Raw genomic sequence first — 70,635 nt, 5'->3', positions numbered from 1 at the left:
GGTAGGGAAAACTGGGTGGCTCAGTTGGTTAAGCATCTGCCTTTGGCTCAGGTCATGATCTCAGGGTCCTGGAGTCAAGTACCGCATGGGGCTCCCTGCTCAGCAGGGGGACTGCTTCTCCTCCTGCCCCTCACCCTGTTCGTGCTCACTCGCTCTCTCACTCTCTCTCTCTGGCAAATAAATTTTTTAAAAATTTTTAAACATAAAATAAAATAAAGTGAGGTGGTAAATTATTAACTCTAAATAGACTGTAAAAGTTAATTATTGTTATGGGTTGAACAGTGTCTTCCCTCAAATTCATACATTGAAGACCTCAGAATGTGACCTTTTTCAGAGAGAAGGTATTTACAGAAATAATCACGTTAAAATGAGGTCATTAGGATGGGCCCTAATCCAATATGACTGTCCTTATAAAAAGGGGAAATTTGGACACAAAGACACAGACACAGGGAGAACACCAATTAAAGATTGGAGTTATGGGGCGCCTGGGTGGCTCAGTGGGTTAAGCCGCTGCCTTCGGCTCAGGTCATGATCTCAGGGTCCTGGGATCGAGTCCCGCATCAGGCTCTCTGCTCAGCGGGGAGCCTGCTTCCTCCTCTCTCTCTGCCTGCTTCTCTGCCTACTTGTGATCTCTCTCTGTCAAATAAATAAATAAAATCTTAAAAAAAAAAAAAAAAGAGATTGGAGTTATGCAGCCACAAGCCAAGGAACTACCAGAAGCTTGGAAAGAGGTCTGAAATAGATCCTTCCTTACCCTTTTCAGAGAGAGCATGGCCCTGCCAACACCTTGGTCTTAGGAGTTCAGGCCTCCAGAATAAATCTTTGTTAAATCCACCCAGTTTATGATACCTTGTTATAGCCACCCGAGGAAATAATACAGTTATATATATTAGATTCTGTAGCACAACCATTAAAAAATATAAATAGATGTAGGTGAAAAGCCAATAAACTAAAATAAAATAATAAAAAGATTTAAATAATCAAAAGAAGGCAAAAATCCAGAAAGCAGGGGGAAAAAACAGAGGAATAAATAGAAAACAAATCATAAAATGGCTGAAATGGGGCACTTGGGTGTCTCAGTCAGTTAGTATCAGCCTCTTGATTTTGCTCAAGTCATGATCTCAGGGTTGTGAGATTGAGGCCCATGTCAGGCTTTGTGCTGGGTGTGGCACCTGCTTTAGATTCTCTCTCCCTCTGCCCTTCTCTCCACTTATACACATGCATGCATTCTCTCTCTCTCTCTTAAAAAAATGGTTGAATTAAATGCAAATATATACATCATCTGATACATATGTGTGTGTACATGTATATAAACATTATATATGTTTATATACATATATAAACATGTTTATATATGTATATAAACATTAAATGTAAGTAACCTAAATACCAATCAAATGGCAGAGATTTCAGATTGGATTTTTTTTAAAGACCCTGCCATATACTGTCTTCAATAAAGAAAATTTAGATATAAAGTTATAAATAAATTAAAAGCAGAAAGGTGGAAAAAGATATGCCATGCAAATATTAATCAGAAGAAACTAAATTGACTGCTCTCATATCAAAGTAGTCTTCAGAACAAGGAATATTATCATGTACAAAGCATGACATTATATAGTGATAAAAGATTCAATTCAATCTTGAATATGTATGCACATAACAACAAAGTTTTAAGACACATGCAAGGGAAACTGATTGGAGTAAACACAGAAATACATAAATACACAATTATATTAGGATACTTGATAGTAATTAAGAAAAAAATAGACAGACAATTAGTAAGGATATAGAAGGAATGAACAGCATCATTGGCAGGCCTGACCTAATTGACCCAACAATAGCAGAATACATTCTTCACATGGGCACTCATGTGAACACTCATCACAATAAAACATATTCTGGCCCATTTGGGAGGAAAAAAACTTAAACAATTGAAAGGAATGGAAAACATACAAAGTATCTTCTCTGACCTAACAAAATTAAATTAGAAATCAATAACAAAAATTACCTGGGAAACCCCCAAATACATGAAAATTAAGCAACAAACTTGTAATGTTTTTCATAGATGATTACACTAGGGAAATTTGAAAATATTTTGAATTGAATGAAAACAATACATCAAAACTTATGAGATGCAGCCAAAGTAACACTTCTAGGGAAGTTCAGAGCATTCAGTAGTTATATTAGGGGAAAAAAAGATCTCAAATCAATAATATTAGCTTCCAACTTAAGCTAGAAAAATTAGAACAAATTAAACCGAAAGCAAGCAGAAGGAAAGAAATAATAAAGATAAGATCAGAAAACAAATTCTTTCACTGAAACGATATGTTAAAAACAATAGAGTCAATGAAACCAAAAACTGTTTTATTGAGAAAATTAATAAAATAGATAGATCTATAGCCAAGCTGACCAAGAAAAAAAAAAGAGAAAACAAATTTTGAATATCAAGAATGAAAAAATGAACATGGATGGAAAAATCTATGAAATGTTAGCAAACTAAATCCAACCCAATATAAGAAGGATAATACATCATGACCATTTATGATGACCATGGGCATTTATCACAGGAATGCAAGGGTTTTTCGACATTTCAAATCAATCAAAGCAATTTACTCAGTGGGTTAAGCCTCTGCCTTCGGCTTAGGTCATGATCTCAGGGTTCTGGGATCGAGCCCCACATCGGGCTCTCTGCTTGGAGGGGAGCCTGCTTCCCCTTCTCTCTCTGCCTACCTCTCTGCCTACTTGTGATCCTTCTGTCAAATAAATAAATAAAATCTTTTTTAAAAAAATCAAAGTAATTTACCAAATAAAAGACCAAAGAAGAAAACATGTATATCAATCAAAAGAGATTCAAAACAAGCATGTAACAAATTTCAATACCCATTCACAATGAAAAGAAAACTCTCAGCCAACTAGGAACAGAAAGGCACCTCCTTAACACAATGAAAGGCATCTACAAAAAGCACACAACTAACATTATGCCGAACAGTAAAAGACTGAAAGCTTTCCCCTGAGTTCAAGAGCAAGGAAAGGATGTCCACTCATCGCTTGACTTAACATTGTTTTGGCGGGCCTAGCCAGTGCAATGCCCATGTGCACAGACCTACTAATGCAAATGTGTGTGTATATGTACATACATACTCACATATGCTGCTTGTATATACATGTGGATACATACAGAGGCGGGCCACCTGGGTGACTCAGTTGTTAAGTGTCTGCCTTCTGCTCAGGTCATGGTCCTGGAGTCCCACATTGGGCTCCCTGCTCAGGGGAGGTGCGGGGGGGGGGGGGGGTTCTGCTTCTCCTTCTGCTTCTCCTTCTGACCCTCCCCCATCACATGCTCTCTCTCTCAAATAAATGAATAAAATCTTTAAAAAATAAATAAATCAATAAATACAAACGTGTGTGTATATATATGCATACATAGTCTCACACATTGTATGTTCGTGCATACAAATACAAATAAATACTTGTGTCTATGTGTACACACATACATACTCTCCCCCATTGTTTGTGGGTACACACATACAAAACGGTTCTGCCACTTTGGAAAAGAGCTTGGCGGTTTCTTACAGTGTTAAGCATAACTTATCACATGGCCCAGTAATCCCACTCCTTGGTACGAATCCAAGAGAAATAAAGCATATGTTCACACAAAAACCTATATACATTTATAGTGGCTGTGTTCCTAATCACCCAAAACTGGAAACAACCCACCGTGTCCTTCAGGTGGTGGACGGATAAGTAAATTATAATACATGTGGACAAGGAATCCCTGCTCAGTAAGATAAAGAAATGAACTACTGGGGCACCTGGGTGGCTCAGTCAGTTAAGAGTCTGCCTTCCCCTGGGGTCACGATCTCAGGGTCTTGGGATCGAGTCCCACATGGGACTCTTCACTCAGCGGGGCCTCTGCTTCCCCCTCTGCCTTTGCCCCTCCCCCTCTCCCTGCTCCTTGTTTCTCATCACTCTCTCTAAAAATAAATAAATAAAATCCTCACTTAAATAAAAGAAAAAGAAATGAACTACTGATATACAGACAACATGATGGTGCTCGCTTCGGCAGCACATATACAGACAACATGATGAATCTCAAACACATTCCATTGAGTGAAAGACATCAGACTCAGAGGGTTGCATACTGTATGATTCCATGACATTCTAGTATGATTCTATGACATTCTGGAAAAGGCAAAATTATAGGAACAAATCAGTAGCTGTCAGGGGCTAGAGGTTAGGGGAGAAAATGCCACAGAAGAGACATCAAGAGGTCATAGCGGGCACTGGGGCTGTTCCGTAAATTGATTATGGGAGTGATTACATGACTACATGGGTTTGTCAAATGAAAAGTGTGGATTTTCCTGTATGGAGTTAAATGTTTAAAAGTGAATAAAAGGAACATGGAATCTGGGAGCAAAAGGGCAGGAGCTAGATCAGGGCTGTAGCTGGACTTAGGAGGGTTAGGGTGATGGTTCAAGCCAACGATATGAGGCAGCCATAGCAGGAGGGCTCAGGGTGGGCAAGGACTGGGCGGAAGGACCCACCAGGACTCCACCGGAAAGACAACAGTGACATGAAAGCCTGAGACCGGTCTCAGACATCACGTCCCCTGCTTCCCCAACTCAGTGTGAACCATTGTGTGAACCATCAGAACCATTTGGAGAACACAGTAGAAAGACAGAAGCAAGCCATGTCGTATAGGTGCTCCTCTGGTGCAGAGTGAGTCCCTCTTCTGTGGACAACTGAGGGGGTTCCAGCACGGGCCATGGCCCCTGAGAACAGGGAGAGGGGCAGACCTGAGAACAACTCTCATATCTGTGTGAAAGGAATAGGGTCAGAGGTTCGACAATGAGGTATTCAGAGAAGAGGCCTGAGCTACTCTCTTTAGTGAGCCCAGATTCAGGCTGGGACAAAGGCGGTAGAAGAGGCATAGCTCACAGAGCAGCCCAGGGAGGGTGTGAACAGAACTGCTGCATCCACGGATGCCTAGGTAGCTCAGTCAGTTAAGCATCTGCTTTCAGCTCTGGTCATCATCCCTGGGATCGAGTCTCACATCGGACTCCCTGCTTGGCAGGGAGTCTGATTCTCCCTCTTCCTCCGTTCATTCTCTCTTTCTCTCACAAAAATAAACAAAACCTTAAAAAAAAAATTGCTACATCCCAGCAGCAAGCGAGAGGGGTCCACCATACCCTGAGGACCTTACCCTATTTTCTCCATCCTTCTACGTCCTTTATGGTATGGAAAGCCAGCCAGGCATGTGCGCAAGTGTACCGCACTTTTCTCTGTCTGCTACATGACCAGTGATCTCTTTGGATGGATATCGAAAGGACATGCGGGTGGCAGGAAGAAAACCTGATTTTGTAAAATCTCCTCCTTTCTCTGTTACTGGCTGGCGCATCCCACTTTTATCTTTATCTTTCAGTAAACCGTTTTTGCTCTTTCTGCTGACCAAGACAGATCCTTGCACATCTTATTTGGAGAATTTCAATGCTTTTCAACTTCTTCACAGAGATAGGGATGACTTTGCCACTTTTGGGGGCAGCTGTTTCTTGTAGGACGATCTGTCTTTAGGAGGGGACACAGCACTCTAAGTGGAGACTTTTCCCTGAAGTCAGGTATGCTGTTATTTAACTATTGTTCTGGTTCTGGGGCTCTGGGGGGCCTAGGAATCTGCATTATGAATAAGAGCACAAAGAGAGCCTGAGGCTACAGGCTCAGGCTACAAGTCCCGCGGGACATGCTGGTCTAATCTAGAGATGGAAAAACCGAGGTACTGTGCTGTGTGTTTGACTCAAGTCGGAAGGCTCTGTTGGAGGCGGCCCCTGACTTTAACTAAAGGGAGGAAGAGAAACATTTCAAACGCCAGCAAGTGCCTAATTCGGTGCTTGCTGACATGAAGGCACAGTGGACCTCTGACAATCGACGGTGGGATGGGGTATGAAATGGGGTCTAAGCCCCCGTGTGAGGCCTGCAGCTGCAGTCTCGAGTGGCTCTGGGGCAGCAGACAGGCACACCACATTCTGGTACAACGGTATGGATTCCTCATATAGGATCTGGGGTTCTGGAAAGGGAAAGGGTCCCATCAACCTCTCCAGCACCTCCTCCACAAGGAAACTGGTTTCTCCTCCCAGAGCTGTGGCGTGGATAAACTTACCCCAGCTTTCTGTCCACCGTGCCAAGGAGCAGCTCTGAATTGGGGCGTGTGCTGAGGGCCCAGTGTGGGGGGATGTAAATTGCAAGGGCCAAGAGATGGCTAAATTGCCTTGGGGGCAAAAGCCGGTGCCACCTCCTCCAGCCGCACCCCTGCCGCAGGGCCTGAGTGCCCCGCCCAATCCTAGACCCCTGGCCTCTCCCCAGGTGGGGCGGTGGGCATTGCCTGGCCCCCACAGGGAGAAGCAGGGGGGGTTCGGTTTCACAGTCAAGAACTCCTCGTCACTGCCCTCCCTTCCTTCCCTTTCTTCCCACTCCAGGAAAAACATTCAGGGTTTTTTTTTCCCCTCTTCATTCTGTGCAGGAGACAAAGGCTCTTCCACTGTCATGGGTAATTTCAGGCTCTTTGCAAGGCGGAGTTTCTCATCACACCTAAACCTGACGTCCTTACTTGCCTGGCTTTGCAGATTACTCAGAGGGCATAGACAACAATAGCACAGGGAACAACTCCACTCCTTCCGGGCAGGGATCCATTTTCCAATTATTTCTTTATCCCATTTACTTAATGACCAAATCCAGTGTCATCCCATATTTTATGGCTATGTGCAGACCCATGATGAGGGGAAATGGCTTCATGCCACTGCCAACAAGGGGCCCAGCTTCCTCCCAGCCTGGAGGGACACAGAGACACTTCCAGGCTCTCCCTTCTGTGGACCTGTGACTCTGCCATGCCCCCAGGATCAGCTACCCCTTCTCACCTGTGAATCTCCCGCTCTGCCCATGCCCGGGCCCCTCGCCTCGGCAGTAACCCCCTGGGCTTCAGCCCCACAAAGCCCTTCTCACCCTGGTCTCCTTTAAAGTATCCTCACCTCCCCACCCCACTCTCCATAGGAGCTGCTGTACCTGGCAATAATGCCAACTGCTGGTGACTTCCACTCCCCACAGCAAGGCTCTTTGCCAAGTGCTCCCCCAACTATGTGTCCTTTATCTCAGCGATGACCGCATTTTATATAGGTAGAGAGATGGAGAGCAGAGAGGTTGAGTGATTTGCTCAAGGTCACACAGGCAGCAAATAAAAGCTGAACCCAGCTCTGACTCTGAAACCTGTGCTCTCAATCATTGCCCTAGCCAGCCTTCTGAAAGCCCCTGGCTCCCCTTGGCTTTAGCCCCTTGGCACCCAAGCAATGTTTGACCCTTCTGACTTTGGAAACCCCCTTGGTTCTTCTCTGCCTCTCTTCCCTTCCACCCTCCCCTCTTGGCCAACATTGCCCTCCTCCCCCGTCTCCCGATGCTGGGTTGGATCTTCAGCCTTCTTCTCTCACTCAACTTTATCCAGTTGGCTTCCCGAGTTTCAGCTCTCATCTCTACACCCATGTGTGTCCAGTCGGGTGTCCCGCTCTCCCCAAACTTCTCCTCAGCTCCAGAGGTGCGTTTGCAAAGCTTTCACCCACCCTCCCCCACACCCTCTACCAGAAGCAGCATAGGAGGTAACCAGGAGCTGATCTTCCTGCTTTTCCGGTGGGACACCCCAGGGTCAGCTTGGCCTCCTTCTGCATGGCCGAACTTTTCGCTGTGGAATTGACCATCCATGCTTCTCAGCCTGGGAATTCTCACCCACGGTTCGGAATTGCCACCCTCTTCGGGGACCTGCAGTCCCTGATGGGTAACATTCCTGGAGCCCCTCACCCAAGCTGAGTCCTCTGTACTTAGCTGGTACACACGAGGCTAGGGCTAGCCTCAGCTCAGAAGCCATCACCCCTGGAAGCCAATCCCCACTGGGTTCTGCCAACACCTGGACAAACCTTAATGCACTGTATTGTTCTGGGCTACATGCCGTGGACAGCAGTGAGGAGAACATAGAGTTAATTCCTATCCTCATGAAGTTCCCAGAGTTACCAGAGGAAACTAATAGCCATGGAGAAAATGCATGAGGTGTGTCTTCTGTTGGGTCTTCATGCCAGAAGTCGATGCCGGCAAGGGAATGGCAGCAACAAAACTGGGTAGAGGGTGGAGTTAAGCTGAGAGGTGGCCACGACAGAGTCCTCAGCCAGCCCACTGATGAGCTCGATGGCCCTTCAGAGTTTTTTCAAATTGAGGCAAGAGGACTGGCCTTTCCCCCACTCCCATCCCATAGAATGAGGGCTGCTCCCAGCAGGAGTGTGGGCTTGGCCAAGGCGACTGCCTCCCACTGACGGCAATTGCCAGAGAGAGCTGCTTCCTTGTACCATTGAGCCCATACTCAGGGGGGCTGGGGGAGCAAGTACCTCCATCCAGAAGGTGCAGCCCACCACAGCATCCACTCCAGGGCACGGGATGCCTCCAGAGGGGCTGGCCAATTCTAAGCTGAAGGGAAAAGAATAATGGATCAATAGGAGATCTTCCCATTTGGTCTGGATCTTGAAATACACATTAGGTCTCCGTGGAGTAGACAATTCAAATATCTTCAGTTCCTTCCGCCCCTCTTCATATAAATATAACAACTATGGCTAGTGTTTCCTCTGTGTGTTTCATGGGTCAGCTCCTATGCTACGCTCTTTGCTTGCATAACTTACCTAATCTTTACAGTACCGAGGAAATGAAGTATGGTTATTGCCTTCATCTTATGGACCCAATATATATATTGCCCTCATTGTATATATAAAAAGGAAGGCTTAGAGGGCTCAAATGACCAAGGTCACACGGCAAGTAAGACTGGCAAGCCTCACATGGAGGCTGACCTTAAATCCTGAGGGTCCTGATCTTGATAAAGACCTCCAGCTTCAGCCTGCTGGAAGCAGAGGGACCACGCCTGCTGGAATGAGACTTAGTCAGAGTTATCAATGAGAGCAGAAGACCAGGGGACTTTTCTCCTGAATCTCCACGACCCACCCCAAACACAACATAGGATTTCTCATCTATCTTAACAAATAGGGGCTTGCAGCCAGTTTAATTTGACTTAAAGCAGTAAAGAAATAATGTGACATCCTTTCACCCCCAGCAAGAACGAATCCCTTTCTTCAGTGTTCCTGCAGCATGGAGTACATTTCCCTGATAATCGTTCTTAATGTGACTGTCCTTCCTCCCCAGGAGCCCCTGATCGCTCCTTAGGGGAGAGATGGCAAATTTTTCACCATTTCTGCATCCTGTGGACCTAGCAAGGGCCCAATACACTGGGCTCTTCAATAAGTGGGATCTATTGTAACCAACCTTCCCCTGTGTCAGCACAGAAGACATCGCAGTGTTCCTGCTCATTTGCATTTCTATATCCCTCCTCTTCTCTCACCTCCCCGTTCTCCAAGCACAGAGAACAGTGCGGAACACAGGGCTGGTGTTTCATGGATGCACGTGTGGGTGCAGACATGCATGGCTGGATGCACGTGTGGATGCAGGCATACATACTTGAATTTGCATATGCAAATATGTGGAATGACAGATGGAGCTCCTGAGCAAGGGAGAGAGTGCTTGCTCTGGTGTCCCCTGCCTATTTGGGCCACTGCTACTTCTTGTTGGCTGAGCAGTGAGCTTGCCACAGGGCTGATTAACTTTAAATGCAAGAAAGAGTATGGCCAAAGGAAAGTTCTGCTGTTTCTCCTTCACCCTGACAGCCGTCACCTTGAGGGCTAACACAGGCCCTCCAGACCAATTCTGCCATCAGGAAGGAAAAGCCCTGAGAAAACACTTTGCATTCAGAAAATTAACATTTATAACACAGCCAGAGTACTAGGAAATATTTGCCCAGCCAAGCATGGGACAATGCCATTTTGGTGGGGTCTGAAGGGAACTGGCAAGCTTACTCCACCTTCCCTATCTCCCCCACATTCCAGATTCCTCCTGGTGTGGGATGAGAGCCCTCACTCCTGTATGTTGCTCTTGGGAGGGCACACTGATACACCCTCTGGTCAAGGGCAATCTGGCCATATCTGGCAACACTTTAAATGTGCATACCACTTGATCTATGCATTCTATTCCTAGGAATTCATCCTGCAAATACAGTTACATATATGTACAAAAAAAATCCACAAAAACCTATAAACATTGTTTGTAAAAGCAAAGCATGGTAACCACTGGACTTTCCATCAAAAAGGAGATAAATAAACCAGGCACATTTTGCAGCCATCACAAGGAGTGAGAATCCTAATACCCTGATAGGAGCAATTTCCAGGACTCAATGCTGAGTGGGGAAAAGCAAGGTGTAGACCTGTGCATGTCATTTGCCCCCGTTTGTGATGTGCACAGAGGGAAGAGAAGAGCCGGTACTATTTTTTAGGCCCTCCAGTGATCTAGGGTTCTGGGCTCATTGCAAAGTTTGTGGGTGGAGTGACCATCCCCCTACTTTGCAGCAGGTCCTTCTTTCCTAATGAAGTTCTTTGTGGTCCTGGCTTCTTTGGGATGCCGCCGAGCACCAAGGTCAGAATAGCCACCAGGATGTTCTCTGGAGATGCTCTGTGACACTGAGCCAGCCTCCCTTCTCCAGTATTTACAGAATGAATGAGGCCAGCCCTATGACTAGGCTGCTATCTCCTAGGGATTTAGTCTCAGCTGCCTTGTCACACCTTGGCTATGAGCTCTCTAAGACCTGGACCATGTCCTACACTGGTGGGCACAGGGAGACCACACAGTAGGATGGACCTAGTTTCTGGACCACCTCCGCGTGTTTCAGGAATGGGCCATGAGGTGAGTCTTGGGGAGGCATAGCCCTGACCTCCTCCAGAAGAGCGTCAAAGGCCTTAATTTGCTCTCATTAGCCTAACCAGCTGGATGGCAGCAGGTGCCCCAAGTTCAGATGAGGAATGCTCCCACCAGCAATTTAGGCCTAGAATGAATGACAGCTCAAAGCAGGGCATAGCAGAAGTCCTGCTGTCTGAGGTGACATTGTTGTCCCTGGCAGCAGAAGGGGGAGGGTGGTGGCATCTGGTGTCCACGCTGATCACATGACCTGTCACATGACCTCAGCCCTCTTTCTGGCAGCCTGCACTTCCTGCCTTGTTCTTCATCCTCCCTAGATCCTATGAGGGCCCATATTCTGTTCCAAACAGTCAGTGCTCCAGTCCGGGGAACCCTGACTGGGGAAGGGTGAGGGAGGGAAGAAGGAAATACAGTGAGGTAGATCCCTCTGTGGCACCGAGGGGGATTCAAGGCTGTTTTCCACCCAGTTCCCACCGTCCAACCAGGCTGGACAGACTGCATTACGCCTGTCTCATTATGCATAGGTTCCTGGCACATGCCTCTGCCCTAACATTCGTCACCTCATATTGCTTAAATGCCAACCTCCTTCATTTGCTTGTGGGTGTTTGGAGAGCATTTCATTTTTCCTCTCTTTGGGCCTTAGTTTTCCCATCTTTAAACAGGATCAGGTAGCATTGCCTCCAAGGCTGCTTCCACTGATCATTTTATGGATTGGTTCATGCATTCAACCAATCAGACCAATCAGCCCTCCTGGAAGACTCTGGCTGCATTAAAAACTTGGGGAAACTCAAGGCTCTGAGAGAGGAAAGATGAATCATCCAAGGTTAAACAGAACCAGAAGTGCAGACTGGAGGAGTATTCATATTACTTTAGGACGCTGGATTCTATAAAAATTGATGCCCATTCTGTAAACAGAGCCCTCCTCTCTTGCACTTAAGCATTTTTTTGCAGATCAATACCCATTAACAACTGGGGGAGATGGGCAAAGGCTCTAGCAAGGGCCCCAGGTCTCTTTGGGTATGTCCAAAATAGCAGGGAATCAGTGCCCGGAGGTTTGGTAAGTCAGCAGAGGGCCGTCACTCCCCATGCGGTTCTCTTGGACCCCTCGCCGTAACCCTCCAGGACCTCATGGTAAATCACTCAACGCAGAGGCCACCTGCAGAGTTCCCTTAATTTCTCTCTAACAAAGCAGGCACAGTAGTTGACCGAATAAGTAAGCGAGCCTCAATCGTTTCATCTCTAAGGGAGAAGGTTAGACTAGATTAAGACTCTTTGAAACTCCAGCTCTGACATCATCACCCTTGCTGTGAAACTGGATTATCAGGGTCTTCCAGTCTTATCAACCATTTGGAACAATCCTATCTTTTCCCCAGCTAGAGAATGATGCACCAGCAGTCAGGGGGTCTGTGTGGGTCTGCTTCCATGTCTGTGATGGGGGTCTCAGCGCTGGCCCATGGGGTCTGCCCCTTGCTGTTACCTTTAGTGTCCATCTCACACCCGCTCTGACTGCAGGGCCGGTCCACCCCCTGCAGGCTTTCACCCCCTCTCCTGTCCCGTGGCTTCTCTGACACCATGACATGAGTCACACAGGCAGCCTGCCCCACAAGCGGGCGTGCATGGTCCAGGGGTGCAGGGTGGTTAGGAACCCTCAGAGCAGCCTGGGGCCATGGCACAGGGGTGGCAGAGCACAAGCAGACACACTTTCCAAAAGCTTCCAGCAGACGGGAAACCAAGTCAACAATGTGTTCTTGATTTGGCTTTTGCTCCTCCCCCTCACTCAGCTCCCCGAGCTCCCCTCCCAAATAAATACATGTAGACACAGCCCGCCTGTGGTCTGCCCTCAGTGGGACTCCAGGCTGAGGCACAGGTCCCAGGGATCTGAGCCAGAGCCAAGAGAAGGCAGGAGGGCTTCTGGGGTGCTGAGTAGAATCCCAGGCAGGAGAGAGGGAACTGGATGTGGAGTGAGAAAGAGAAACACAAAAGCAGAACAATGGTAGGAGGACTTCTCTCAGAAAGCCCTAGAGGGGGGTGCCTGGGTGGCTCAGTGGGTTGAGCCTCTGCCTTCGGCTGGGGTCAGGATCCCAGGGTCCTGGGATCAAGCCCCACATCAGGCTCTCTGCTCAGCAGGAAGCCTGCTTCTTCCCTCTCTCTCTGCCTGCTTCTCTGCCTACTTGTGGTCTGTCTGTCAAAAAGAATAAATAAATAAAACCTTTAAAAAAAAAAAAGAAGAAGAAGAAGAAAGCCCTAGAGGGGCTTTGGTTGATCCAAGGTTTCTCAGCCCATGGGTGTCTGTAACTGGATGATTCTTTGTTGAGGAGGGGCTGTTCTGTACACTGTGGCATCTCCGGCCTCTACCTGCTAGATGCTAGCTTCACCCTCCCTGTTATGACAACCAACATGTCTCCAGACATTGCCAAATATTCCCTGGTCCCGGGAGGGGAGCGGGGAGCAGCAATATTGACCCAAATGAGAAGCACTGGGTTAATCAGAGATGATTCAAGAAACACACCAGCTTGAGGGCTATTTACTAGGGAGAGTGGGTAAGCCTATGGACTCTGGAGTGCCTCGGTTTCTTCAACGGTAAAATGAGGGTGTTGGTAATGGACCTAGCTCATGGGTTGGGCAGAAGGCCCTGATGAGATCATTAATGGATGTCAGTGCAAGTGATAGAGCCTGGTGCACGTCAGGGCCATGGAAGTGTGACCTCTCGTTATCTGTCTGTCAAGGAGAAAGAACCCTAAGGCAAAACAGGAGTAGAAGCTTCCTTTAAGGGGATCTTGGTTTCTCCTTACTGATTGCTCTGCCTAAAGAAAATATGTAGGAAAGAGCACCTGGGTGTCTCAGTCCGTTAGGCATCCAACTCTTGTTTTCAGCTCAGGTTGTGATCAGGATGTTTGGGTTGGCCCCACATTGGACTCCACCCTCAGCGGGAAGTCTGCTTAGGATTCTCTCTCCTTTTCCCTCTTCCCCTCATGCTGTGTATGCACTCACTCCCTCTCTCTCTCTCTCTCTCTCTCCCAAATAAATAAATGAATCTTCTTAAAAAAGAAAATATGTAGGCAGAGTTAGCAAACCCGCAGCAAAGAACAATAGCAGGCTAGTCTGAGGGAGGCAGCAAGAGGCACATGGCCACTTCTGAAAGTCTGACTGGAGAGACGGCCACAAAGCCAGAGGGTAGGCCGCCTGAATGTTCTAGAACCAGATCTTCTTGGATGTTCAGGGGCTCATGTTTTCCTGGACAGTCCATACAGCAGACTGCCCCCAGCTATCACTGGGGCTTATTCAGCTCAGTCTGTGTGTCCGTAGGCCCCTGGAATCAACACAGCTTTCTCTCTTTTCTGAGCCTCCAAAAAACATGCCCCTCAAAAGTAGTTACAAAGCAGGTGTCCCAGACAAGTATACTCACTGAGGTCTGGGAACACGGTGCATAACTGACATGTGGGCTGGAACAACTTCTAGCAGGATGTCCCACAGTGCAGTTTCTAGACAGATGCTCCTAGATTCCAAGCCGCCCTCCCCCCACCCCCCCACCGCCAGTTTCAGGGACCCTTTTCTTTCCAGGTCTTCCTCCTAGCCTGCTTAGAGGTCTGACTTCTCTCCCTTCCCTTCCAGGGTGCCTGAAATTCAAAATCCTTGGTATTTAAATGCAGGACAATTTATCTCCCATGAGTCTGGTCCCTCTGCCCCTGGGGGTGAGATGAGCAATTAGGAGTTTGTCTTTTGTGGCCAGCTGGGTCCTTAAAGGTAGCATCCCAAAGGAGCAGATCTCCCTCTCCCTCTCTCTCTCTGTCTCTCAGAGAAGTTTTGCCTTCCTCCTAGTCTAGGTGGCTCAAATTATAGCCTGCTTTCAAAAATACTGTATTTCTTATCCTCATTAAAAAAAAAAAAAAATCCTCATGTTCCAGCAGGAAAGAGATGGAACTTCTAAGTGAAGAGCTTTCAGAAGAGCAGGGCGAGCTGATCAGAGGCTCACGGCTTACGGGTGTTTAACTGTGGTTTCGGCATTGCTGCATCCTGAAGGCCTGCATGCTGTGTGTGCATGGCAAAAGAGGTTAGAGAAGGCCTGGCAAAAAGAAGGTGTCATGGACACCCAAAAAAGCACGTATCATGGAGACCTATCCTCTAAAGGAGCAGGTTTTATACCTGCAAAGCCTCCCAGAGTGCTCAGAGCAACAAGAGGAAGCCTCCAGCCCTCTCCTCTCCCACCACCCTCCTTCTCTGTCCTCCTCCTCCGCCCAGCTCCCGCGGCACTGCTGTGCCCCCCACTCGACCTCCAGTGCCTCAGCCTTCCATGGCTCTGCCTCGAAGAAGCAGGGTTTTATAGACCAGGAAGCCAAGTTTAAGTTGTGGCCATCCCAGAATGCCCAAGCTGCAAAGGCCCGTGAACGTTTCCAGCTCTAGCCTCAGTGCTTGGAGCAGGAAATGGGAGCAGGGAGATGGGGATGAAGAAGTCAAAGGCACAGAGCCTGTTAGTGAAGCCGGGGTCCCTGCTTCCCTGGCAGAGTATCTCTCTGACCCCAGCCATGCCCTTGAGTACCTGCTTGAGAAGATGTGTGGCTGGGCCTGTCCTCCATCTGTTTCTCACTTACAGGGGCTCCAGTTTGTGGATCCTGAGAAGCCACAAGCCACCAACATAGCTGCCACCCTGCTCTGGTGACCTCACGTCCTGACCCCACACCTGTGGCCGCCAGCCAGCATTAGCAAATTTCAGTGTATGGTGTTATTAGAGCAGTGGGTCAACGAGCTTTTTCTTTAATGCAGTGGAATAGAATTAAATTTAAAATATCAGATATTATCCCATGTTGTAAAGGTAAGTCCTGTCTCTGAACACTTTCATTTCAATGATGGATCTATAATCTATACTTAAGTGGGTCTGTACTGGGTCAGGTTGTACAACCCTGTGAAAAAGCCGGGAAGCCATTGCCTTATACCCATGTGACAAATCAGCCACCCAATAAAAGCTTTCAAAAATGAATATTTGCCCACCGAAATAGACACCTTGAGCCAGGAAGAACTCCACGCAAGTGACCTCCCCATAGCGAGAACGGGTAGAGGCCAGATTCCCACTCATGCTGCATAGAGCTTTGCCTGCCCTAGAGCACCATCCACCCCATGACTGGGTTCGATTCCCACCACTAGAGGATCAGTGATCTCGGCGGAGAAATGGGCAGATGGAGGACCTTCCCAGAAGACTGTCGATGATGAGGTCAGAGGCAATGAAAGTGGGAGAGCCCCATGCCAGTGAGTGAGGGTTCAAGGACAGCAGGATGGCCCCTGGGCCGGAAGGAGTGGCCACCAGTGGTGGGCAGAAGGAACTTCAGGGTCTTCTGGGCCCTTCCCCAAGCATGCTCTCCTGCCCAGGCTCAAGTAGGAGCTCTGTGCAGGAGCGTTTAAGACCAGGCTTCTGCCTCAAGAAAACGCCTCTGAGGGCTGACCGGGAAATGTGGTCCTGCCTTCGGAGCATGTTCCATGGTGGGATGCCCTCAAGGAGAGAGGGCAGAGCTTTGGAGCTTGGTCAAAGGTGGGACATTCAAAACGCCCTTCAGGGTCACAGCCTCAAACACACTCAAGAAGGGAGGTGTGGGGCAAACTCCTTCGCCTTTTTCTTCTCTTCTTTTCCAAAAGGCCTTGCCCGCCTCCAGCCTACCCCTCAGGTCAACAGCTTGCACTTGAGCACCTGAGGAGATATTCTCTCCAAAGTACATTACCGAGGCCTATGGTTAATTTTTCAGGAGCTGCCTGCCTTGCTAATGGGTTGGGAAGCCAGCTGGGCCTCCACCTCTGCCTAAGTGCCTAGGCCTCCTCCACCCCCTGCCCTGCTTGGGCAGAAAGCCCGGTGCTGCCCTGCTGCCAGGCCCTCCACACCGCCACCGGCTCCTGTGTGTGCTTTGCCAAGGACTCAGGCCTCTGCCGTGGGCCTGGCATTGTATCTTACCCATAATTGTACCTGGTCCTTGCGTGACAAGCCCGGCGAAGCAAAAGTTGTGTCTTACTTCACCCGGAGAACCAGTCACATTCTGAAGTAAGTGCTGCTTGGAAAGACCTCCCAGGGCGCCAAGGCTGATGGGAAAAGGAAACTGGCCTTCTGGGCCTGGAGACTCTGCACCATCACCACAGCCATCAGGAGGCCGGACCCTGGCCAGCTCTGGCTCTTCCTTCTGTCACCACCACCAGTGGCCTCAATGGGTCTTCACCACACTGTGCCTCGCCAGGCCCCAGGCCAGAGAGCAGGCTGGAGTGTGTGAGTCTCCAAGCCCATTGGCCTGTGACACACACCCCACCCCAACCACCACCACCCCCCTTGCCAAAAAAAAGAAAGCACCCTGGGTTTTTAGGCTGAAATCATTCTAGTCTAAGCTCCTACCACCATCTACCCAAAGTAGACCTGCCCAACCAGCACCATTGTTTTTTTGTTGTTGTTGTTGTTGTTGTCATTTAGTGTTTCCCAGAAGACCTCCTGCAAGGGCTCCGGCGTCAGGCCCTTTCCCCAGCGTCTGGTCTTGCCTCCACATGGCCCATGACCACATGAGGTGGCCATGCTCCCACCTGTGTAGGCATGGCTCTTGCCCCAGAAACCACTGCTGCCTCCGCTTGACAGGGGACAGAATCCCCAGTGGCCCGCAGTGCAATCAGGGCCAGTGTATCCAGGCAAAATGTCCCACAAAGTTTGGCGGTCCCCCAAGTCCAGAGCTCCGGGCTCGCTCACACAACTGGCGGGCTGACCTTGTCACTCCAATCGCCCTGCCTATACCAGTGTGACTCCCTGGAATGGAAGGGCAGGCCAGGGGGCAGGGGGAAGAGGTGCATCTCAATCAGCAGGAACTCTGAGCTTTCAGGCCTAGAGGGGACCTCCTTGCCCAATGCTGAGGCCCTCTCATTTTCCACCCTGGGGGAATGACTAGCTAATGGAATGGCCATTCTCTGCAGCCAAAAAGCCACCCAGGGTGCAGTCTGGCCTGGACCCTGGCTGACTCAAGAAAAGAGCAACAAGTACCCACCTTAAAGGCAGGCTTTCAGCCCTTCGTGAGAACCATTGCAGAAAACCTGCCAAACACCAGGCGCTGGGTCCGCCCTTGGAGGAGTGGCCTGGGGCTTACACATTAAGCAGGTCTAGGCCCCATTACTACAGAGGTCTGGAGGCTCCATGCAGCCCCATGCCCACACAAACACACACACCCAGGGGGGCACAGCACTGGAGCTGGCAGCTGTGGGGAAAGGGCGTGGAGTCAGCCTCGGGCAGCCTTGGGCCAAATTCTGTTTCTCCTACCACCAGCTGTGCATTCTCCAAACCTCCCTGTCCTTTCCTAAGGAATGAGGATATGACCCAAACCAGACCATCCGGGCCTGGAATCTTCCTCTCCCGTGTCCCCTCAGTACCCCCAGCGTCTTCTTGCACGGTGGGGCATAGACATGGGGGCAGGTGCCACCGATTCACAGTCTCCAGTCTCCTGTCTAAGCCCTCTGAGAAGGGACTGTGTGGAGCAGAGGGAAAGTGGTGGGCCTCTCCCTGTGACATCCTCAGAGGCCTTAGGCAAAGTCAGAAATGACAGGGGCACCCCATCCCCCACCAGCTGCCATCCCAGGGCACCCAGCCTAAGGCCAGCTGCATTTGCATGTTGTTTGCATAAATTTGCATAAGCACTGTATACGTGTATCTTGTAGCCAATTAATTCATTCAGGCATTACTGCATTCCAGGAAAGGGCACCAGGAGAGACTCAGCCCTGTGGGCTTCAGTGTCAAAAGGGCACCCACAGCCCCTGCCCCATCCCACCCCCTTCCCAGCACAGAAAACATCTACCCTAGGCCTGCACCTCCCCTCTCCCAGCACCTGCTGACCCTGAACCCTGACTGCCTTGGCAGCGACCATCAGAAATTAGTTTCCTGGGGAGACCAGATTCTTGACACTCCCGATCCTCTCCTACTCTTCAGAGGCCCTAATTTAACCAAAGGAGAATCCTAGCTGTGGAGGGGACTTTTGGGATTTCTACCCCATGGATGGTCAACCTGATCCCACCTATAAATAGATAAGAGGGCCCCTGCTCTAGATAAGGAAGGGGTGGGACACACACGCAGCCTTGACCTATGTGACCCCACAAAGGCATCTGCCGAGAACTCAGGCTCCTCTGGGCATTTGCAACCCACTGCACTTTACGTATCCCCACTGGGGGAATGGAGGTCTGAGGAGGAGGAGGATCTTGGCTAAGGTCATGGTGGCTGGAGCAAAACTGGAACCAGAATCCAGGGGAGCTGACATCCTCATACACCCAGCAAAAGTGGAGAGTATGCCCGGGAGGCTGTAGGCGTTACAGAACAGTTTCCAGAATCAGAGCAACCAGATGGGCCTGGAGCAGAAGTGGGGAGACAGGGGTCCCTCCCATCCTTCCTTCCACCCTGGAGGAATGAAGGTATCTGGAACTTCAGGAAAGACTGTGTCCCTGAATGTGAGAGTGGAGGGAAGACTGGGCCTTGCTGCCACCAAATCAGGCCCTCCACCCTCAGGCCAGCTGAAGGGACAGAGTGCACCCAGGGTCCTGGGACTCTCTTTCCACCCTATCTTCCACCCTGCTTTTAGATCAGGGCCAAGGTAGGACCTGCAGTCTGCAGTCCCACCCTTGGCCTAGGCCTAGGGGATTGACTGTGGCAGAGGACAAGGAGCCAAGGGAATCTAGGTGAGGGGAGATAGGGACTTAACATGAGTACCCTCTGTACTTAGCTTACTGCTCCCGCTTCATCATCCCCACTTCACAGATACGTTGAGCTGGCAGCAGTGGGAGGCTCAGCAAGGGGAGATTTGATGGTGAGCTCCATGGCAGAGCATGGCCAAGTCTCCTGATTCCCAGACTAGGGTGTCACGGCACCCGCCGACCTCTGGGGCAAGGGACGAAGGAGGGGTAGGCATTCATCATCTACTGGTTCCCTGCCATGAGGTCAGAGGAGACAGGGTTCCCTGAGTACTTCTCACAGGAGGAGAGGATCTAGATCAGAACGCAGGACAAGGAAGAAGACTTTTCCAAAAGGGAAGATGGGGCCTGCCAAGAAGTGTATTTCTTATGGAACTGGGCTTTTCAGTGGCCTGTCTTCCTTTCCCTGAACACACTTTTTTTTCCTCTCAGATTGGCTGGCAGCGTTTTAATGGACACCCACTAAGGGCCAGGCACTCATCTGGAAATTTCTCACTTCATTCTCACATCACCTGAGGTAGCATATTCTCTTGGATTACTGCTGAGGAGATCAAGGTTCTGTGGGGAGACCCCATCTGAACCCAGGTCAGTGTGTTTCTTTATCCTCCAGATGCCTCCAGAGACCAAGCCCGGCCCTCTCCTCAGCCCAGGAGACCCCGTGGCCGGCTGACTGTGGCTCCTGGCCTTTGGCATAGAACTGCGATCCCAGCAAACATTTGAAGGTGGCTCTGAGGATGATGACACACTTGTGTGCGTGTCAGTGAAACCGGCACTAGGCCAGAGAGAAGTAGGCTCTTGGAAGCCTTGCTGGCGTTCCACAGACCTGCTCCAGGCTCTGCAAACCTCAGGGAGACATAGCCCCGTGTAGCTGCCACCGCTGTGGAGGCTGGGGACAGCTGATGGAACCTCACCGAGGCATGGCAGGCACCGTGAGGAGTGTTGGGGACAGAATCCCCCGCTGTGGCTCATGCCCCCTCTGTCACACATGGACTGCCCCTGTTCCGCTCCCAGCACCACGCTGGCCCCAGTCCTGGGCACTAATGGGAGTCACCAAAGGGGTGCTGGCCACTGCCCACAGGAGCCTTCCACCTAGCGAGGCAAAGGTAGTAGAAAGATCCAGGAGTTGGGCTGCTGTTATTTCCTCAGTGTATAAGGCCAAGCAGGTCCCCTCCCCCATCTAAAGAATGGAGCAGATCCCAGTCATCGGGCAGGAGCCAGTGAAGCTTATGGGGGGTGATTTAAATGTGGCCCAGCGCCGGCCTCAAGGTGGGACCTCAACCAATGTCCTTTGCCTTCCCTCACCTTTCCTGGAGAACCAAGACTCAGGAAACAGAAGGGAGCAGGTTGAAACACAGTGGGAGGGGAGGGGTGGGGAGGGCTTATCTCTGCCGCTAACCTCTAACTGCAGTGTGTTTGTAGATGAGCCTGAGGTCAGTGACCCCCCACCTCTGCCTTGCAGAGCTGTGACTCTCCCAGTCTGAGTCTGTGAGTCGCCTCGGCGGAGTCGATCCTCCGCCTACCCCCTGCACCAAGTGAGCCGAGTGTGTATCACCCGGCAGAAGGAGCCGCACGTGAAGAGATGGCGGACGAGGCCTCGGGGGCACAGGATTTCTCCACCCCAGGCTGTGGAGAGTCCCCTGGCATGAAGGACAGGACCTTGCACCCGCCATCAGGTGAGACAGACATGGGGATGGACCAAGCAGAAACGGGGGGGTGGGGAGGCATGGTGTGAGCACCTTATCATGATTTCCCCCTCCATGTGACCCCTGCCTGGTGGGATTTGCTTTCCTTGGTGATGCCTGGATACACAGAAGGGCACATCCTTCTCCCCAGCCCTCCGTCCCCTTCTCAAAATTAACGCAGAGGACGTGCTGTGACCTTGCTCTTGCCGGAAAAGGGTGATGGCTGCCGAGGGGGAGAAAGGTCTAGCCATGGCAGCACCCAGGTGTTTCCTATTTAGTTTACTTACACAAATGACTTTTTCCAAAAGCAGCTGAAGATAGCTTATTGTAAACTTGACACCAAAAAAGTCACGGACTATGGGAGAATAAAGCAGAACTTAAGTATATTCAACGAAGATCCTACAGTCCATGACTGTGGGTCTGAGTATCCTAGCCACCACAGTAAAACAAGAACTAAGAACAGTTATTGGAAAGGAGTAAGCATATTCATCTAACATTTTTCTTCTTGAAGCTTTATATAATAGGCATTGAGTGTTGTGAAGGGCAGAATCATTTAATCCCTATTTACAAAAATTCAGAAGCAGATTAAGTCAGGCCGTTGGGCTCATAAGAACCCTGGGAAAACAAAGCGCGGTATTAAAGTGCCATCCGCCAAGGCAGAGTGTAGCCTGGACTAGGCTTCTGATCTTCAGCTTTGGCCCAGGAGTTCAAGGACTTGCTGCTTTCCTGGGCACCGTAGACCAGGGCATTCTCAAACTTGATGGTGCCCATAATCTCTGGCGGGTCTGTTTAAAATGCACATCTGATTAGGGATGTCGGGGGCGGGGCTGGGATTCTGTTAATTTTAAACCCTCTCCGAGGCCGTCACATGCACCACCTTTGGAGCAAGGGGCTAAAACCCAGATTTCTCCAGCTGTGTACCTTTTGCAAACTCCCCCAACTTAAAGGCGAAGTATGCTCCTATAGACCCAGAAGGAGGACCCGCTTCTGGGCTCATTGAATGTTCCTTGGAGTTACTGGGGCAGCTTCCTACATTCTCATTGGCCACTGGTGGTCTGGTCACAAGCCAAGACACTTGACATTACACAGCGAGTTAAGTGCCTACTATGTGCTAGTGAGCTCCCTTAGAAGAATGGTTGCTCCTACCTACCCCATCCCCCGCCCATTATTCACACTACCCCTTTAGCGCTTGCCTTTAGAATCTTCTCCATGCTCCTGTCCTGGCCACAGTTAAATCTCCTGGGGATACACAGATCATTACACTGAGCTCAGAGCTCTTTTCCTCTCGGGAGGGCTCACGTTTCAACAGAGGACTGGAAGAAGGGCAGCCTTAGGCCAGAGCACTAAGCTCCGAGGTACTGCGCTGGGGCTCCCAGGGCTCTGGAAGGCACCTTTACCATGCCATACAATATGGGTTCGAAATAAGGTGCCAATCCCAGGCCCCAAGCACACTTTGCCAGCTTGCCTCCCCCTTCCGGGCCTCTTCTCACAGGCCATTCTTACCATTGACTGCTGCTTCAGCTCTGGGTGGCTCCCACATGGTTTTACGCATTGGTCACCACTGTGGCAGAGAAATTCTTTCATTTGCCCAGATCACCATCAGGATCGAGCACCAGAATTGCAGCCTCGTTTCCTCCCTCACGAGAGAGGGAGCAGCAACCTGTGCCCAGAGGCTTGGAGCACCCTCCTAGATCCAGGAGGGCCTGGCCCCCAGCCATCAGAGTACTGAGCACATGGCTTCGCGTGGCCATCTCTTCACAGTCAATTAGGGTGTTTATTTTGTGAAATGGATGTGCTCTGTCCTAGCCTATAAATTTTGGATCAATCTAAGAAGCTGAGAGGGCACAACGTTCTTCTCTCTGACCCAAGAAGGCAGTGAGCCTCTAGATTCTCTTTCTGGGTGCTCTTGTCTTCTGAGCCAGAGGGCAAGCCTCATCTTCAGAGAAAAGGGCCATCTCAGGAGGCTGACACTAGGGGCTTCATGAAGAGAATACTGGGCAACTCTAGGCCCAGACATGCTTTTGTGCATGTACTGGACACTTTCTCTGTTCCAGTAACACACTGGCTCTGGGGTAGTCAAGAACTGTGGGGGAAGTTTCCCAGAGATGCTGAGGGAGGTGAAGAAAGGTAAGAATGGGAGGTACATTCACTGAGCTATGTGCCAGGCACCACACTGGGTGCTGAGAATACAGACGTCAATGAGGCAGAGCTAGCTCCCTGCCCCAGGGAGCTCACATTTCTGTGGGAGCAGACAGTTAAGACAAAACAAACGGGAAAAGTATGTTTCACGGCATGTTAGAAGAGAAAGCTTTCAAAAAGCAGTAAAGAAATAGGACATGGTACCTGGATGGGGGATGGGGGAGGATGGGGCGGGTTTCATGGAGATGACGCTATTTCTGCAAGGACCTGAAGGAGGCCCTTCACACCTGAAGGGGTGCCACCGGGACAGCCAGGGGCTGGGCAGAGGTAACAGCAAGGGCTGTGGCCTGAGGACCCTGCCTGATCTGTTTGAGGGGAGGAGAGGAGGCCACCAAGAGAGGATGGGGTGTGGGTGGAGCAAGGAAGTAACACGAGCTGCCTGCCAAATGTCTGGAAAGAACAGCTCTGACTGCTCTGCCCTTGGCCTGATCAGACGCGAGGCTGGCACAGAGGAGGTGCTCAGACAGTGTCAACGCACTGTCCTCCCCCCTAGGTCAGGACAGAGCTCCTCTGCTTCCAAGAGCTTGGCCCTCAAAGGATTCAGGAAACATTTCCTGAGCCCATACCCACATCAGACCCCCTGACAGACAAGCTGCTCCCAATCCTGGTGGGGGATACACACCCGCAAAGCACCAAGATCAATGGAGTAGGTGGTGTTCTCTCCACCTACACCTTGGCCTACAGCAGGGCGTTCACCAACCTCCCTCCCTGTCTCCCTCAGGTCCCCGGTGTTCTCTTGTAGAAGTTCATGTTCCCCTTCGGACGTTCCTCCCTCTATATTCCTGTGTCAGGCCAGCCTTCGTCTCTCTCTCTCTCCAACTCATGGGAAGCCTCACGAAGAGGCCCACCAGGTTTCTTTGGAAGGATGCTGGATGGATCCAAGAGTCCTTCCAAGAAGGCTAGAACACCTCTGAGTGCCTCAGTCTCCTTGTGCTGCTCGCTAGCACTGCAGGAAGGATGCTCAGAGATTGCCATCAGCCAGAGATACTTAAAAAGCACCAGTGTGTGTGTGTGGGGGGGGTGCACCAAAGGGGGTTAGGAACAGGCTCCTGTCTTCTTAAAGTTTACAACCCACTACGGCAGCAACCCACCATCCAAGGGCAGGGGTGAGACATTGGGCTCCCAGGCCCCCGTGCATGGGACATGGTGTGGTATGGCAGGGTTCCCTGAGTGGGGAGCTCCGAGAGGGTGTTGCCCTGGGGCCGGATGGAGCAAAAGGAGGCAGGAGGGAATCTGGGCCTTGCAGAGAGCTGTGGGTGGGAAGTATTCTAGGTGGGAGGTGAGCAAGCATAGGTATTCATGGGGGATCTCAGGGAGGGCAGAGGTGGGAGCAGCATTCCCCACACTGTGGGGGAAGGTCAGAACTCTGCCTCTTCGCCCTCTGTTAGGCTCTGTGGGGGTCCATTTGTAGGGCCCAGTCCCCAGAGTCTGGCCTCCCGACTCAGATAACCCTCCCTAGGGCTTATCTCTCCTGCCCTGCTGGGCTCCTGGGAATAATCTAAAGGTGCTGGTGGAATATGCCCCCCAGGCATTTTCTAGATGGAGTCCCAAGGGTCTGCCCCAGTCAGTCTCCCAGAAGATGAGGGACCTTAATGCCAAGGGGACCCCACCTAACCAGAGCCCCTATCTCATCCCCTGTGAGGGGAAGGGAATAATTCAGCAGCGCCCAGCTTTGAGGTGAGGTTGGAGGTGAGAAAAGGCTTCAGGAGGGCGCACACACCTCTAGAAAGACACCCCAAACACCTGTGCTGTGCTGTGATGCCACCCACAGGGAGCAAGGGAGGGCAGCAGGCACTGTCTGGGTCACCTTTTTTCAGGGGCAGGGGAGAGTGGGGGGCCTAGGAGATCTAGACAGGAAAGCAAACCCTGTGGTCCCCAGCAGTTCCTCCTAAGCGCCCTCCACCAGGTCCCAGGTCTTGACACCCCGGGGACAGTGGTCAAGGATTAAAGGCCTACCCCATGTATGGACAAGGCACGGAAAAGTGCCAGGACCACAGTGCCTTGGATGCTGCCTTGTCGAGAAGGGGTCTCTATTGCCTGCTGCTTCTGTGGCGGAAAAGAAGGAAGCAGTTTCCAGTCTGACACCTCGGTCTCTTGCCATCTGTGCAAACCTGACCAACCAGTTACCCTCGATTATAAAATGGCAGTGGATTTGAGGTGTCCCCCAGATTAAGGAAGTCACCCTGGCCTCCACGCCCTCATTGTCCCGGATAAGTGGCAGCCCGGAGTCCTGCATACTTTAGCCCCTTCAGGGAGGAGGGGACGCAGATCAGGAAGTGGGCGGGCTGGCTCTGAACGTCGGGCCGGGGGCAGAAGGTCGGCGGTGGCCGCCGCAGCCTGGGCTGCAGGGCCAGACTGCGATGGGGGGCCCTGCAGCTCCCCGATTGCGGCCTTGGTGGACGTGGCCGCGGCGGATAAGCAGCCACGGGCTGGCGGGCGGCCACCTCCCCCCGCAGGTCCTTCCCCGCGGGCGGGCGGGGCGCGGAGAGAGGAGGAGCCTCGGGGCCGGGCCACCGCCTCCAACGCGGACCTTCAGCCGCCGCCGCGGCTCCGAGCGGCGGGCCGGACTGGTGAGTTGACCCCCTCCGCCGCGTCGTAGCCAGGCTGTGGACTGTGCCCCGCCCGGGACCCTCGCCCAGGCGGCTCCCCGCTGCGCCCCCCGCCACCGCCGCTCGGGGGCCCCGGCGCCGCCACGCGTCTGCAGGTGACCGGGGCCGCGGGGACCGAGCCACCACGTGCGCTCGGCGGCCGAGAACCCGGATCCCCGGCCCCCCAACTTTGCCCGCCTGCCTTCCCCCGGGGGACGCCGGCAGCGTGCGCGGGGTCGGGAGGCAGGGCCAGGGGCGCTCCGCGGGCGGCGGGACTAGGGAGAGCAGGCGTCCGGACCGAGGCTGAAGCGTTGCGGTCCCGCCGAGGGCATGGGTCCCGGGTCCCCGAGGCTCCGGCCGACCAGTATCCGGGGAGGGCGGGGAGCGGGGGCGGGACCTTACCGTCAGGCCTCCCATCCGCTTCACAGCCCCAAGCGGAGCCGGCGACAAGGGCGGGGGCGCCCGACCTTGAACTGGAAGAGGCCAGGCTGACCATTGCCCGCTCTTGCCCGGCAAACTTAACCCTCCTGTCCATTTTCCCGAAATTTGGGGGCAAGGGTGTGGTTAGAACTTTTGGGCACTCTGGGTAGATAAAGGGGAAGGTACTGAGCTAATGTCGTTTTGGGGGCCAGGAGGCCAAAACCCCGGAGAAAATGCGGGCAGGTCGTCCTGGAGCCCTGGTGGAGGGCACAGAAAGGCCTCCCAGGTGTCCAGGGAGGCTTCGGAAACAGGCTCCAGAAGCGGGGTTCTGGAAATAGCCCCAGGGAAGTATTTCTGTCCATCAGGGTGCAGTGATGATATAATTAATAGCAGACATTTAGTGTGCATTTATCTGTGCCAGACAGCTTGCTTTGCACGCACTGTTCCAGTTAATCCTCAAGACAGGAAGGCAGCGCCATCATCTTTTTCCAGATGGGGAAACTGAGCCTCAGAGAGCATGGGTATTTGGCAAAAACACACAGGTAGCAAGTTGCTGAAATAGGGATTTGCACCTGGGTTTATCTGACTGGCAAGCCCAGGGCAGCCTGCTGGTGGGACAAACAGGACATGTTCTCAAAGGTGGCATTGCAGAGAAGGTGGTGCTGGGGTCCAGGATAGCCACAAGCCCAAACGGTCTCACGTGGATGTGTCCCTTCAGTCACCTGCATGATTTGTTAAAAACACAGATGCCTAGATCCTCCCCACGTCTGACTGTATCTGAGTCTGCATGAAACCCCCTGTACCCAGCCAGGAGCACCTGGAGGACTGTCTTCCTCAGGGGAGCCTGTCGCTCTCCCTCCTGGCCTACGGAGACTGGGGGGGAGAGGTGATGGGAGTGCAGCTTGGAGCAGGTGTTTGATCATCAACTGATGGATAAATGACCTTAGTGGAGCAGGGAGCATCCCTGGGGTACAGAAGGGAAGGAGACCTTGAAAGATGGGCCAGTTGGCCTCAGCCAGGCAACCTAGGAGGATGGCCTGGAGTCAGTATGGGGTGACGCTGGCCTCTAAGTCTGCAAGAAGCTCAGTCCAGGCCACCTGTTTCCTAGAGGGTTGGACTGGCAGTCCCAAGCCTGCTGTCTTTCCTAGGATCTGTGGGCGCTCTAGGACAAACAGGTGAAATGTCCTCCCATTCATGTTTCCTGTCCTTGCCCTGTGGCCCTTCGCTCCTTGCACTTATCAGAGTACTGGGCAGGGCTCCAAAATAGTTAAAAAGCGAGAGTTAATGACTATAGTGCAAAGCCGCACACCTGAACCGAGGAACTGGCAGACCGTAGCTGAGAGCCTCTGGCTTCGCAGTCCCATGGAACAAGTCGGAACCCCAGCTCTTTCCCATGTGACTTTGACTAAGTCCTCACAACTCCCTGCATTCCCTCCATCTGTAAAACCTTGCTAAGGACGCTGAGCCTGATACATCTGTAAGACAGTGACGATAATGTCTGCCTGGGGGATTAGCTATGTCAAGTGCTGAGTTTTAGGAGTGCAATAAATTAAATATCAGAGCCCACCCTCTTCCCCCAGGGATTTGAGCGTTTATCAGCTGGGGACCTTCTAGGCTCATTGCTCTTCTATTCCCAGCCCCCTCAGTTCCCTAGAGAAGGTGGTTAAGGCCCGGAGAGTGGCTGCTGCTTTGTTGCAAAGCTGGCCATGGGCCCATGCCTCAAGGCTCCCTGCTTGTCCTGGCCAGAGTCTTCCAGACTGGGAGAAAAGTCTGTGCTCCTGCTTCATTCCCTGGCCAGTCAGCAAAAAGAACATCTCGGTGGCCAGGGTGATTTTCAGGCACACTGGGAAGGGCCAGGAAAGCAGTTGATACAGTGATGTCCAGGCTCCCTGGGGCTGGATCTCCCCCGCTTCCTGCCTTCCCCACCCGTGTAGTGGCTGAGACTAGCTTGGCGGGTCGGTCCCGGCTGCGTCAGATGGGCACTCCATGAAATTGCTTCCTAGCCCCTGGACCCAGATTGGGCCTCTTGCTTTAAAACAAAGAAGCTCACCTTTTTAAACAGCTATTAAAACCTAAGGTCAAGCAGCCTCTTTTCATCCCTCCTGAAGGTTAGTGGGACGTGTGCCTCTTTTTCCCACTCATATTCTATCTTTGCCAGCGCAGCCCCAATCCAGGAGGCTGTGGGGGTTACGGAACTGGGAGGTGGGAGAGAAGAGGTGGGGAAGGGCCACTCCAGGTGGTTTTTAAACATTCAGCTACAGAATTCTCACTTCCTCCTGCTGCCCTCTGCAGCTGGGCCCACGAGCCATCCAGGCTCCCCAGACGTCTGCACATCCACCTTCACGTCCTTGGCATGCCACGGGCACGCTTTGGATCACACCTGAAATGACAGTCATCATCCCTGAACACTCAGTACCCCACCTGCCAGGCCCTGGGCGGAGCGCATTATAACTGTGAGCTCATTTGAACCTTCAGCTCTCTTGGGAATTGGGTAATATTTTTCTCCTGACGGTATAAACTTCCCGAGGAAACACTAGGCTTCAGTCCGTTCTTCCCCCCAAACTTCAGGCTCCTAACCACTACCTATACATGCTTGTCCAAATTCTGCCTCATTTATTCATCCAACAAATATTTCCCAGAATCAACTGGGTGCTAGGTACTTGGGAATCGGCTAGGAGTGAACGGGCTGCCGGGCAGGATCGGGGACTGCTCAGTCGCAGTATCACAAAGGCCCTCATGGTCACTTCATCCCAGGGCAGAAGGCTTCCCTCCCCCTCACACGTGGAACACGGTCACTGGACAGTTAGTTGCACAGCTGTTCCTGATCAGCCTGTCCTCCTCAGTCACCTGGCAGATCGTGGGACCGGTGGGCGCCAACTGTCCTGCGATCAGGCAGTAACTTCTTCCACCTTTCTCTCCCGCTTCCTGGGAGCCAGATGGGATGTAAGCAGTCATGTTCTTAAGCCTTCCAGAGCTATCCCATTAGATTAAACTGTAGAAGGTAGAGCCCCGAGATGTAGAAACTCAATCACAGGGAAATATAAAGGCATTTGGGGACTGGGGAATGGGGCGGTCTCCGTTCTGGGGGGAACAGCAGGTCTCCCAAAGCCGGGGTTTGGGGGTCTCTGCTGGATGAGCCTTGACTGCCACGTGTGTTTGTGGTATGACCATCGGGGTGTCCAGAGGGTGGGCTCGGGACGTCCCAGCATGCCTGGCAGCCGGGGCGAGGGTCTCTCGGAAGGTCAGTCATTCCGGGCTCATAGTGGAAGGATGTTGGCTGTGACATGGGCCCTCTGGGTGAAGTCCGTGCCAAGACAGGGTGACATGCAGCATCATTTAGGGTGGCCTTTAGGAATGGGAGGGGCCCGTGCTGGGTCAGGGTTGGGGAGCCAGTCACCACTGTCCCATGAATCAGCCCCGACCAGAGGTGGGACCAGGGCTCTGGTGGTTGGTCCATGCAGATGGCTTCCGGCTGGCCAGAAGTACCGGAACTGGAACGGAAGGAAAAGAGCCTGTGCTGGGCAGGGCAGCCAAGGATTGTGCTGGGGTTGGGGACTTCTGTCCAGGAAACCTCTGCCCTCCGGGTGTTCCTGGACTGGAGAGCTGACAGTGACCTGTTGTGTGCTGCCTGTTGGGCCTGTCTGTCCTCCTGTAAACTTCGCTCCAGTTCTTCAGTGTTCTGATCTGCCAGGGCTGCGTGTGGCAAAGGTAGAGCGGGGGCTCAGGGCACAGCTGCTGGCTCACTGACAGCCCCAGGACATGGGCGAATCAAAGCCAACCTGGACCTCTCAGAACCATGGGCATGTCCCTGTCCACTCACACCTGGAGCATTTGCTTTCACAAGAAATGGTGAGGTCCTGGGATGCCTGGGTGGCTCAGTCAGTTAAGTGCCTGCCTCAGGCTCAGGTCATGATCCCAGAGTCCTGGGATTGAGCCCCGCATCAGGTTACTTACTTAGTGGGGAACCTGCTTCTCCCTCTCCCTCGGCTTGCAGCTCCCCCTGCTTGTGCTTGCTCTCTCTCTGATAAATGAATAAATAAAATCTTGAAAGGGAGGGAGGGAGGAAGGAAGGATGGATGGATGGATGAGGTCCTGACAGTACAGCTTCTCCAAGGGGATGGGAGACCACCCAGAAGTTTGAGGAGACAAGAGAACGCAGAGCTCACCCTAGCTACTGAATCGGGGGTGCTGGGGCTGCCCCAAACCTGCAGCTTAAGAACCCCCCTGGACCCCACAGGCACCTATGCACTCCCAGTGAGCAGAATACCATGAGCAGGGGTGGGGATACCTAGGGGTACAGGGCACCAGGTCCCTGCCCTTGGGGAGCCTATAGTCTCACTGGGAAGCTGAGTGACCATCCAGAGTACCAGCAGGCAGCAGAGGGAGATTCTGGGGTAGCAGTCAGTGAGTGGCCCACAGCAAAGCACAGGAAAGGTGTAAACCAAAATGTGGTTTGGGGGGCTTTCACATTCACTGTTTAACTGAATGATCAGAACAGAGAGAGAAAGGCATCTGGGCAAGGTCACACTGCAATCTGTGTGCCCTGATTTATGCTGGACACAGGGGATTCAAGAATACCCCTGCCTATGGGAGGTCTCTCTCTGGCCAAAGAGACAGGACACAGGCACAGCAGTTAGACGACTGTGCAGCCCCTGTTCTGCCACTTGTAATAACAGAGTGACCTGCCCAGAGCCGGGTGGTATATGTATTCTGGTTCTCAAAATGAGCAGGGTTACTCAAAACCTCCATTTTCCAAGATCACCAGTTTTCAAACAAGTGGAAAGCTGTAGAATATACTTGTCCTATGACTGGACATGGTATAATTAACTTCGATGATTAAAAAAAGACTCCAAACCTCTGCCTGCCCTCTGGTCTGCCAGCGTGGCCTCTGGGGTCGCCAGAAAAGCCGTCATCAGGAGGCAGGCTCACGCCCATCCTGGCTTCGCCCTTGTGGCAGCGCGGTCTTCTGTCTGTGGGTCCTTCTGTCTGTCCTTCTCCCCACTGTGAGCACTGACTAGCAAGGACGACCATGGAAGCTCTGTCGGCACAGAAACTCTGAGAAAATGATCACGAAGCCAATGCCAGCCACGGTGATTGCGATAAATTACCCCCACGGCAATTGACAAATTGCTGCTTTCTGCAGCCATTATGTTTGGCTTTGTAACCCGAAGAGTAAACGCACCTCCCTCCCTCCCTCTCTCTCTCACACAGATACACGGACACACAGAAACACACACACACACGGGGAGTGAGCACACCTCTCTCTCTCCCTCTCTCTCTCTCTCTCACACACACACACACACACACACACACACACACGGGGAGGCAGCCTCCACCTGGCCTAGATGGGGCATCCTGGGTTTTGCTGGCTGTCCTGCCTCAGTTCCTGTGGCCAAGACACTGGAGTCTGAGCCACTCATTATCCCCAGTGAGGTTTCCTCCCCAAACAGGAAGTATCAGCCAGAACGGCTCTCTTGCTGTGCACTCGGTAACCGGGCATCAGTCACTGCTCCCAGTCCAGGAGCCGGTCCCCGTGGCCAGGAGCTGGAGTGTAAGCTGAGGAGGGCAGTAGCCCAGCGGGTCCCTTGCCTCGGAGGGTCAGCTTGAGCCCTGACTTCAAAGACAGAGTCATGCTGCCCATACATCAGAGGGAGCCCTAAGCAAGAGGCAGTGGCCTGGATCACAGCGGGGTTGCTGGGGGACTCAGGATTCAGACGCTGGCGTTGGCCACATGTCACAGCAGCCTGCTGTCGGTAAGTCTGGGCAGGGCACGGGTCCACCGTGGCATGGGATGGCTTGTGGGCCTCTCCCCGCCGACGCCGCCAACCCCTGGCCTGCTTCCTTGTGCCTCAGCGTCTCAGGGAGTCAGAAGAATTAGGGCTTTGCAGCCTCAGTGCAGGCACCCCTGATTGGGAACTGGCCGCAAAGAGCGCAGCGTCATGGAGTTCTTGCCAAAGTAAAGCGGGAAATATGATCATCCATACATGAAGTCGGGAACCTTCTTGCAAAGTAAAGGGTTTGAGGATTTATCACACATGGTGCCTTTGGCTAGTAAGAGCGATGGCTTTGTGGGTTCTGGTGTATTAAAAAAAAAAAAAAAGATGTTTACAGTGCAGGTCTGTGAAAGGCTGGCCCATTGGGAACCATAAATTTTACTTACTGGTAACCATTTCTGGGTTGGTTTAGCACAGACCTGCTGCTGTAAGTTATCGAACCGGATTTTTCTAGAATGATTAAGAAATCTAGATGTTTGTAAAGAGCCCTATAAATTATTCATTCATGTCTATTTTGCAAAGCATTGTGGTGATAGACCTCTCTTTTTTTTGTCACACTAAACTCGCTGGTATGTGTACTTGTGTGTGGATCGGTGTGTGTGTGTGTGTGTGTGTGTGTGTGTGTGTGTTTGCGTGTGTGCCTGGGCTTTTTCTGTTCTCTTTTCTAGGAGTTGTCAGCCTTTCTTTTAGAAATAATAATGATTTTTTTATGATGTCTAAATAATGATTCCAGGCAGTATTACAAGAAATATAACAGTAAAATGTTTGTAAGAGTCCATCAGCAAGGAAAAATGGTCACAGAGAACATAGAAATGGACCAATTAAGATGTGTGTGGCTGTAATCCAGCTTTTAAACCCTGATTTGAGACTGGCATCCTTTATCCTGTCCCCCCATCCCCCGACCCTCAGGTCAGCCCTGAAGGATCGGAGGGTGGGGTGCCTGGAGTCAGGTGGAGCCTTGCTCTTGCCTCCTGAACCCGCAGCAGGAGAGAGGGAGGGCCTGGGACCTGAGCTGCTGTGGTTTAGAAGCTAGGATAGAGGGCGGCCCCGGGTGTGCAGAAATAGCTGAGAATGAGAGGCTGGAAAGTCCAAGTTTGGGCAGCTCAGCAGGGCCGAGGAAAGCCACGAGGAAGGGAGCAGGCCACCCCAGAGCCCCATGTGACCAGGTGACCAGCTATTAGTCATTCCCGCAGCAATGAGCTGCCTGGCCTCACTACCTTAGAGGCAGCCTGAGTCCTGAAACTGGCTGGGACTAGGGCCGGAGCCAACTCTGGGACCTTACGGAAGTCCTAACTGGACCTCAGTTTTCTCATCTGTAAAATGGAAGTAATGATAGCCTTCCACAGGCCACACCCCGAGAGTGCAAGTGCAGGGTCAGATCTCCACGGTGTGAGTCTGGCCACGTCTCCCCATGACTGCTGTTCCATGATTGCAGGTGTGCTACATGTCAAGCCCAGGCTAGATGCGGGGATGGGATGGCCCAGCACGGACCTTACTGCCCCGGGGAGGCCCAGAATTTCTACACGATGTGGCTTTAAGGGCTGTCACATGGAGGGAAGGGGGAACTAGGGGACTTCCCTTAAGCTACTTCTCTTTGCATAGTAAGTAGCCTACTTTTTACTTGGATTGTTTATTTCAGATTCATACGACAGGAAAGGTCTTACAGAAACTGTTATTCTTTTTACCTTCATGGGAAATGTGAATTATTTCTCTCAAAGGGAATTAGTTTTAATGTCAGCATTAGCACCTGGGTGTGGGGTGATAGATACTGGGGTGGGGAGATACAGGACCTCACCACCATCCACCCCTTGGACCTCTAAGGGAAAGTACCCACCATTGTATGCTGGTCCCATCTTGGTACCCCTGCCGAGTCAAGAGAACTGGGGTGGGTGGGAGGATTCGTTCTGTCTCGAACCAGAGGTACCGTGAGGGCTTCATGGAAAAGGTAGCCTTTCTGCTGGACCTTGAATTTTGTCATTTGGAGGGAAGGGGACTTCCAGGCAAAAAGATTACATCTGTGTCCAGAAAAAAGCATGCAGTGTGAGTGGGGAGGCCACAACGGGGCCTTGTCAGCCCCTGGACACCCCTGCTTCATGGAGACTGCGCAGACCATCTCGAATGGTTATTCCCCCCACCTAACCCCCTCCAGGCTCAAAAGCCCACAGGCCCTGGAGCCATTGACCCAGCATTCCTGAAACCCTCTTCCGTAGGAACCCACATACTAGGCTGTACCCTGATAGGGCTCACAGCTGTTGTTTGATTTTCTACTTTGACCAGAGCTGCACGAGGCTCTTCGTGTTTTTCTGTTTATTTTCAATGAGTCTTCTGTGTGATTAAGTGTATCGAATAGCGAAATGCCTGACCAGGTCGAACAACAGGATCGGGGCCGTGGTAAGGGTTAGAAAGTCGCGATATTTAATCACCACTGAGTATAGGCGGGCCCATTAGGTTCCGAGGAGTACAACCAATGACTTCTGAAGATGCTTTGCCCCTATGCTCTGAATATCCTTCTGCCCCAGAAACTAGAGGTTGAGTCATTCAAGCCACAAAAATTAATTGAGCACCTAGTCAGTGCCAGGTCCCAGGCTAGGTGCTAGGGACATAGAAATGAGTATGAAGTGGCCCATATTGATGGAAAAGCAAACCAGCGTGTGCTGTCAATAGTCCCATGCCAATGCAAAGTAAGCCCAGAGTGTGAGATCCCCTCCATCTTAAGGGTCTGGGACGAAGTCAGGAGGTCTCCCAAGGCTGCCTGGACCAGCCTTTTGAGCCCTCAGGGATTCTTGCCAAAGTTAGAGGTCTGCACAGAGCCAGCCCATTGTGGGTGGGTGGGAAGTCAGTGCAGGACCTTACCCATATTTGGAGACTGGAGGCTGACTTCAGTGTCCCTTGGAGCCCAGAGGAAGATGCTGCACAAGGACTGGGAGGGCCTCTTCGAGGCTTCTTTGAAAAAGTGTCCCATTGGCTGGACAAAGCAGGAGAAGCATGCATCTATCCCCAACCAGGCCAGTGAGGCAGGCTGAGTTCCTTGGCCAAAGCCCCTGGAGCTGCCTTGGTTTGTCTTAGCTGCTTATGCCCCTTTCCCTGCCTCCACACCTCCTTCTGCCCAGGAACAGAGGGCTCTAATCTCTGATTCTGCACACCTACACCATGGCAAGGGGAGAGGGGTCTGGGGCTGCCAGAGCCCATGAGACCCATCTGGCCCCGGGCTCTGTGGCTCCAGGTATCCCTAGAAAGCAAGAAGGCACCTAAGCCCAGACGCTGAGACTGCAGATTCAGCTGCTGCCGCCTGATAGCCTCCAGCCTGGCTGGATAAACCAGCCCGTCGGGAGCTGGCTGCCCCCACGTGCCAGCGCCCTGACCTCACTGGGTAGAGATAAGCCACTCCCTGGCTCCCACAGCGCCTGGGCATGCCCTCGTGTGAGCACTCTTCTTCTCACACAGGCTGTAGCTGGCCTTTCCTTAAAGAGCCCCAAGAGGATAGACTGTTTTCTGGCTCCCTGCCAGAATACCTGCTGGGGACATAGTAGGTTTTCAGGGAATATCAAATGAGGACATTTTTCAGGATTGGTAGGACCAACTATTGTGTAACACTGCACAGGTTGTGCACTGCAAAATTCCAGAAGGTACTATTCACGTGGATTACAGTGTGGATGGGGGCCCCTGAGGTTGGGCAGCATGAGGACCCTAAGGGCTTGAGTGTCTTCTCTGCATCAAGCCGCTAGCCTTGGTGCTGACCATGGGGACGTCCCCCTTCCACTCCTTCTAACCAGCACGGACCACCATCCTTCCTGTGTGAGGGCCGTGGGTGGTAATGAACTGGTCCACTGAACACTTCTTCCCAGCTTCACTGTCATACTGAGGTAGCGGAAGAGCCCCGGATGCTGAATCAGGCCATCTGAATTCTTGGCCAGCCAGGTAACTGGAAGATGTCCCCAGTCAAGGTGTTGGGGGCTCCTGGGTCCGCAGAATCTGTATGGGGACAGCCCAGTGCTGCCCCCTCTTTACCCTCCGGGGGTCTGGTGACCCATGTCGGAGTGGGGGAGGGGCCATGGGAGCACTTCGTGGAGAGTTTGCCTCATGGGCTCAGGGAGTAATGTTTCCATGGCCCTGACCCCCTTCTCCCCGGAAGGACCTAGCTCTGGGCGGCCAAGGGGGCTGCAGGGGTGAGGCATGGGCACCTAACCCTCAGGGCTGGGAGGAGCACAGGGAGAGAGCACTGGTACGAGGGGTCCCAGGGGGGCAGGGAGGACTTACGGAGGAGACAGATGAAGAGCTGGGCCTGACTATAAAAACCCAGGAAAAAAATCGAACCTGGAGTGGTTCACCCTTCACACAGCACCTTTTGCAAAGGTATCCTGCAGTCATTTTCAAAGTGTGGTCCTGGAGCAGCAGCGTCAGAAATTCTGAGGATGGAGCCCAACAATGAGTTTAGCAAGCCCTCCAGATGACCCCGGTGAGGCTCAGGTTTGACCCGATAGGGGTTGGGTGCTGGGCTAACAAAAATGAGTTTGATTCAGTTCCCACGCGTGAGGAGCTTAGAGTCCGGGGAGAGGGCAGACGGGAGAGAAAGCAATGCGGTCAGTGGGAAGGGGGCTGCTCTCAGGGCTGTGGAAGCAGAGAAGCAGCTGGTGCAGGTTTGATCCAGGAGCTGGTGGTCCTGATGAGAAAGGGGGTCTGGGGACACCGGTGGCATGACGACTGTCCCTTGGGGGGAGCCGGTTGTTGGGACTAGCCATCCTTGAGAGCTCAGGAAGCCCATAGCCTGGTCCCAGACCACTCTGGTGCCCCACTTCTGACCCCAGCCTCTCCCTCCTGTCCTCCCCATCCCTGTTCCGCCGCCCCCTTTTCTCCCCACTCCCTGAACCCCAAAGAGCCACAGATCCCTCCCTACAATTGCCTTTGTGGGAAATGTGTGCATAGCTCCAGGCCATTATCTCAGAGCACATTTTTAGAAAATTTCAGAGTAAATTTTTCCATTCAGCAGAGAACGCCATGTATTGATTTGTGCATGTCTGTTCCTGCTTTACACAGACAGAAGGTTTTCAAAAATCCTGGACAGGAAGGAACAAAATGAAAAGGGAGTGAATTGAACAGGTTCGGATCGTGCACTTTGCTGATGCGTATAATCCTCAGAAGTCTCCTTTAAGTAGGTAATGCTATTCTGCAGTACAGATAAGGAAACCGAAGCTCGAAAGGTAAAGGGACTTGCTGAGGCCACCCCGCAAGTAAGTGGTAGGGCTGCAATCTGACCCCAGCTCTCTCTGAGGCTGTGTTCTTGCTGGCCTGCCTTGCAGTTTATCAAGGCCACTGAACCTGCATAAGTCGGAAACATCGAGCTGTTTCCTCAGCCCCTATTCTGATGGATGTGCTCAGGGGAGCCAGCCTAGCCCACCCAGACAGGCTCCCAGTGACCCTGATGGCACCCCAGGGATGCTCCTCTCCCTCGTTAAGGAGGGGATGCATTTGGTGGGGGAACAAGGAACGGATCCAACCTAGTGCTGGCAGATTCGTGGCTAGGTGCTAGTTTCCAGCTGTGTGTCCTTATAAAAACCCTCTGCCATTGGCGAGAATAGCAGAGGATGCTTCCATACCCCCTCTCATTGGCATGCATTGGCCTTGTTCATGGATGCATCCCGGGAGCTGGAAGGGCGGGCCTCAGACCTCGGCACCTTCCTCGTGTGCTGTGCACCATGGCCCTCGGTGGCTTGTCTGCTTGCATGGGTTGGAGCTCAGAGCGGGAGCTGTATGAGCAAAACCTGCAGGTTCCACCCAGAAGCCAGAGGACCAGCCTGTGGCACTGCTCCCCTACAACAGTTATTAATACTTTTGACTACACACTTACTTTTCTAGAGGACATGGGGCAGAGAAACTCAGATATATGGGACACAACCAGGGAATAACTTAGAACCACCAGCACTGATGTCCCGGGATCCATGCTCTAAGCTCATGAGGAGGCCTTGGATTCCCATGCAAAGCAAGTTCACTGTTTGTTCACACACATCAGGCTGTACTATCTCAATTTCCTTTTTTTTTTTTTAGGTTTTATTTATTTGTTAGGGAGAGAGAGAGAGAGCACAAGGAGGAGGAAGCAGCAGGGAGAGGGAGAAGCAGGCTCCCCACTGAGCAAGGAGCCTGATGCAGGACTTGATCTCAGGACCCCAGGATCATGACCCAAACCCAAGGCAGACACTTAACCAACTGAGCCACCCAGGCATCCTTCAGTTTCTTCTTTTTTTAAATAGCAACTTCACTGACCTGTAATTCACCTACCATACAACTCCCCTATTTCAAGTATATAACCCCGTGGTTTTTAGTATATTCATGGAGTTGGACGGCCATCACCACAGTCCATTTTAGAATCCTGTCATCACCTCTGAGAAGAAACCCTGTACCGTGAGCACTTTCCGTACCCCCACAACAGCCCCCTTTCAAGGCAACCACTAATCTACTTCTGTCTTTGTAGACTTGCCTCTTGTAGGCATTTCCTGTAAATGGAGTCATATGGCGTGTGGCCTTTGTGACTGGCTTCTTTCTTTTAGCCTCGTGGCTCCAAGACTCAGGGTTCCCTAGCCCCATAGTCGTGCCATCTTGCTGTTTGTTGCTGAATGATACTCTGTTGTGATGTGATGGATGAAGCCATCCAAGGGGGTATGAAGTGGCCTGTCATGCTTTAATTCGTTGTCCCTGGGGCCTGGGGGCTCACGAGGCTGAGCATCTTCTCCTGTTCCTCATGACAATTTGTGTATCTTTGTGGGAGAAACGTGGATCCAAGTCCGTTGCGCATGGTCATATAGGTTATTTGTCTTTTAGGGACTGAGTTGTAAGAGTTCTTTATATATTTGGGAGCAAGCCCCGTTATCAGATCAATGATTTGCAATTTTTTTCTCCCATTCTGTGGGCTGTCTTTGTGCTTTCTCAGTGGTGTGTGGCCTGTACTTTGTCCACAGCAGGACCTGGGAGGGCTTTAAGAGCAAGTGGGCAGAGAGCGAGCCGTGATCAATGTCCTGACAACCAGGGAGGATTTAAACCTGTAAACTTATGAAAGGGTTTTACAAAAACGAGGACAAAACCCAAGGACATTCCATCCTTGCAGTTTGGGGTGATGCCAGGGTGCTCAGTGAGGATCTGACTGCTTCTCTTGAAATACGCACTGCATTTTGGAAGAATTTTTGGTCCCCAAGGATAAGCAGAGTAAGTTTTGAAGCTGTGAGATCCAGGATGTTTGCCTTTCTTCAGAAATATACACGAAACCTCCATGATGCCCCCAGCACAGGGCTGGATTGCAGAGTTAACAGCCGTGCAACTGAACGTGGCAGTCTCTCCCTTGCCAAAGCTGACAGGAGGGTAGAGCAGCTCACGTGAGCCTAGGAGCCACCAGGCGAGGACTTGCAAGTCCCCAGCTGCTGAGCAAGGCCCCAGGTACATGCGGCCCCCAGCTGTCCCAGGAGGGAACCTGGGCAGTTATTGGTGCCTTTGGGCTCAGGTCTCCAGGATGGATATGGGGCTCCCCTGGATTGTAAAGGGTCATTCCCTGGGGCCAGCAAGAATACTTAGAGTTTCTTTAATGTTTAGCCTTATCCTTTCACATGTATCTACATTGACATTTATGTTAACATAGGATTTATTCTGTGCATAACATTATACAGCACAAATTACGTTTTCAATATATTTATCTTACAAGTAAACATAGCAGTAATAGGAGGAATGTGTCTTCCCCCAACCCTTAAATTTAATTTTACTGACTAGATAAAACCTAAACAAAGTTAGAAGATAACGGTGGGCCTCTTGAGATTAAGAGCTGTACCCTAGTTCTTTCTGGGTCTCCAGGGACGGCTAGGGCTGGAGATGTTGGCTTATGTCAGCCTCTGCGTGGGAGAGGGTGGAAGGCACCCTAGCCCACCCACAAACCACCTCTCCTCCATCCAGCCTCAAGATGCCACAGCCAGCCATCCCACCCCCCCACCCCGATGTGACCCCTCCCTGACCCCTTCATGGACAGGGACTGCACTGGCCACATGAGCCTAAGGGTTGGCCCTCGCAGAAGAGGCTGTCAGGCTGTCCGTGGCGTGACTGGCCACCATTAGTGGCCTGCCTGAGAGTAAGCAGGAGTGGGTGGGAGTGGCCAGGAGCAGGCAGGCAGGCCAGTGAACCCCCATGACTCCCAGCCACAAACACAGCCCGTGCCATGACCTTGCCGGGAAGGGGGAGGGAACAGGCAAGCCTGGGCAAACACCCAGAGGGGATGAGGCCCTGTGGTCTGGGCCAGTTTCTGCACAACGGAGCCTCAGTGCGGGTTTTGTCCGCTGCTTGGTGGAGAGCGGCGGGGGTGGGGCATGCAGGCAGGTGGACGGTCTGTGCACAGGCGGCAGCAGGCCCCAGCCTGCTGTAATTTGATACCCTTCCCACTCCCTCCCCCAGTTCCGTAAATAGAACCACCAGGGAGCCAGGGCCCAGCCAGAATCAGTCACTCACCTTAGGGCCCGGAGGATAGGACAGGCAGCAGGGCTCTGCTGGCCCCACGCCACCCCCTCATCCTGGGCCTCTGGGACTTGGACCACTTGCTCTCCCTTCTCTGGCCTTCATGCCGACAGCAGACCCTGTGCTGGGCACCGGGAAGGCAGAATTTGGGGAGGTTGCCTGTGAAGCCCCTTAGAGCACAATACATGCACATGCACATACACGCCAGCACACGCGTCAGAAAACCCGGCTCTGACCTCTTGCCCATTAACTCAGTTCATCCTCAGAACAACCTTGGAGGAAGTACAAGTAGTGCCCCATTTGAAGGAGGGGACGGAGGCACAAAGAGTTCTCCCCAGTAAGTGACCCCAGTGCCCCGACCGGGTAGCTCTAGTCCCCTGCATAGGAACTTGTAGTGGCCGGAGCTGCCCCTGGGGTGGGAGGCCTCCCAAGAGAGATTTACAGCCGGGCACTTTCCAGTGCCAAGGACCCAGTCTTGGTGGCAAGAAGCACTTAGGGATGCTTTGTTTTTGGTTTCCATGCGGTCTATGACTGAAGGCAGGCCCCTAAGTGTGGTACCATTAATACCCTGGGAGGGAACTGCAGGTGATTTGGCGCAGCCACTCAGTTAGAGAAGCTGCCCAGAGAGGCTCAGCAACACTCCGCTATCCCACCACCAGGTCCTCGCACAGCCAGGACCAGTCCCAGATCCGCCCCCTCAACCCCAGCCCCTGCCCATGGCTTCCCTATGCTGCATCTGCCTTCACCCTAGCCCCCAGAAGGGAAGCAATACCGAGTCAGGTTCTGAGCACAGAGCTTCAGGAACCAGCCCCACATAAGTCCTCCCCACCTCCACCTTGGGGTGCTCAGTCTGGGGTTCAGCACAGACGAGATTCAAAGTCTGGCTGTCACCGACTTCCTCCATTCGGTCTAGTTTGCCGTGAGGCTGTAAACCACGAGGGTTTCTCCCCTAGCCCACTGATGCTGCAAATGCCAGGAAGCCCTCCCTGGTTTCCCCCTGGGATGCGGTGTCTATTCCTGGGCTTCGTCCTCTGGCACTCTGTGTCCAGTTGTGGATGGATGCGTCTTATGGAATGTGTCCCGCACCACACACGTGCGTGCACAGTTGTAAACCATCCAAGAGTGGGAGCCATGTCTTTCTCATCTTTATTCTCTATCTCTCTTTTTTAGATTATTTATTTATTTGACAGAGATCACAAGTAGGCAGAGAGGTACACAGAGAGAGAGGAGGAGGAAGCAGGCTCTCCTGATTCAGGGCTCGATCCCAGAGCCCTGGGATCATGACCCAAGCTGAAATTGGAGGCTTTAAAACACTGAGCCACCCAGGCATCCCTCACATCTTTATGTTCAGCACATGTGTTGGGAAGAGAGAGCAAAGGAGACCCTTCTGGCCCAGAGGGACTTCCACGGGACCCTCTGAATTGCTAGCAGACATGGAGAAGTTAGTCTGGGGGCTTCAGGGTGGTTTTGCCCCCCCACCCACCCATAAAGGCAAGCCTCGCCCCAGGGCAGGTGTCGTCAGGTGGCCGATGCAGGGACTGGGGAAGGCCCATGTGGATCTGTCCAAGCCCTGACTGACCGTGGGAAATGCTGGGGTCCCCATGAGGGGTTTACATTCAGCTTAGCCAAATCCCCCATGCAGGCCTGGGAGCTCGAGGCTACCGGCAGAGTCTCTGTCATGACACGCCCCACTTTCCCAGGGCTGAAGAGGGGCTAGCAGGGCTTCTGCATCTTTCCTTTGCCTTGTCCCTGCTATGGGTACAGTGCTGGCACCAGCATCTGCTTACTCTTACTGAGCCACACCCGCTGAGTCCTGCGCTGTTTTAAGTGCTTTACGTATATTGACTTATTTATTCCCACAACCTCCCGTTAAGGAAGGTGCTGTGATTGTCTCCTTCTATTGCTGGGGAGATGGAGGAGGCACTGGCAGGCCCACAGCCACAGTTAGAGGTTGGCCGAGTCAGAAGTAGAACCCAGGCAGAGTTGGTTGCCGAGGGTGGCCTTCCACGGACACGCGACTCCAGGTCTGCACTCGAGGGATTGTCGGGAGCCCTACTGGCATCTGCAAAGGCTAGCTCATCACCGTTTGGAAAAATATCCTTGTCCCCAGAACCAGGTGGAAAATGCTCTCCCATGTTGCAGGGAGGTACTATGTCCATGAGGGCATCGAGTTGAGTCCCATGTGAGCAGGTTGGGGGCCCTGGCTGCAAAGCATGTCCTCTGACTCTTGGAATGGACAGTCAGTGCATGCCCGTCTACTGTGATCCCCTCTTCTCAGCCACAGGGTCCCAACTCTACCACCCACGAGGGATCTCTGGACAGCTCCTCTGTCTGGACAATAGGACTCTTGGTGAAGCTCACTGCAGAGGCTGGCAGATCTGCGTCCTGTTCTCCTTTCCCCATTACCCTCTGTGCTCCCTGGAGCAAGTTCTTCAAGCTCTCTGAGCTCAGCTTCCTCCCCCTTTAAGTTGGAGGAGAATCATAGCACCTATTTCGTGGGGTCCTATGAGGCCTCGACAACCATCACTCGTGGAAAAGGTCTTAGAGAAATGTCCAGCATATGATAGGCATGCGTGGTGTTGCCTTGTCAGATGTCCAGGTCAGTTTTCCAAAACCTTTCAAGATTGCATTCTCTGTCATCTTGGAGCTGAGATCACGATCTGCATTTGCAGGGGTGGAAGCTGGGGCCCAGAAAGGCACAGGGGCTTGTCTAAGGACACAGAGCTGGTCCATGACAGAGCTGGAGCACAGCCTCCTGGTCCTCCTGCTCCCCCTTGCATTAGACCCTAAACCCACCATACACATATACAGCCCTCACCCAAGAGGCTGCTGTGGAAAGTGGGAAGAGGGGATTAAGCCATCCCTGCTGCTCCATTGGTAGCAGTGATCTTATCTCTTCTTTGCCGAGGGTTCCCATGGACCCATAGGCTGGTGAGACCCCTGGACTTCTACTCAGAATAATGTTCTTACAGAAAGGGGCAACCCTCTTACCCTGTTGGTGGGAATGCAGACTGGTACAGCCACTCAGGAAAACAGAAAGTTGAAAATAGAACTACCCTAGGACCCAGCAATTGCCCTACGAGGTATTTACCAAAAGGATATAAACATAGTGATTCAAAGGGGCACCTGCACCCCAGTGTTTATAGCAGCGATGTCCACAACAGCCAAAATACGGGAAGAGCCCAAATATCCATCGGCAGATGAATGGGTAAAGATGTGGCACGTGCACGCGCATGTGTATGTGTGGTGGAATACTATGCAGCCGTCAAAAGGAATGCCATCTTACCATTTGCAATGATGCGGGTGCAACTAGGGGGTGTTAGGTTAAGTAAAATTAGAGAAAGACAAATACCATATAATTTCACTCATATGTAGAATTGAAGAAACAATAGATGGACATAGGAGAAGGGAAGGACAAATAAGATGAAAACAGGCAAAGCATAAGAGTCTCTTAACACTAGGAAACAAGCTGAGGGTTGCTGGGGGGATGGGATGACTGGGTGACAGGCATTAAGGAGGGCACGTGATGTAATGAGTTCTGGCTGTTGTATGCAACTGATGAATCACTAAATTCTACCCCTGAAACTAATAATGATAATGATAATAATAATAAACACTTCCAATGTCAAGCAAGAAGATGTTAGTTGAAAAAAAAAATAATGCTCCTACATGCACAGAATATGTTATTCTGTTATAGGGTTACAAAGGAGACCGGTTACAGTGAAACGTAGTTCCCAAATGTTTCTAAATGTTTCATAGTAATAGACATGCTTCTTTATGAATACATTAAATAACAATATCTAACCGCTGGTGTGATATTTACTGTCATTTTATTTATTTTTATTTTCCCCCACCCTTATTGAAGTTTGATTGACAAAACTATATATTTAAGGTGTACAGTGTGACATACACAAGTGAGATCATGTAGTATTTGTTGTTCTGTGTTGGCTTATTTCACATAATGTTCTCCAGGTTCATCCATGTTAACACAAATGTCAGGATTTCCTTCTTTTTTGAGGTTGAATAATATTCCTTTGTGTATATATACCACATTTCCTTTGTCCATTCATCACCTGTGGACACTTCCCATTATTCCCATATCTTGTCTACTGTGACTGATAATGCCGTGAACATGGGGTGCAGATATATCTCTTTGAGAAAGTGATTCTTTCTCTTTTGTTTAAAGATTTTATTTGTTTTTTATCAGAGAAAGAAAGAGCACAAGCAGGGAGAGCAGCAGGCAGAGGGAGAAGCAGGCTCCCCATAGAGCAAGGAGCCCATTGTGGGACTCCATCCCAGGACCCTAGGATCTTAATCTGAGCCAAAGGCAGATGCCTGACCAACTGAGCCATCCAGGCGATTCTAAGGAAATAGTGATTCTATTTCCTTTAAATATATACTTAGAAGATGGATTGCTGGATCCTATGGTAATTCTATTTCTAATATTTTGAGGAACCTTCATGCTGTTTTCCGTAATAGCTGCAAGAATTTATATTCCCACCAACAGTGTGCAGTGGTTCTCTTGTTTCCACATTCTCTCCAACACTTACTATCTTTTGACTTTTTTATCTTTCTGATAATAGTCATCCTAACAGGTTTGAGAAGAGACATCAGTGTGGCTTAGATTTGCATTTCCCTGATGACTAGTGATGTTGAGCATCTTTTCGTATACTCGTTGGCCATTTGTATGTTGTCTTTGGAAAAATGTCTATTCAGGTCCTTTGCCCATTTTTAAACAGAATTATTTGTTTGGGGAGGGGTTGTCTTGTTTTCTTTCTTTTACTTATTTATTTATTTATTTATTTATTTTTTGGTGGGGTCTTTAGGGTTTTCTATATGTAAGATCACGTCAGTTGCAAACAGAAACAAATTTTACTTCTTTCCAATGTGGATGCCTTTTCTTTCTTTTTTCTTGGCTCGGAGCTGTGGCTAAGACTTCTATGCTATGTTGAATAGAGGTGGCAAGAGGGGCATCCTTGTCTTTTTCCTGATCTTAGAGGCAAAGCTTTCAGCTTCTTAACCAATGGGTATGATACTAGGTGTGGGCTTGTCATATATGACCTTTATTATGTGGAGGAGTACTCCTTCACTATGAATGGAGTTTTCTTCACCAAAGGATGTTAATTTTGCCAAATGATTTTTTTTCATGTGTTGGTAGGTTCACATGATTTTTATTTCTGTGGATGCATGTCACATTTATTTACTGGTTTGTATATGTTGAACCATCTTTGCATCCCAGGGATGAATCCCACTTGATAGTGGTATAGGATCCTTTTAATGTGCTATTGAAGTTAGTTTGCTAGTAATTTGTCAAAGATTTTTTTCATCTGTGCTTATCAGGGATATTGGCCTATAATTTTCTTCTCTTGTAGTGTCCTTACCTGGCTTTGGTATCAGGGCGACTCTAATTTCATAAAGTGAGCCTGAAAGTGATCCCTCCTCTTTGACTTTTTTGGAACAGTTGGAGAAGGACTAACATTAAAAATCTTCTTGAAATACTTGGTGGAAGATTTCTTACTACTGATTCAGTCACCTTACTCATTATTGGCTTGTTTAGCTTTTCTATTTCCTCATGATTCTGTCTTGGTAGATGGTAGGGTAGGTTTTTAGGAATTTATCCATATCGTCTAGGTTGTCCAGTTTTTTGCCATATAATTGTTTGATAATTGTAGTGGTCTCTTATGATCTTTGGTATTTCTGCAGTATCAGTTGTAATATACCTTTCATTTTTTATTTGGAGTCTATTTTTTCTTAGTCTAGCTAAAGTTTTATCACTTCGGTTTATCTTTTTAAAAAACCAGATCTTAGTTTCATTGATCTTTTCTATTGTTTTTCTAGCCTCTATTTCATTTATTTCTACTCTGATCTTTGTTTTTTCTTTCCTTCTGCTAGAACTTCAGAATTGTTCCTTTTTAGCTCCTTGAAGCGTAAAGGTAGATTGTGTGAGATCTTTCCTCTTTTGTAAGATACACATTAAGCTACAAACATCCCTCTGAGAGCCACTTTTGCTCCATCCCGCAAGTTTTGGTATGCTGAGTTTGCATTTTCATTTGTTTCAAGATTTTTGAATTTCCCTTTTGATTTCTTCTTTGGTTCATTGGTTGTCCAAGAGTTTATTAGGGGTTTTTTGGGGTATTGAGTTGGATACATTTTTTTTTATAGATTTTGGATACTACCAACCCTTTATCAGATACGTCATTTGCAAATATCTTCACCCATTCTTCAGGTTGCCCATTCGTTTTCTAGTTGTTTCCTTTGCTGTACAGAAGCTTTTTTCTTGATGAAGTCCCAGTAGTTCATTTTTGCCTTTGTTTCCCTTTGGCTCTGGTGACATTTCTAGTAAGTTGCTCTAGCTGAGATTAGAGAGGTTGCTACCTGTGTTCTCCTCTAGGATTTTTTTAAAGAATTTATTTATTTGTTTGACAGAGACACAGAGAGAGAGGGAACAGAAGCTGGGGGAGTGGGAAAGGTAGAAGCAGGCTTCCCACCGAGCAGAGAGCCTGATGTGGGGCTCGATTCCAGGACCCTGGGATCATGACCTGAGTTGAAGGCAGACGCTTAATGACTGAGCCACCCAGGCCCCCCATCCTCTAGGATTTTTGATGGATTCCTGTCTCACATTTAGGTCTGTCATCCATGTTGAACTAATTTTTGTGTGTGGTGTAAGAAAGTGGTCCAGTTTCATTCTTCTGCATGTTGTTGGCCAGTTATCCCAGTGTCATTTATTGAAGACACCCATCTTTTTTTCACTGGATATTTTTTCTGGCTTTGTTGAAGATTAGTTGACCATATAGTTGTAGGTCCATTTCCAGACTTTCTATTGTTTTTTTTTTTTTAAGATTTTATTTATTATTTGAGAGAACATGAGATGGGGGAAGGTCAGAGGGAGAAGCAGACTCCCCATGGAGCTGGGAGCCCAATGTGTGACTCGAACCTAGGACTCCGGGATCATGACCTGAGCCAAAGTCAGTTGCTTAACTAATTGAGCCACCAAGGCCCTCTGGACTTTCTGTTCTGTTCCATTGATCTAGGTGTCTGTTTTAGGAGCCAGAGTGTAGTATGTCAGGCAAAATTAAGTCTGTCAGAGAAAGACACATACCGTGTGATTTCACCCATGTGTGGAATTTAAGAAATAAAACAGATGCACACAAGGAGAGGGGCAGAATTGGAGAGAGGGAAACAAACGGTAAGAGACAAAGATGGAAAACAAACTGAGGGAGGGAGGTGGTTGGGGGATGGGCTAGATGGGTGCTGGGCATTAAGGAAGTGACTTGTTATGTTGAGCACTGGGTGTTGTATGTAAGTGATGAATCACTGAATTCTACTCCTGACACCAGTATTACACTGTATGATGACTCATTAGAATTTAAATAAAAAATTGAGAAGAAAAAGTGTATGCCTTAATTTCCACATATTTGTGAATTTGCCCTTTTTCTAGTTATAGACCATTGTGATCAGAAAAGATACTTCCTATGATTTCAATCCTTACAAATTTGCAGGACTCATTTTATGAGTTACTTTGTGATGTGTCCTGGACAGTGTTCTGTGGATGGATGAGAATGTGCATCCTGCTGCTGTTGGATGGCATGTTCTGTGTATGTGTTAGGTTCGTTTGGTCTCAACGGTAGTCCAAGTCCAGCATTTCTGTGCTGATTTTCTGGATGATCTATCCATTGTTGGGGGGGTAGTGAAGTCGCCTATCATTATTGTGCTGCCATCTATTTCTTCACACCTGTTAATATTTGATTTATAAATGTATGTCTACCATAATTTTAAGTGAGTGACAAGTTTAAATAGTATTTGAAGAACTCTTAAATAGTATTTGAAGAACTTGGGATATGGTCAGCACTGACTGCCAGCACTGTCTGCTGCTCGAGGGAAATGGCAAATTTCAGTTTGAAGTCAGCAGAATTTTTCTTGCCCAAGCTCACTGTGAGCTCCTTGCTCAAGCCCAGGTTTTCCACCATGGCCACTCATGTGTCCAGCTCAGTAAAGGAGATCCCAGGGCACCCACGCAATCTCAGGGTCCTGCTCACTGTCATGTCCCACTGCAGCCCCCCTCTGAGAGAGCAGAGGTCAGTGTTCATTCGTTCACTCAGCTGACATTGAACTCCAACTCCAGGCCCTAGGACAAAAATGGTGAGACCCAAAGTCAAATAATATGAGGTTCCTGCCTTCAAGCTGCTCGTCATCTACTCAAGGAAGAGCACAGAGGTGCCTTCCCAAAGTGCAAAATGGGAACAAGCACAGGGACATGTCACCCTTCCTATTAATCAGAAAATACCCAGTGGCGGTGAGGTGGGGGTCACTCCTGGACAGTAACACTGTCCATCCATCTCTCACATACTCCTCTGAAAAGAAGTATGGCACTGCATAGCATTCATCATGGAAGTTGGTGGGTTTTTTTTAAGCATTCCTTTTTTAAATTTTTTTATCTTTTTAAGGATTTTTTTTCTTTATTTGACAGAGAGAGACACAGCAAGAGAGGGAACTCAAGCAGGGGATGTGGGAGAGGGAGAATCAGGCTTCCCATTGAGCAGGGAGCCCGATGCAGGGCTGGATCCCAGGACCCGGGGATCACGACCTGAGCCAAAGGCAGACACTTAACTGAATGAGCCACCCAGGCGCCCCAAGCATTACTTTAAAAAAAAAAAAAAGATTTTATTTATGTATTTATTTATTGAGACAGAGAGAGATCATGAGTGGGAGCAGGGAATAGAGGGAGAAGCAGACTCCTGCTGAGCAGGGAGGTCGCCACAGACACGATCCCAGGACCTTGGGATCATGACCCAAGGCAAAGGCAGATGCTTTACGGACTGAGCCCCCCCAGACACCCTCATCATGGAAGTTCTATATACTTCTTTCTCAGCACTACGCAAATTTGCATGTTTGTCCCAAGGAAATAATTCAGGACACTGGGAAGAGGGTGGAAGGCAGAGGTCCTTCTTACTCTTCTGAGTTTGTGCCCTGCTGGGGAAGGCCTTGCTCAGCCAGTACCAGCACCTGTTAACACCCGTGGAGGTCTGTTGGGTGAATGTTTGACCACCATGTGGTTACAGTGGACAAGTAAGAGGAAGGTGGTATGAAGGACAGCCTGGGAGCTCTCCGCTGATCAAGTCCTGCTTTCTTTCCAGCCACCCAAGTGTCAGGAGAGATGGATAAGCCACTGATCAGCCGCCGCCTGGTGGACAGCGATGGGAGCCTTGCCGAGACCCCCAGTGAGGCCCCCAAAGTGGGCATCCTGGGCAGCGGGGACTTTGCCCGCTCCCTGGTCACACGCCTGGTGGGCTCTGGCTTTAGCGTGGTGGTGGGGAGCCGCAACCCCAAACGCACGGCCGGGCTGTTCCCCTCAGCGGCACAAGTGACTTTCCAGGCGGAGGCAGTGGACTCCCCTGACGTCATCTTCGTGGCCATGTTCCGGGAGCACTACTCCTCACTGTGTGGCCTCAGTGACCAGCTGGCTGGCAAGATCCTCGTGGACGTGAGCAACCCCACAGAGCAGGAGCACCTCCGGCACCGCGAATCCAATGCAGAGTACCTGGCTTCCCTCTTCCCTACATGCACAGTGGTCAAGGCCTTCAATGTTATCTCTGCCTGGACCCTGCAGTCTGGCCCAAGGGATGGGAACAGACAGGTAGGTTCTGGTGGGGAATACCAGCCATCAAAACAATAAATATAAATGGCTACTTTTTGTTGAGGCCCCTTAGTACACCAGGCTTATCTCACATCACTATAGAGTTCCAATTTACACAGTGGGAAACTGTGGCTCAGAAAATGTTAATGAACTTATGCATACCAGGTCTTATGACTGGAGAGCTGGGATGTGAACCCAGTTCATACGAATCTGAAACCTGTGTCCTTTCTTCCATGGTAACTCGATTTCTGGGAGGGCAAGGTGGAAGACGCTTTCTTTTTACTATCTGGAGTCAAGAGAGACTCTGCTATGAGAATGGACTTAGAAAGAGGAAAGTAACACATTTATGTGCCAAGTCCCGAGGAAGCAGGCAGGTCCCAAACTTGAGCACTCGAATTCCAAGGGCTTCCAAAAACTGAGTCAGTTTTCCAGAACAGTCAATAGTGGATTTTTTTTTTCCCCTGGGGATTGGAAAATGGCTCCAGGAAATGGCCAGAGCTGCATACAGTTGTTGGCGGGAGGGGTTCCTATGAAGACAGGGTGTTTTTAATTTATTTATTTTTAAAGATTTTATTTATTTATTTGACACAGAGAGAGAGACAGCAAGAGAGGAAACACAGGCAGGGAGAGGGAGAAGCAGGCTTCCTGCTGAGCAGGGAGCCCAATGTAGGGCTCGATCCCAGGACCCTGCGATCACAACCTGAGCCAAAGGCAGATGCTTAATGACTGAGCCACGCAGGCGCCCCGACAAGGTGGTTTTTAATGCCGAAAGGATGTCAGGCTCTACGTGTGTGAGAACTTCTACCAATTCATCCAGCCCAGATGCCTCCTGTGCCCAGCTCTGTGCCACTCTGTGGGAGAGCGCTCAAGGGTCTCACTGCCCTTGACTGGAGGGCCTTGTATGTAGCCTGCACCGTAGGACTCCCATGTGTGGACAGGCAAGGAACAGTGTGTGAGGACTGGGTGGCAGGGCCTAGAAGGAAACAGAGCAGCTGGCTAGGGAAGACTTTGAGATCAGCTTTGGCCTGGTCCTACTTCCTGGTGTCAGGTGCAGGGAGCGGGGAGGATATCCCCGCTGTGGGGACCACCTGCAAAGGTACAGAGGTGAGTAATGAAGCTTCTGGACCTCAGTTTCCTCACCTGCAAAATGGGGCCGTACCGACCTGTAGGCTTTTGGTAAGGCGGCAGGACTACGTGTGTAAAGCTTAGCGCATAGAAGGTGCTGAGTCCATTCTGCGGACCAGACAAACCATAGCCGTGTGAGCAAGGCCACAGTGTTCAGAGATCCAAGGACACCACCCGGAGCTCACAGTGGGAAGCCATGGGCTATGAGTCTGGGACTGGCTTGTGTGTTGGCTGAGGGCCATGGGGGCCGAGGTACACCATCAAAGGGGACACTCATGAACTGAGGGACAGAGCTGCATCCACGGCTGCGTGTTCTGGGCCATATTCAAAGGCCATTTACTGAGCGAGCCCCAGAGCAGGCCACCGTTCTCCAAGTACCTACTCCAGGGGCTCCTGGGGGCTCCTCGGGTGCCATGTTGCTTGTGGTTGCTGATAGCCATGAACTAGACAAAAACGCTCATTGTTGGGTAAGCCCTGGGTCCTCTTTTTGCATCGTGGTCATGCTGGACCAGGGGCCAGGAGGCTACGGGGGCCGGGGGGAAGAGCCTGGGCTGGGAATCAGAGCCACCTTCTGTGCTGTGGCTCGTGGCCTCAGCTTCCTCTGCTGCTCAGTGAGGAGTTGGGTGGAGACGCTGCCCCCCAGTCCCTGCTCACCCCTGTGGCCTGTGACCCCCTCTGATTCTCCCCTTACCTCCTCCCCCCAGGTGCCCATCTGCAGTGACCACCCGGAAGCCAAGCGGGCGGTCTCGGAGATGGTGCAGGCCATGGGCTTCATGCCTGTGGACATGGGGTCCCTGGTCTCCGCCCGGGAGGTGGAAGCCATGCCCCTGCGCCTTCTCCCAGGCTGGAAGGTGCCTGCCCTCCTGGCTCTGGGGCTCTTCATCTTCTTCTACATCTACAACTTTGTCCGGGACGTCCTGCAGCCCTACGTGCGGGATGGCAAGAGCAAATTCTACAAGCTGCCCGTGTCCGTGGTCAACACGACGCTGCCGTGCGTGGCCTATGTGCTGCTGTCCCTGGTGTACCTGCCCGGCGTGTTGGCAGCTGCCCTGCAGCTGCACCGTGGCACCAAGTACCGCCGCTTCCCGGACTGGCTGGACCACTGGCTGCAGCACCGCAAGCAGATAGGCCTGCTGAGTTTCTTCTGTGCTGCGCTGCACGCGCTCTACAGCTTCTGCCTGCCCCTGGGCCGCGTCAACCGCTACGAGGTGGTCAACCTCGCCATCAAACAGGTACGGCCTGCGTGTGCAGCCACCACCCCACCCCCAGCCCACGGGGTCCTGCCAGGGCGGCTGCACGAGATGCCGAGGACTGGTGAGCCAGGCAGAGTGGTGTCGACGCTGGGGGACGCAGCACAAGGCTGGGAGCAGTGGGGGGGATGGGCACAGGACAGTTTCAGAGGTTCCGCAGAAGGACCTGGGTGCTAAGGAGAAAAGCCAAGCAGGGGAGAGTGGTGGAACTGTCTTAAAGCAGGTTAGAGGGGAGGCCTTGCTGAGGTGGTGACAGGTGAGCAGAGGCGGAAGGAGGTTGAGAGCGGTCAGCTGGCCCAGGGAGCAACCAAAGCAGAGGCTCTCTGGTGGGAGCATCCAAGAAACCAGCGAGGGGTGGTGGGCCAGGCCTGAATAGTTGAAGCCAGACTGGGGAGGCCCTGAAGGCAGAGGAAGGGTTTTGGCCTTGGGCTCTGAGTGAAACAGGGAGCCGGGGAAGGGTTTTGAGGAGGGGAGATGCTCTGCCTAATGTTTTAGCTGGCTTATTCTGGTTGCTGTGGGGAGAACAGGCAGCAGGGGGCAAAGGCACATGCCAGGAGACCCACTGGGGCCCGCACAGGAGCCCAGATGAGAAGTCACAGGGGCCTGGAGTAAGGTAGGAGCAGCAGAGGGCAGGAAAGTATTGAAGGCAAATTTTTGAAGCCAAAGTGCATAGCATTTTGAAATAGAAGGTATGTGGGATGGTCAAGAATGACTCTGGGTTTTTGGCCTGAGCACCTGGATGGAGGCAGTTGCCATCAGGTGAGGTGCGGAAGGCCACAGAAGCAAGCTGGGGAGTGAGGGGCCTGGGGAGAGGTGTTAATGATTCATTCATTTAGGAAAACCTATGGTGCTCTTTGCCAGCAGGATTCCTGGGGAATAGAGGGCCTTCAGGCCAAGCCAGGTAGCAACACAGGCAGCACCAGCAGGCACCTGTACCCACAGAAAAGGGTCCCCTGATGATCCCCCTGGTTTACAAAGCTTACAGGGCCTGATTATGAGGCTCCAGTCTATAAGCAACATTGCCTTTTCTTCCTCTACCATGTGCTAATGCTACCTCCAGTCCCTGGCCAGGCACATGGGTCCTTCCCACTACAGGACACTAGTTACCCACTATAGTTTGGCCCAGTTGCCAGTGAGACCCTCATTCCAGCCCAGGCGGCCTCTGCAGTTCCTGTTCTCGTGTGGGAGACAGAGATCTCCTCAGGTAGACCCACCATGTAGCCATCCCCTCAGAAGCCCAGCAACCTCCCAGAACGGGACTTGGAGGCAAGTCTGGGCTGCTTCCAGAGAACCATGGAACTCAGCCCTCCATTCACTCTTGGGGCTCCCCTGCTGGTAGTTTCTTAAGTGCCCCCATCCTTCCCTACCCACAGACACCTGGCATCATTGCATCTGTGGGCTGAGTCTTTCCCAAGAGAAAGGAAGAACCCCAGACTTCAGGCGGAGAAGCAAGACGCCCACTGTAAATGAGAAGAAGGGAAAAATAATAGGACACAAACCTTGAAAAAGAATATGCTGTATTCTAGGCACCATCTTAAGTGCTTCATGGACTCCCCAGGAATTCATTTAACCCTCATCCCTCTAATGCACGTGCTAGGCTACCCTTATTTTATAGGTAAGCAATGGAGGCACAGAGAGGTTAAGTCACTTGACCAAAGTCACACAGCCTGTAAGTGGCTGAGCTGGGATTCAGATCCAGCCATTTGACTTCAGATCCTTGCTTAGATCCTTACTGCTTTATTTGGGGAAACTAAGTCCAAATGAACAGTTGAGTAAATGATCCCAGAACTCAGGTCATTCACTCATTCATTCCCTGAGTACCAACTCTGCCAGGCCCTGGGGCTGCAGAATGGCATAAGACCCGACTTGTCTCTTGCTGTCCTGATTCTGCGGTGGGAGTGGGGGTGGTGCAAATGCCTGAAGGCCAGAGCCCTAAACTCTTGCTCTCCAACATCACTAATTAGAACAGAGACCTTGACCTTCAGCAGGACACAGCCTCCGGTTTGTCCTGAAGGCCCTAATGCAGAGTGAGGCCTCTCCCACTGCTTCTGTTTGTGATGCTCTTTGATGATATTTTCTTCTAAAATGAGCCAGTCCGCTCAACAGGAGGCTCTGCGGGGCTTCTCAGGGATTGGCACAATGTCTGCTGCCCAGGAGATGGCAGATCTGGGTGGCAGGTGTTTCAGGTAGTGGGTGGAGAAGAAGGTAGTTCCTCCTCCCCCTAGAGCACAAGACAGACCCTTGTGCCCCCCTTCTCCCATCTGCCCTCTGATTGCCATTCTCTCAATTCTCTCCCCTGCCAAGGCTCTACTTGATGTTGTATTAACTCCATTTGCAAATAACCAGAGCGCAGAGGGCTGAGCCCTGTAGGGCTGCGGGCGCACCTCCCCACCATGGAGGTTGCCAGGCAACCGTCACTCCCACAGGACAGCATCACTTGGAGACTGTGAAGCCGTGTCATGCACCGGTCTTTCACTTGTCCTGCAGAGTTCTGGAAGGTGGAGCTGGAGCTGAACCCAGGGCAGATGTGAGAGTGTCGGGGAGGAGGAGGGGTTAGAGGGAAGGAGTGGGGAGGAGGCCAACACTGGGCAGGGCATCCCAGCAGCTGGAACGGGGAGGTGTTGGGGGAGAGGCTGGGTAGTTTGTGGCCTCAGGCCCTGAGTCTAGGTGGCTGAAGCTGCTGTGTATTCAGCCCCTGACTTCAGGCTCCTGCCTGCCCCCAGGCCATCCTCAACAGGGCCTCCAGGGAAGTCAACACTCCCCACCCTGGCAGGGAAAGGGACCACCGTTAGCCTGGGCACAGGAAACTCTCCACAGTTCCCTTCAATCCCCTGAGTCTGCAGATTTGGAAACAGAGTGTTATCCTAGCCACAGTCCCTGAGACTGTGTTCATCGACAGTAGACCACCTTACAATACCTAATATTTGTACAGGGCTTTCTGATTTGCTTGTGTGGCTCCCTAGAAATGCTTTTCAAGATCAAAATCAAAGATCAAAAACAAAAAATCAAAGAAAACGATTAACCCACACACTGTTTTCTCCGACCGCTTACTACCTACCCTCTCTAGGCGGTTGGAGAATCTAAAATTTGCATCTTACCTTGTCCCTGATGAGAAGCAGCTCAGTGATCCCCCACCATCCTCAGGGTAATGAGAAACACTTCACAGTGCAGTGGCGTTCTCCCTCTGCCCCCACCGCTGGTCCTGTTGACACTCAGGTCCCATGTTGCCCACTGAGTGGCCACAGCTCATTCCTCCTGCCCCGGACCCCCCACCCTGGGACACCTTGTCTGACAAACTTGTATTTCTCTTTATTAAAGATTTTTATTTATTGATTTGAGAGAGCACAAATTGGGGAGAGAAAGAAGCTGTCTCCCTGCTGAGCAGGGAGCCCGATGTGGGGCTCAATTCCAGGACCCCAGGATTCCGGGATCATGAGCTGAGCTGAAGGCAGATGCTTTACGACTGAGCCATCCAGGGGCCCCCTGTATTTCCCTTGTCAACCCTGCTTCTGTTAAGCTCCTCCTGCCTGTCTCGCCCACTTCCCCATACCCACCTCTCTATAATCTGCTGTATTTTGTCCACACTTCCATGATGTTTATTGCGTACCTCTTCATAATCCCTCATTGATAGGTCTGTCTTCTGCCCCCATTCCGTTCTGTGACTGCGCCTTCCACCCCTAAAGTCCATGGCTCCTAAGAGATTCGCAGTGGACGTTCATGGAGCAGCTGTTAAATTAGCCACCGTGAACCCAATATCCGGTATGAGCTTAGGGCAAGAACTAGTCTAACTTCCTAGCTGCTGTTAAAAACAACGGCACTGGGCGCCTGGGTGGCTCAGCCAGTTAAGCGTCTGCCTTCGGCTCAGGTCGTGATGCCAGGGTCCTGGGATCGAGCCCCACATCGAGTTCCCTGCTCGGTGGGAAGCCTGCTTTCCGTCTCCCACTTCCCCTGCTTATGTTCCTGCCGTCTGTCTCTCTCTCTTTCTGTCAAACAAATAAAATCTTAAAAAAAAAAAAAAAAAAAGCACCAGCCATTTATTGTGCTAATCACCTACTGTGTGCCAGTCATATGGGACTCACTGCACAAATATTGTCCTTTCTTCCTCTGTGATAACAGCCAGAAGAGGCCGTGGTGCAATTAGCCAGGGAAGGGACTGCCCAGGGTCTCGTGACTGCCCCCTCGTGGCAGCGTTGGCATGGCACCCAGTCTTGGGACTGAAGGCGTTCATTGTTCATTACCAAAGGCCACCCTTTACACATCCTGTGTCCACTTTCTCTGGGCTAGCCTGGGGGTCAGCGCCACGCTCTCACCACCTTTGGGACAAGGAGAGGGGCTCATGCCACTGACCCAGCTCAAGCTGGGCCTCCTGCTCCTGGGTTCTTCAGGCCAGAGCGCACAACCCACAGGGAAAGGAAATCCTACATGTGAACAGAGCTATTCCGTCTCCTATTGGCAACCACTATCCTTGTCATTCTCAAGGTGGCCAGCTGGACTAGCTGTGAACACGGGAGAATTACCAGGGGAATGTAGAGCTGCTGAATAGACATTCCAGGTAGCCGTGGGTGACCCTGGACACCAGAGAGCCCTGAGCCCAGCACAGTGGTCCAGCCAGGTGGCAAGAACCCCACAAGCTATTGAAGGCAGCCAGGGTGCAGATCCTCACACAGGTCCCTTGCCACCCATTGCTCGCCTGCCCACCTCACCCCACTGCTTCCCGGAGGCATTGCAGAGTGGAAATTATTAGAGGAAAAAAAGAAACCCAAGACATTTTGCAAGCGAGTGTGGTATGTGAGTGTAATCATCCAGACTCTGACTTGTGACATTAACTGCCTGATTTTACCGAAACGCAGAGAGGAATGACTAATGAAGTCTATCGGAAGAACAAACAATTTGCAGTGAGATGACTTACTTAGTGGCAGTTGTCAACACCATGAAGGGGTGAGTAAGACTTAGAGTTGCGTTACGTAGGAGACCTCTCTGCCCTGTGCAGGGCAGTGTCGGTCACAGCCCTCCCGCGAATGCCAAGGCGTGCTTGGTGCACAAGCCCAGTTCCTGGATAGGGACCTTGGATATCACCTCTTCCAGGCCAGGGTTGCCCACAGTCACATACGACTTGCGGTCAGGATGAGAACCTGAGTCCCCAGATTCCTTGGTCCTTTTGTGGCTTACGGACACTGACACGAGCCAGCCTCCCCCAAAACAGAACTGAAGACATCGTGTTTCTCAATTGCAGGAAAAGTACCCAGTGGCTGGCATTTTTTCAGTTTCTTTAAGCTTTGTGTCATCAGCTTTTCAACAATTTCGCTCAGCCCACCGGACTCATTTTTAATATTATATCTGGTAACTGGGCCTGGCTTATTTTTTTTTTCCCCTGCTGAAAGAGTTTCTCACAAACTTGTATGAGTCATTCTGTTTTGCACAGCAGAGACCTGCCTGCTAAGGCAGAGTCACATTTCCGAATAGAAAATACTGTTCCTTGATCTGCTGCTAGAGTGAAAGTACCAGCATTTCATGGGGTGTCTCAGAGAACACCTTGATTTCCAGGAACTCTGCTACCTGGTCTAGTTGACGAATGACGGTTCCAATGAAAAGATCTTAATAAAAGCTTCCTTCAGTGTGTGTGCCGTATGAGGAAGTGCCGGCTGGGCTGGGAGTGGGGAGGTGGGCAGTAGAAACCTCTGGGCCCGCAGGGGCTCCCTGATTTGTGTCTACCCCTAGCTCAGTGGGGACTCCCAGCACTCTGGGAGGCCAGGCATCCTGGCTCCCTGCAGCCCAGGGCTCAGCACACAGCAGGTGCCCCGTAAGTACTCACGACTTGGTGATGGTGATAGATGTCACTCTCTGTTGCCTGGCAATGGTTGAGCCAAAGCTCTGTTCCTCAGCGGAAATGGGGAACTGAGTGGGAAGTCGGGAGCTGGTGGCTTTGAGTCAGGAAACGCGGAGGGGTTTAGTGTCTCTGTGTGTCTTTGTGTGCCCTGAGTGGAAGTCGGTGGTCTGCATGGCTGATTGTACTGGGTGACTGACCCCAGGAAGATTTGAGAAAGCCAATACCTGGACCGCCTGGGTCCCCACCCCAACTCTGCCATCTAGAGTGTCACCTTGGGAAAATTACTTGATCCTCGTGCTTCGTTTCCCTCATCTGTAAAGTGGGGATAACAGTGCCCCCGATCTCATGGGGTGGAGGATTAGGTGAGCTGATGCCTGAAAAGCACTTAGAGCAGGACCGGGCCCATGTGGGATGTGGCGAGAATGTTAGTCATTCCGGTGTTTCCCTAGCCCTACAATACCCTCTGGCCCTCCACCCCAGGGCACGAACCTCTGCTGCTGTGCTCATGGTATTTCCTCCACCCACCTCAGGTCTTGGCCAACAAGAGTCATCTGTGGATTGAGGAGGAGGTCTGGCGGATGGAGATCTACCTATCCCTGGGAGTGCTGGCCCTTGGTACACTGTCCCAGCTGGCTGTCACGTCACTGCCCTCTATTGCAAACTCGCTCAACTGGAGGGAGTTCAGCTTCGTTCAGGTAAAGCAGTTCTGCCTGTGCTGGTGAGCGTCAGCCCGTTTGGCCTTGGCCCTGACCCTCCGTGAACCCTCTTGGCTTTCATGTTCAGTGCGACAGGACTGCTCCGTCAGACACCGGGGCCTTCCCAAGCCTTGAGGGCTCCCCCACGTCTCCGAATACAGGGGCTACAGGACAAGCTCATCCTCGGGACATCTGGGGAAGCCGGATGTAGACATGTGAAAGAATTAGACAACAGAACAGTGAACCCTGAACTAAAACATTCTCCGTTCCTACAGGTCTTGATCTTTCCAAACAGAATTCCATGATGCATCGTCATTGTGTATCTCACTGGTCTAGCCTAGGAGTCAGTGAGCCAGTGAGTGAGCTCGCTGACCGCTCAGCCGCCTCCTTTCAACCAGCTCTGTTGTCCCCTTTAGGCCCCAGAGGAGGTGAGCATTAAGACCACCCATTTACAGGGGATAAAACTGCAGGTCCCAAAGGACACCATTCCTGTGACACACCCAGAGAAAAGGAGACCTGTAGTCTAATACACTTGAGAAAAGATTTGCTTCCCTAAGAGATTCACAGTGTGCTTTGGGGACATCAAAGATTCGAGTAATGTCTACGACAAACCGACCTTGTTAACCAGACTTCTTTGACCATGAGCACTCTCCTCCCCCCCACTTTTGCAGGTTTGGCTTTTGGCTTTGTTTCTGGTTTTCAGACAACAGCAACTGCATTCCACCAGACACGGTTTAGGAAATGCTGCTACAGGGTTTGGGGCCTTTCTGCAGGTGTTCTTTTGGGTAGTGTTTATTGGGTGGTGACTGCATGCCAGGCCCCGTGGTAGGCCTCCAGTGTGATAGGGAACAAGACAGGCACAGCCACGTTTCAGTTACAAGGATGACTGGGACAGGGACCATTTTCATATTGCTTTGGCATTCCCCCACTGTTCTCTATACGGAGTACTCGGTCAGCCCCCCAAATGTTGGTGGATTAACTCATCCCTCTGTGGAGGGGTGCTGACTAATGCTACATTCTGTCATTGATACTGGATTGGGGCAGAGAACAGCACTCATATCCACCCCCAGTATCAGCACAAATCTGTCACGTCTCTTCTCTGTATGTTGAGGACGCAGTACAGGATTCACAGAGGGACACTGACCATGCAGTGCTCTTATGCAATCCAAATGAATTGTTCCCGATGGGTGACGCTTACATTCCCTAGAACAAAACACAGTTGTGGTTGTTTGGGCTTTTTTTGGGTTTTGGGGTTTTTTTTGAAGTATGTCTGTTTCTTGAACGTCACTGGCTTTGCTCATCTCCGAAGGTCTCTGGAGGAATGCTCCAGGCTGACACATGCCAGCAGCAACAGGGGAAAAACAGAATTTTATTTATCTGCCGCTAATCCCCTTGGGTCGCACACCCAAATCTCGGATTTTCCTGTTCCTGCTTGGAGTATCCTGGAGTGCATGGTTTATCCGCAATTAAAACAGACTGTAGGTCGCTCCTCTCACCGAAAAGTTGCTCCACTAAGCAGCCGTAGATTACAAGCCAGGCTCTGGCTGCCGGAGAAAGCCCAAGGATTTGATTTTGTTAGCAAAAGCCAGCTGGAACCTCTCGGGCCGGGCTCAACTTTACATATTGAAGAACTGAAACGTAAATATGTTAGTCCCTCGGCCACTGCAAGGGGAGGCAGGTTGCAAGGCCGGGAGATGGGTAGAGAGGCAGGGTTTTACTTGGGAAAGTCAGACGCCCACATTCTGTCCATGAAAACAAATGCTCTGTCTCCCCAGGGCGCTAATATGGGGAGGAGGAACTGTCAGCACCCAGGGCCTGGAGTCCAGCTCTGCCTCCCCCTGTCCCAGCTCTGGAATCATGGGCAGGTGACAAACGCTCCCTGAACCTCACGTCACCTGTAAGGTAGAGTTCATGCCTGCAGAGCTGTGGTGAGAGACGACCTGTGGAAAAAAGTAGAAAGCATCTTGCTATCATTCTTAGAGTATGTGGCCACATTTCCATTATCCCGGACTAAGCTACCAATGTCTGAGTTCACAATAGGCCAAGAGACTCCCGCCCTGAGCATCAGAATGGTCCAGGGCCAGGTTTGCAAACTGTGGTCGATACTCACTGGGGGGTTGTGAAATGAATTCAGTGGGTCACAGCCAGCTTTTTAAAAAATGAAATAGGACAGAATGTTACAAAAATGTCAGCGGGCTTTGCATGTCCTAAGGAGAGATTTTTTTTTTTTTCAATTATTGATTTAGTAGTTAAATTTACATATGTGGTATACCTGGTTGTGTCCGGGACAGTAATGAAAAAATGTGATTCTTAACTACAAGCCACCATCTCCACGTCTGAAATCACAGGGCTCTTTTGGAGAATTACAGTTACCCAGAGCCACCCCTGACTTAAGGACTCAGATGCTTGAGAAGTCTGTTGTTGTGAGCTCCTTGGGTGACAGGTGTACGTATGTGCTAACCGCTGGGGTGGCAGGCCGAGGTTGCGGAGCCACTGGATTCTGGGTTTCAGTCCCAAGCCAGCTTCCTTCCTCAGTCCCTGTCACCTCCCGCTGCCGCACCCGACCACCTCGGGTCACCAAGGTTGAGCCGCTGGCCATGGAGACCCATGCTTCTCGATGCACTTGGCCTGACTCCTGAGTCTCTGATGATTTAGGGAGCTGAAAGCCACCAAAACAGCGTGTTGACACTGTGGTGGTGACTTGTGTTTCTGTTCATCCTTTTGTTCCTGAGGCTGTTTCCCCAGGTATAAATTTGGGAGTTTGTGGTTATGGCTGTATGGCTTTGGTTTGGTCTCGGCTGTGCTGACTGCTCGAAGTAAGCCAGTTAAGCCTTGTCAGGTTGCTGAATTGCCAAGTTGGGGCAGCTCAGAGACATCAGGGTTCTGCTCTAGCAACTCAGTTCTGCCCCAGAGTGAGAGGGACTTACCGTGACCTTGCCCATGCCAGCCACCTGCCTAAAATAATGACAGAGACCATCTCTGACCCCAGCTTCATGAATGACTGTCCGCAGCCCCTCTGCGCCTCCATAATTGACCAGGAGCAAGAGACACTGGCAACTTGGCTGTTTCTTATTTGCTAACAAGATTATATACAATGTAAATGGCCTCAGCTTGGTGAGTGCAGGGGTTGAGGCTGGGGGCAGGGCAGTGTGGGATTTTCATATTGTTTCCAAGGAATGCGTTTTAGGAAAATGAACTCACAGAACCATCCAGGCGTCCCACTGGGATTGCAAAGTCCAAAGGCCCTTTGTTACTGTCTGATCTTTGGCTTTAGCCCTCTCTGTAGACCGTTAGCCCGAGGCTGGGGCTTCCTGCCCTCTGTCACCGTGGAATTTGGGATGGCAAAAGGATGGCGATGTGGGAATGGGAGCCGCTGTCTCGGTGCCCTCCCAGAGCACATCCACATTGTCTGGCACAATCCATCCCTCCAAATCAGGGGCTAGGGACGGTGGCCCACGTGGGTCAAACCCTGGAGCTCAGGGCATGTCACTAAGGGAAATATGGAGGCCTCCCCGGGGGCCACCAGGGCTCGCTCCCTCGGCCTGGGTGGGTTCTTGTTGCTTCAGCATTTGGGGAAGCCCCAAGTGCAGAGTGTGGCCCATCAAGGGCTCAGTGGATCTTTGTGGAATGATATATAGGATCAGGTCCATCAGGTCCATCGTAATCTGTAGCCTGGGCGGGGGGGGGGGGGGGGCACACACATGGGCTTCTCATCCCTGACGCTGGAAAGGCTCCTGTGAGGAGAGTCTCTTAATCAGTTGTTCTTAGTCCTTACTGCGTGAGCATTGTCGCTGAATTCCTAAAAGCTAATAATGCGGGGGCCCCACCCCAAGCCAATCTCAAGTGCATTTGCCGGCCAGGCTTGGGCATTCCTGCTTTTCCCAGGCTCCCCGTGATTTTACCGTGAAGCCAGATTTGAAAACCACAGTCTCAGACTCAGGAGTAAAAGGCTTCCCAGTCATCCGATTAAAGCCCAGTAAATCCATGTGAGTAAGGGGAGCAAGGGTTTGGGGCCGGGCAGCTGGGCGGGCAGCTAGTTGAGCATCAGGGTGGTTGTCCAGCTTGTTCAAGTTCTATTCCTGACAGTCAGGGCTGGGGACCTTTCCTCCCCTCTCAGTTTCTTTTTATTACAGTAAAATAACATAACACAAAATATACTCTCTTAACCATGAAGTGTACATAGTTCAGCAATACTAAGTCCGTCCCCACCATCCGTCTCCAGAGCTCGTCTCATCCTGCAACACTGATGCTCTGTCCCCATGAATCACTAACCCCCACGGTCCGCTCCCCCAGCCCTGGGCGACAACCATTCCACTTCGTCTCTTCTGAGTGCACCACCTCACATAAGTGCAATCCTACAATATTTGTCTTTTTCGTGCCCGGCTGATTTCGCATAGCATCAGGTTCTCAAGTTCGTTCATGTCCCACCAGGTGTCAGAACTGCCTTCCTCTTCGTATTCCACTGTTTAGAAATAGCCCCTTTCCCTTGTCCATTCTTCTGCTGGTGGGCACTGGGGCTGCCTCCGTGTTTTGGCTACTGGGAATATGGGGTGTCCACATGTCTTTTCAGGATGCTGCTTCCCATTCCTTGGGGGTACATGAGAAGTCGGAGTGTCAAAGTGAGTGATGATTGTATTTTCAATTTATTGAGGAGCCCGTCTTCCCCTGCCTCCGCCTTGCACAGCAGCCGCACCCATCCACAGTGCGTAAGGCTTCTAGTTTCTCCACATCCTCTCAGCACGTGTTTTCTGGGTTTTTTGACCATAGCCATCCTCACGGGTGTGAGGCAACATCTCACTGAGGGTTGGACCTGCATTACCCTGAGGATGAGTGATGTTGAGCATCTCTCTGCGTGCTTCTTAGCCATCCATAGGACTTCCCTTGGAGAAATTTCTATTCAAGTACTTAACCTGTTTTCGAGCTGGGGTGTTTGGTTTTCTGTTGTTGAGTTTGGGAGTTCTCTACATAGTCTGCATATTAATTCCAAATCTTTCCTCAGTGTTGGAGACCTTCTTAACCCCAGTCTTCAATATCGATAGATCAGAACTTAGACAAAGTTGGTGTGGGTCAGAAGTTGAGAGGAGATTTGGAATTCCTTTTAGAGTCCTCTGGAAGTGACAAGGGTCTGGTTGTGACTCCCAGTCAGGGAGCCTTTGTTCTGGGGGCTGACCATTTTCATATGGCCTGACTGGGTAGTAGCACAGATCCAACTATGGCTCTTCCCAACAGGAAATTGTTAAAGACGGGATAAAATCATCTTTGAAGTTATTAAAAGCCAAGAAAGAAAACACAGAGATGACTAGGAAGGCCAGAAACTGGGGATCTCTTGGCACCTAGTATTTTTTAGTGGTTAAAAATGCTGTACTTGGGAACCTGTCTATGAATGTAGAGTGTAGAGCCATTAGAAAATGTTTGTTTTTTCATAAAAGTATTGCAGGTACTTCTTCCAAAAAGTGTTCTTCCACGGACCGAGGTTGACCACCCTGGTGTTTGTACTGGAGTGGGAATAAGCAAGGCATTCTCCATGCAAGGGAGGAGTGAGAATGAGGCCAGGTAGCAGAATCAGACCCACTTAGAACCGTGCCTGGCGGGGAGCGCAAGTAAGACCATGTCTCTCAGCCGAGCCCTGGATCGGTGCTGACAAGCGGGGCTGGAAGGAAATCCAAGAGGCCCAGTTGTAGCTTCCCTGTGGAAGGCTGCAAGCCAGCCTATGAAGAGTACCCCGAGTACCGTCATACTGCCACATTTCAGTTGAACCCTTCTGGCGTCTCCTTGGAGAAAATGCATATGTGTTCATGGTTTGATGAGTCACTGCTATTTTCATTCCTTATGTAATAAACACAGGGCTCTCCTGCCTCAGATCTCTCCATGGTTCCTCAGTGCGCCCAAGTGCCTCTCCTCTGTGCCTCTGTGCCCTGCCTCTTGGGTGCCCCATGCTCTCCATCATCCCTGGCCCATCTGTACAGCACTTCCCCCACATCTCCAGCTTTAGCTCTGGGGACCACTGACTTGTCACTGAGGCTCAGTTAGTGTCTTGCCCAGGGATCACAGTGTCATTGGAGTAGACTCTGGAATGCCTCGCTTGTGGTCCATAAGAAACTGCTAGAGATTCCCAGGCTAGAGCTACAGATCAGGAATTCCCAGCTCCCATGGGAATTCAGGACTGTGTAGCCCTTGTGGCGATGAAGAGAGGCCTTGGCTGGAGTGGGTGGGTACACAGAAGCCCGCCTGAGGCTCAAGGGCTGGCACGCTCTCCTTCCCGGCAAGATGGCGTAAACCGCTTCCATTTGGGTTTGCGATGGTCTGGGTCTCCACACAGTATCCACTCCATTCCAGGCAAGAGAGGAACCTGGTAGGGTTTCCATCTGAGGTGTTGATGAGTCAACACCAAGAGCATTTACGTGATGCTCTAAAGCCAGGCTTCCCAGATGGTGTCAGGTCGCCCGGCCTGCAGACTTCAAGCCGCCCTCACTCGTAGTGCCAAATCCACACACGGAGTATGCTTGTTACTTTCTGTTCATGTTTCAATCAACTTGAAACCAATCCACTATTTTATCTGGCTTCATCTTAGGCCAAATATAATTGGTGAAATTCTGGCTTTGGTCTGTTGGCAGACACCTGTGACTCTAGTGTACATGAAACTATACACAAAACTTGTAAAAAATGTTTTAAACGTCATTGAACTTCATTCCATCTCAAGTCTTCCCCTGGCAGCCACCAGAGGTACAAATAACACAGTTTGGGGAAAAGCAGCATCACTTTTATCAGATCCTCATGATTCCCTCGATCCTCACACACCTGCAGGATAGAGACATTATTTTCATTTTTCTGCTGGGGAAACTTCAGCTCTCAGAGTTTAGGTAGTGGTAAGGTCCTGCACAGAGGGAGTGAGGAGCTGGGATCTGAACCCACAGTCTCAACTACCGAAGCAGCCCTCCTTCCTCTCCTTTGGCCAGGCAGGTAGACAAGCGCTTGGAGGAATCACTGCGTGTCACCAGCCTGTTCCTAACCCCAGCTTTCCTTTCTCCCGCAGTCCACTCTGGGCTTTGTGGCCCTGGTGCTGAGCACCTTGCACACACTCACCTATGGCTGGACCCGCGCTTTCGAAGACAGCCATTACAAGTTCTACCTGCCTCCCACGTTCACGCTCACGCTGCTGGTGCCCTGCGTCGTGATCCTGGCCAAAGGCCTCTTCCTGCTCCCCTGCTTCCGCCGCAAGCTCTCCAGAATCCGGAGGGGCTGGGAGAAGGATGGTGGCGTCAAGTTTGCTCTGCCAGTGGACCACACCTTGGCCCAGAAGACGAGCCACGTGTGAGGTGCCTGCCTCCGGCCCCAGAAACCAGACGCGGGCCGGACAGTACCCCTGGGCCTGTCGGGGCTGCTTTTCTGGATCGTGCGGTATGGTGAAATTGGGCGCAGAGCGGTGGTTGGAGGTCTGAATTCCTGGGACCCTGATGTACGCGGTGTAATATTCAGAAGGGCACACACGCGGGTGTGACATAGGTGTTCGTATAGATTTCATATATATAACGGGATTTGCATTTATACTCACTTAGTTAAAAAGTTGAGTCTCTGGAGATTTCAACTTGTAGATTTAAAAAGCCAGTGCCAGATGTTAGAACAGCCACTCACCCTGCTGGGATCTCTGCAGAGACGGACGCACCCTCTTTGCAGTGAAAAAGGGCAGTGAGAGCCTTGTACCTTGGTGGATTCTATCCGTTTGTGTCCCCACTCCCTTTTTGCTGCTTTCCCCGAGGCTTTTGCAGAGCTGGGGTTCTAAGGGGGCAGATAAGAGCTCAACCTGGAGTTGGATTCTGTGCACAGGGCTAAAGAGTCAAGACCCAGCAGGCAGAGCAGGGGCGGGCCGCCTCCCTCATTCACCTTGGGCAGCAGCTGGAGGTCAGATGGGAGCCAGGGCCCCTGGGGGGGTGAGCCTGCTGTCTGGACCCTGGAGTCAACGTGTCGAGGGCTCCTTTGCCAGGTAGGAGGGGGCGGGGGACGGGGCCCAAGCTGACCTCCCTTGTCCTTCCCCAGCTGGGGAGAGTTTTTTCCTCTGGAAGTCCTAAGTCCCCAGCAGTGGCAGCACATTTCTCTCTTGTGGGAGTGTGAAGTCACCTCCGTTTGGGAGCCACTAATGAACCATCTTGAGAACAAGTGTAATTTCTTTCCCTCCTTTAAGTTGCTGATGACCGTTCCTTAAACCACTGTGCCTTCTCACCTTTCAGATTATTAGTTTGGATATCTCTTAGGAAGGCTCAGAGCAGACCCTCTGGAAGTCAGCTGGAGGGGGAGGGGAAAACAAGGCAGACAGCGCTGGGCATCCCAGCTAAGGCTTTCCTGGGGCCCACCCAGGGCATGAAGGACTGATGACTGATTGTCTCCACTGGATTGGGCCTGTGGAAAAAACACTGGGGACCTCGTCAGAAGTCTTCCACTGGCAGGGAAAGAAACTGCCAGAAGACCAGGCTGGCTCCAAGCTCACCACTGCTCCAGGGAAACAGGGAGAATGTGGGCGACGGGACCCCCCCTACCCCCCCATCCAAGAATCACCAACCCCAGGTGGGTCAAAATCATCGGGAGGGTCTTTTCTACCAAAGCTACAGACTTGAAGTGCTTCTGCCCCAAAGCACAAGAGGCTGCACCACAGACAGGGTCATGGGACATGTGGCCTCAAATCCCATGTCATTTCTTGCTCATTCCTACCGAAACCGCTTTTATGTCCCCTGTGGCGAAACAGCTGTTCTTGGCCAAGCCCTCCTCCCCCCACCCCCACCCCCGCCTCTAGAACCAGGATGATCTTGTCACCTCCACAAAAAAAGCAGCTTTGAACATAGAGGGGATGAAGTCCCAATGGAAGATACAAGTGAGGCCAATGCTGAATTCTGCTCTGAATGGGGAGTATTGGTCATGCTCATGTCTCAGGTCTTCTAGGCCAAAGGGGATCTCAGGAACAGAGAGTCGAGCCAGCAAAGGCTGACAAGACCATGCTGCAAGAAGAGGAGGCCCCTGCCCCCCCCCCCAGGGAGGCTTCATTAGCTCTTCATGTCTGTAGAGCATGTAAGCGTCCTTTAGTGAAAAGGGGGGCGGGGCAAGTGCAAGGATATCTCATTAGGCCAGTGACTGTTGGAGGGAAGGCAGGGCAGGCAAAGCTGTCTGCTTCCTGCAGATGTTTTCCATCTGCAGGAAGGCTGAGTGGCAGAAGCTTGTCTTCCAAATAGGCCCTGATCCTCGGAGAGGCTCGCTGAAAAGGAGGCGGGCAGGTTCCAACATTTGCTTCACAAACTGAGGGCCCATCATTTCCCGCTGGTGGGAAGCAGGGAGAACAGGGGCACCCGGGATCCACCAGGGATCTCAACCCCAGTCTGTACTGGCTGCCTGCCTTCTCTAACCCTCCCTGGGCCCCGGGGAATTTCCTTATACCAAAGATGCTGACCTTCAGCAAAATCCAGTAGGCTTCCTCCTCTTGCCCCTGCCCACCTTCTGCCACAGGTGCTCCCAGGGGAAGGAACTGGTTCCAAGATGGGTGGCAGGAGGGAACAGGTGTAGTAGAGGACCTGGCCACCCACCAGCTGGACAATCAACTCATGAAAGGCAGGGTGCGCTATGCACTTGGGCTTGATCTGGTGTCTCCTGCTCTTCCTTACCTCACCAGGCAGCTGGCAACAGCATCCCCCTGAGAGCGAGTCACTCCCTTTCACCCTGGTAAACTCTATGTGCCTCTGGGTACAAAAGTGCCTGAACCAATGTGCTCTGGAAATCCTAAATGCCGTGGTCTGAGGTGGACGTTTAAAATCAATGTCATTGAAACAGTCTGTGTATTTTGTGTTGACCTTGTAGAGCTTGTCTAAGCAGCAGCAAAAAATAAACACCTAACCTTCTGTGAATTTCAGGCTTTTATTTCTGTCCTCCTCATCACTTACTCACTCATTCATTCACTGGCTCCATGAGCCTTCCGATTGGTCCTTATTCTGAGTCAGGCAATAGGCAAGGCGAGGCCAGAATGATTTGGGCTAGAGCTCACCTCTGGGGAAGGACAGGTATGCATACCTACAGCAACAGGCAAGGAAGGCCAGATGAGATCCAGGTGACAATGTGGCGAGGGTGGGGGGGCATCCACTGTGTGTATGAAAGAACACTCAAGCCAAAGCTGGGGGAGTCTGGGGAAGGCTTCCTGGAGGAAGCAGCGTCCATGCTGCGGTCTGTTGGAAGGCTGCGGCTTTGAATGTAGGTTAGAGCAATGGTGTTTTTCAAACTAGAATGTGCACCAGGAGTCTCAGTAAGGACCATGTTCAAACACAGGTCTGAGTCACTGATCTGGAGTGAGGCTAAGCCTATGCATTTCTAATAAACTCCCAGGTGACATGGATGGTGTTGATCCTCTGACACTCTTAAGTAACAAGGGCTTATATGGCTTCCTTTGTCCCTGCTGGGCTGCATGGCTGCCCTGTTAACCCTCCCCAGGATGTCAGCTCCCTAGAAAGACAGGCTGTACACACTGCTGATGTGGTCACAGCCCCCCATCTCTGAAAGGCAGGATGCCGACCTATCAGGTAGCCGAGCTTTCCCACTAAAGCAGAGCTGTCTTACTGGATAGGGGTGAAAGGGAAAAAGAAACCCATGTGCCCAAAGCAGTCTAGTAGCTAAAATCCATTTCTTGGGAACAATAACCAAAAGATGGCCTTGAGCCCATGAAAAGAGCCTTCCAAAGAAAAGAACCATGGTCAGAAAACAACTTCACTACAAATCATTTTCAACAGCAAAAAGCATCTCATGCTTGGAGTTTTGTTTTTCAACTCCGTGTCCTCCCACACATGATCCTGAGAGAGTTAAGCTTCAAAAGAAGTGATGAGGGGCGCCTGGGTGGTTCAGTCCTTGAGCATCTGCCTTTAGCTGAGGTCATGATCCCAGGGTCCTGGGATCAAGCCCTGCATCAGGCTCCCTGCTCAGCGGGGAGCCTGCTTCGCCCTCTCCCACTCCCCTGCTTGTGTTCCCTCTCTTTCTGTGTCTTTCTCAGAGAAATAAAATCTTAAGGGGGGAAAAAAAAGTGATGAAAGAATGTCCATTATGTCCATTATTAAGGTGGTTCACACCAGAACTAAGTAAGGAACAACCAAAATAACTCATAAAAGTTTCAGAGAAGATTCGTCATGCAGCTATTTGACAAGCTGCATCTTTTTCAAAAGCAATGACATGGGCCCTTGGAAGTGCAGACGCTAGCTTCTACTGGGTCACTGCCCTGCTTTCTTTATAAAGAGGAAAGTAGTGCAGAAACTCTCAATCCCACCAGGCCTGCACCAACTTTTGCTAATAGATCATTTGAAAACCCTTTTTACTCACCTAAAGTGAAATTTAGAAATGGAACGCCCCTATGCATATACTTTCTTAATCAAGAAGGTCTTAATTGCAATATAAAGCAATATAAAGGAGAAATAATTTACACTAACATATACAACACTAATGATG

At 51.2% G+C, this 70,635-nt stretch overlaps 1 protein-coding gene across 3 annotated transcripts; it reads left to right on the top strand.

Annotated features, from left to right (window-relative positions):
* The first annotated feature begins 20,903 nt into the window (after positions 1 to 20,903).
* STEAP3 (STEAP3 metalloreductase) lies at positions 20,904 to 69,056 on the top strand. Of its 3 annotated transcripts, none has more exons than XM_082750919.1 (5): positions 20,904 to 21,170; positions 49,776 to 50,275; positions 52,105 to 52,632; positions 59,008 to 59,172; positions 66,206 to 69,056. In XM_082750919.1, the coding sequence occupies exons 1-5, from the start codon at positions 21,077 to 21,079 to the stop codon at positions 66,485 to 66,487; spliced, it is 1,569 nt and encodes a 522-aa protein (XP_082607045.1). In that variant the 5' UTR covers positions 20,904 to 21,076; the 3' UTR covers positions 66,488 to 69,056. The 3 variants fall into 3 exon arrangements, with proteins under 3 accessions (XP_082607045.1, XP_082607047.1, XP_082607046.1); XM_082750920.1 differs by lacking the exon at positions 20,904 to 21,170 and adding an exon at positions 25,649 to 25,948; XM_082750921.1 differs by lacking the exons at positions 20,904 to 21,170; positions 49,776 to 50,275 and adding an exon at positions 25,582 to 25,948.
* The last annotated feature ends 1,579 nt before the right edge of the window (positions 69,057 to 70,635 follow it).

Source organism: Mustela nivalis, assembly GCF_964662115.1.
Source record: "Mustela nivalis genome assembly, contig: HAP1_SCAFFOLD_2090, whole genome shotgun sequence".
NCBI lineage: Eukaryota > Metazoa > Chordata > Mammalia > Carnivora > Mustelidae > Mustela > Mustela nivalis.
This window is presented reverse-complemented; position numbering and strand designations above follow the sequence as displayed.

What these genes read in the sequence shown, in the direction of transcription:
- STEAP3 (XM_082750919.1), top strand. Translation starts at nt 21,077, where the DNA reads ATGGCGGACGAGGCCTCGGGGGCACAGGATTTCTCCACCCCAGGCTGT. An exon ending in CAAGGGATGGGAACAGACAG is followed by an intron (nt 50,276 to 52,104) that starts GTAGGTTCTGGT and finishes TCCTCCCCCCAG; the next exon opens with GTGCCCATCTGCAGTGACCA. An exon ending in GGGAGTTCAGCTTCGTTCAG is followed by an intron (nt 59,173 to 66,205) that starts GTAAAGCAGTTC and finishes TTTCTCCCGCAG; the next exon opens with TCCACTCTGGGCTTTGTGGC.